This window comes from Malus domestica, chromosome 05 (genome assembly GCF_042453785.1).
Source record: "Malus domestica chromosome 05, GDT2T_hap1".
Classification (NCBI taxonomy): Eukaryota; Viridiplantae; Streptophyta; class Magnoliopsida; order Rosales; family Rosaceae; genus Malus; species Malus domestica.
Window position 1 is genome coordinate 35,048,721 of NC_091665.1, and position 71,904 is coordinate 35,120,624.

Consider the following 71,904-nt stretch of genomic DNA (forward strand, 5'->3'; position numbering starts at 1 on the left):
GAATACTGTGAATGGAATGATACATTTGTAGGAAAAGGAGAGGAGAAAAGAACTCGTGGAGGAGGAGAAAACGGAATGGCAGGGGTATGAAGGCTAGGGGAGGATGGGAAGGAAAGATGAGCTAGAAGGGAGGAGAGAAGGGCTTCCGCCGGCACCAAGCCGTAGCAAGGGACCGGCGGCTAAGGAGGTTGCAGATCTAGGGTTTTGGGCAAGATAGAGGGCATCGGCTGGAGAGAAAAGGGCTTTTCCCTACGATCTACATACGAAAAAGAGCATAATGTCAAGGGGAAAGGTTTTGTACCTTAGACTAGTTGTGGGATGGCCGAAGTCCCCCGGGATCTGGCTCGAAACTCACAGGGTTCGCCGGAGCTAGTTCTCGATTTATGGGCTTCACCTAACTCCACAGAGACGAGGGAGAGTGAGAGAGAGAGAGAGTCCACGGTGGTGGTGGTGTAGGTGTGAGGATGGGTGCGTGCGTGGGTGTACTGTCGGGGAGAGAGTCTGAGAAAGAGATAGAGAGTGAAAGAGTGAGAGAGAAAAGTGACCTGAGAGAGTGAGAGATCCGAGAGAGACTCGGGAAAGGATTTCTGGGTTTGGGTTTTTCGGGGTTTTTTTTTAATAAGGTTAATATTATAATATTTTTAATGTATAAAAAATTATTTTTTTTATCACGTGGCAGCCACATCAGCACAAATGTGGCAGCCACGTCAGCATTTAATAGACCAATGAATGGAAAATGTAACGGAGGTATTATTTTGAAATAAAATAGTAGGTGAGGTATGAAAGTGAAATGTTTTAAGGATGTTGTATGAGGTTGTTATAGACCTCAAACCTGAAGAGTTACTATGTAATTTACCCATTATTTTATGTCATGCTCGCTTTATATAAATAGATAAATAGATCTAAGAATTGCGTGACAACTTAACTTTTTTTTTCTCTTTTAGTTAATTTGTACAAATTTTTCTGACATTTGGTACTATAGTGGAAGTGGAATGCTGAAATAAAAAGAAAAAGGCAAAGAAATGCGATGCAAGTTCATTGAATGCGATGCACGCGTAAATACCAACTTGAAAAACGACATTATTACTTTGATTTCCATACATAAAAACAATTTTTTTATTTTTATTATAAAGCTTCTATTATGATTAAGTACTAGTGATATGGCATTTATCAAGACTTAATAAGTCCTGATTAGTGCTGCTGAAACACGTTTAATAAGCCTTATTAAGTTCTTTCTCTGTGAGAAACCCACCAACGATTTTGATGCCAAAACATTACATGGTCTTATCTATTTTAATGCCTATTCGCTAATCCAGTCGAATTAGTGGTCTTGAAACTTGAAATAGCAACAACAACAACAACAACAACAAAGCCTTTTCCCACTAATTGGGGTCGGCTATATGAATCCTAGAACGCCATTGCGCTCGGTTTTGTGTCATGTCTTCCGTTAGATCCAAGTACTCAAGTCTTTTCTTAGGGTCTCTTTCAAAGTTTTCCTAGGTCTTCCTCTACCCCTTCGGCCCTAAACCTCTGTCCCGTAGTCACATTTTCGAACCGGAGCGTCAGTAGGCCTTCTTTGCACATGTCCAAACCACCGGAACCGATTTTCTCTCATATTTCCTTCAATTTTGGCTACTCCTACTTTACCTCGGATATCCTCATTCCCAATCTTATCCTTTATCGTGTGCCCATACATCCCACGAAGCATCCTCATCTCCGCTACACCCATTTTGTGTACGTGTTAATGCTTCACTGCCCAACATTCTGTGCCATACAACATCGCTGGCCTTATTGCCATCGTATAAAATTTTCCCTTGAGCTTCAGTGGCCTACGACGGTCACACAACACGCCGGATGCACTCTTACACTTCATCCATCCAGCTTGTATTCTATGGTTGAGATCTCCATCTAATTCTCCGTTCTCTTGCAAGATAGATCCTAGGTAGCGAAAACGGTCACTTTTTGTGATCTTCGCTAGATTGCTCCGGTCATTAGTGTGGATAAGTATATAAATGGATAGAGATAGGAAAGCAAACACAAGATGTACGTGGTTCACCCAGATTGGCTACGTCCACGGAATAGAAGAGTTCTCATTAATTGTGAAGGGTTTACACAAGTACATAGGTTCAAGCTCTCCTTTAGTGAGTACAAGTGAATGATTTAGTACAAATGACATTAGGAAATATTGTGGGAGAATGATCTCGTAACCACGAAACTTCTAAGTACCGGAGTGTGGTATCGTCTTGACTTGCCTTATCTGTCTCATAGGTAGATGTGGCATCTTCTCTGGAAGTACTCTTCCTCCATCCAGGGGTGGTATCTGTAACTGGTGGAGATGCACAAGGTAATGTATCAATTTCACTTGAAGCTTACTTGTAGTTTCAGGCTTGGTCAAGCGCGATACAAACCATGTAGTAGGAGTCCCCCAAGTCGCCGGGCTAGGGGATCTGCTGAAAGAGGTGACAGACAAGGTAAGCAATCAGAGCTCCGGCTGATTGTTCACATTCTCCCTATCTTGCAGGCAGCATGAAGGATAAAGAGAAGAAAAATGAGAATAGATGATATGGGATACTTTTGCTTTTGAAGAAGTAACTTTCCACAGGCTTATTCTTGAACCGGGCTGGAGGGTTTTCTGGTTTCCTCCAGAGTATAAGGCCGACTGAAGAATTTGAGGGTCAAAACAAGTCCATCAAATCTAGAGTACGTTCGACCCTGCTGATATGGGATACTTTTTCTTTTGACAGAGTAGTGGATGTATCGGCACGTGTGCTGTTACGCTTGTCTCCACATGCTTCCTTGTATCCTTCTCACTTGCCCTATCTGTTCCTCAGGCAGATGCGGTATCTTCCCTGGAAGCATAAGATGTTGAAGATGAGTACTCGAGAGCAATGTCAGGTAAGTAATCATGTAAGGGGTTCCAGGCAGTCAGTTCATGGCTGGAAGCTTGATTCCAAGTGCTGATTGATTGCTCTCTTTCTCCTTGTCTTGCAGGTAAGAACAAGGCCAAAGGAAAAGACAGGGAAAAAGCATGATATGGGATACTCTTGCTTTTAACCCTGATGATATGAGATATTCTTGCTCTAGTATAGCTTGTTTACAGAGGTATTATCGGGGGGAAAGAAAGCTGAATATTTTGAAAGGCTTCGTTAGGAGTGCCATCTCAGATAAGAGAAAGGGTTGAGCATTTTTGCAGGTCTGCCTGTCCATTAGGGATGGAGGTCGACATATATAGGAGTCCCCCTAACATCAAGTAATAATGCTATTCCTTTACCCTGCTTGGTCATAACATAGTAGTGGGAGCTGCCAGCTTCACATGTTTTAACTCTGTTAGAGCACTTTGAAAAAGTGGTCTGTGGTATCTGGAAAGCTGATGTTGCGTGTGAAGATTACAGACAAGCTTTATCCAAGGAGATCCAGCTCTTGAAGTTGGGAAAGTGGTGCCTCTTCGGTTTTCGAACAAGCAATCCTGTCGGGGATCTGGCTCTCGAGATTCGGAGAACGATGCCTCTTCGATTTTTGAGAAAACAATCCTGCTGGGGGTCTGGCTCTCGAGATTCGGAGAGCGGTGTCTCTTCGATTTTTGAGAAAGTAATCATGTTGGGAGTCTGGCTCTCGAGATTCGGAGGGCGGTGCCTCTTCGATTTTGGAGCAAGCAATCTTGTTGGGAGTGTTTTCTCGAATGTGAGTAAAGGTTGGGCATGTTTGCTAGTCTACCTTGCCACAAAGCACAGAGGTTGACACAGGGACTTTCCAATTATCCAGCAGTGGTACTGTTCCTTTACCTTCTCTTCGATTTTTGAGAAAGTAATCATGTTGGGAGTCTGGCTCTCGAGATTCGGAGGGCGGTGCCTCTTCGATTTTGGAGCAAGCAATCTTGTTGGGAGTGTTTTCTCGAATGTGAGTAAAGGTTGGGCATGTTTGCTAGTCTACCTTGCCACGAAGCACAGAGGTTGACACAGGGACTTTCCAATTATCCAGCAGTGGTACTGTTCCTTTACCTTCTCTTCGATTTTTGAGAAAGTAATCATGTTGGGAGTCTGGCTCTCGAGATTCGGAGGGCGGTGCCTCTTCGATTTTGGAGCAAGCAATCTTGTTGGGAGTGTTTTCTCGAATGTGAGTAAAGGTTGGGCATGTTTGCTAGTCTACCTTGCCACGAAGCACAAAGGTTGACACACAGGGACTTTCCAATTATCCAGCAGTGGTACTGTTCCTTTACCCTTTCTTCGATTTTTGAGAAAGTAATCATGTTGGGAGTCTGGCTCTCGAGATTCGGAGGGCGGTGCCTCTTCGATTTTGGAGCAAGCAATCCTGTTGGGAGTGTTTTCTCGAATGTGAGTAAAGGTTGGCATGTTTGCTAGTCTACCTTGCCACGAAGCACAGAGGTTGACATACCGGGACTTTCCAATTATCCAGCAGTGGTACTGTTCCTTTACCCTTGTGGGTAATAATATGGTAGCTAGACCTTCAAAATTTATGTGTCTAAACTTTGTTAGTGTTGTTTCTTTGCAATTCTTTTACCCTTCTTGGTCAGAGCGATGTAGCGGGAGTTGCAAGCTTCACGTGTCTCAACTTTGTCAGAGAACTTTGGCAAAGTTATCTGTGGTACCCATGAGTTACTGTTGCGTATGGGAAGTGGGTGATTGAACAGTACGATTCATGTGCTTTCTACTTCGCCAGAAATCTTCGACAGAATGCCCATAATTTCCGCAAAGCTGAGTGTGCGTGTGACAGGTGCTGACAAGGCTGGAAAAGTAGGTGCCTCTTCGATTTCTGAGATCAGCCTTCGTGGTCTCTTAGCAGCCCAGCTTTTGAGAAAGCAAGCCTCTTCGATTTCTGAGATCGGCCTTCGTGGTCTTTGAACAGCCCAACTTTTGAGAAAGCAAACGCCTCTTCGATTTCTAAGATCAACCCTCGTGGTCTCTGAGCAGCCCAGCTTTTGAGAAAGCAAACGCCTCTTCGATTTCTGAGCAGGCGCCTCTTCGATTTCTGAAGCTTCGTCGAGTGCAGATTTTTATAGGGGCTGACATTAAGTTCCAAAGCACACTTGAATATCCACCAGTAGAAGCTCCATTCTTGCACTTCTAAGATCTTGATTTGTCCGACCTCTTCTCTCTTCAACACTTTTGAAAATGTCTGGCCCCTCTGACCGTCGTTTTGACTTGAACCTTGTTGAAGAGGCAGCCCCGCCTTCTCCAGACAACATATGGCGCCCATCCTTCGTCTCCCCTACTGGTCCTCTTACCGTTGGGGATTCCGTGATGAAGAATGATATGACCGCTGCGGTGGTCAGGAACCTTCTCACTCCCAAAGATAACAGACTACTTTCCAAACGGTCTGATGAGTTGGCTGTTAAGGATTCTCTGGCTCTCAGTGTTCAGCGTGCAGGTTCTGTGTCTAACATGGCCCAACGCCTATTTGCTCGAACCTGCCAAGTTGAATCATTGGCGGGTGAAGTGATGAGTCTCAAACAGGAGATTAGAGGGCTCAAGCATGAGAATAAATAGTTGCACCGGCTCGCACATGACTATGCTACAAACATGAAGAGGAAGCTTGACCAGATGAAGGAATCTGATGGTCAGGTTTTACTTGATCATCAGAGATTTGTGGGTTTGTTCCAAAGGCATTTATTGCCTTCGTCTTCTGGGGCTGTACCGCGTAATGAAGCTCCAAATGATCAATCTCTGATGCCTCCTCCTTCTAGGGTTTTGTCCAGTACTGAGGCTCCGAATGATCCCCCTCCGGTGCCTTCTCTTTCTGGGGCTTTACCGACTGCTGAGACTTCTCCTAAGCAACCTTTGTGAAGGCTCCCTCTTGTTTGTTTATTTTGACTCAAGTATATGTACATATTTGTAACTTATCGGGGATATCAATAAATAAGCTTTCCTTCATTTCAACGTATTGTGTTAAATACACCAAAGCCTTCTTCGCTAAGTTCTTTGAATTTTCTTTTGTTGAAGCTTGTATGTTGAAGCTTTGTGAGTGGAGCATGTAGGTTGAGGTAGTGTTCCCTTAATTTCCTGAGTGAGGAAAACTTCTCGGTTGGAGACTTGGAAAATCCAAGTCACTGAGTGGGATCGGCTATATGAATCTTAGAACGCCATTGTGTTCTGTCCTGTGTCATGTCCTCCGTTAGATCCAAGTACTCTAAGTCTTTTCTTAGGGTCTCTTCCAAAGTTTTCTTAGGTCTTCCTCTACCCCTTCGGCCCTGAACCTCTGTCCTATTAGGATTTTTATTGTAACCTAAGTCCTATGCAATAAATAGGACCTTGGGGTTAGCATATTTAGTGTGGCTCATTCGTGTGGCAATTTGTGAGTTTGTGAGTTAGAGAGCAATTTGGGAGAATCTTCTCCGTTAGTTTTGGTTTAGGGTTTGTAATTTGTGAGATTTGGGTTGTGAGAGTTTAAACACTTTTGTAATCTCCATTTGTTTAGTGAAATTTCTCGCCGTGCTTCGCTCGTGGACGTAGGCTTTACGCCGAACCACGTAAATCTCTTGTGTTAGTTTGAGATTGTTTGTTTTGACTTTCACCTACAACGTTGATATTGATACTTTGTTAGAACTCGCTTCCGTTTGCGCATAAAAGTACAACACATTTATTATGCTCATTGCCTCACCCACTATTTTTTGCCCAATGCCCATCCTAATTTCTTACTTATCAATTACATAATACATAATAATGTTGACATAAAGTTAAAATTAAAATAAGATAAAGAGTAGGAATGTACGCTATTCTCGAAAAAATGCCTCACTTGCATTTGCAGCAAACGACGGTTCTTTGAGCACCATTCTGTGCATTCTCTGTTCCAGGTACATTCTAAGTTTAATTTCTATACCACTACTGCTATACTAGTGTGGGTTCAATATATTGGTATTGAACTCATGAGACTCGTGAGTTCAAGAAATTGGTATCACACTCAACTTTTCCAACGCACTGTAAAAATGTCATCTTTGTATAAGTTCAATATATTAGTATCCTTACTTTTTCCGGCCTACTGTGGGAGGCCTGAGGATAAGAGATTTTACACTCATTAATGCAACTAGGAAAAAGTAGGCAGTCATCATAATATTTGTTCCAGAAGATAGACTTATCCATGTCATGTTCCATGCAAACTTCTAAAACTATACGCCTTGTTAATGTTTGATTTAGTTTTGATTGATGTTGCAAATACAAATCAGTGAGAGTGATTGATTTGTGAGCTGAAGGAAGAAGAGGAGAGAGCAAAATTGAAGACGTTGCTTCTATGTATAGGATTCGATTCTAACAGACGAGAGAGAGAGAGAGAGAGAGAGAGAGAGAGAGAGAGAGAGAGAGAGAGAGAGAGAGAGAGAGAGATAGAGAGAGAGAGAGAGAGAGAGAGGAAGTAACTGTTCCAATCCCACTAGCTCTATTGACGATATGGGAGAGAGAGAGGAATTAACTGTTCCAATCCCACTAGCTCTATTGACGACATGTACAACTGAACCATCTCATCTGCTATAACAGATGGCACTAATCTAGCCTATAGCTAGTTCTAGTTTCAGCACTTCATTACAAAATAAGAACCAAGAACACAAAATACAGAAATTGAACAAAGTGTAATCAGCTTCAAAGCTTAAGTCCTAACACTTCCTTCCAAGCTTGTAGCTGATTTCACACCAATGAGAAATTGTTCCCACTACAAGGCCAGACTCACTGTCACTTCCATCCGTCTTGCACAATTTCTCATTTACTGGAAGTGGAGTTGCCACTAACGTAGCCTTATAGCCCAAATATCTCAAGTAACTTTATTGCATATTTCTTTTGGTGAATGATGATGCTCATTTCAGTTTGAACAACTCTCGTTCCCAAAAAGTGGTATAATAATCTCAAATCAGTCATTTCATAATATTGCATCATATCACTCTTGAATTCTTCAAGCATTGTTGGAAAACTACCAATATAAACAATGTCATCAACATACGAAGAGATAGTGATTGTAACTAAGCTTTCATTTGATTTGGTGTAAAGAGTAGCTTCATTAGGACTTTTTTAGAACCCAGCCTTGGTAAAATAAGAATATATCAAATATAACAACACCATATATTTGGTAATATTTGTGAAGTGAGAAATTACGTTAGGCTATAGTCAACAAAAATCTGTAGAGAAAGTGAACTGCTGAAATAAGAGGAAAAAGGTAGAGGAAAGAGATGCAAGTTCATTGAATGAGAAGCAAGCACACAAGAAAATGCACACATAAGAACCAATAAATATGTTGTAGGCATAATTTACTAAGCAATTATAGAGGCCAGAAAGAGAAAGAGGGTGAGGCATAGAGAGAGAGAAGAAAGAGATGTGTAATTGTGAGGTGTGTGTTATTCCATCCCATTGTGCCTTTATTTATAGTAGTAGAGAAGGTTAATTCCTTATCCTAATAGGATTACAACCCTAATAGGATAATATATAGTCTAAGAGATATGGTAGAATCCCATAAGGATATCCTAGATATGTTAAGATTTACACAATCACATTCATTATCTAATAGGACTACAACACTCCCACTTGAGTGTGTAAATACTCAAACAAATAGCGCATTAGTTCTTCAGCGATGAAGCAAGTATAGTGATGAAGTGTTTGGCACAATGAGCGAATGCGAGTCTCAAATTAACGGAAGAATGCATAAAAGGTAAAACTCACAAACCCTCGCTGTGGTAAAACCCAAGGTGGGAGAAAAACCCATAAACTAAGGAGAAAAGTGAGAAGTTGCATTAAGTCAAAATTATACATCTTATGGACGCAAGTACTTTCAGAATAGCGAAAAAACATCTTTAATACCAATTCAGTGGTTACGTGTAGGCATAGTGCTGCAGCTATACTAATAGATCAACAGCGAATGAGATGTCCTTTCTAATTGCAATCAACAGCGAATGAGATGTCATTTCTAATTGCAATGAACTAAGTACAACAAGCGCAAAGTTGAACTCAAATATGGAACTTCGGATTCCATAACCTCTTAAAGGGTCTCATTTGCATATAGCGTATGGAAGATTATAGGTATACTCAAAGGAAAAACCTTCGGGGTGTAGTTTAACTGGTAGACCAAAGTACCGTCAGAGCAACGCTTGAACTTTAAGTCAAGATGAGTTTTCCCAAGATCCTTCATCTCAAATTCCTTATTCAGGTGTGAGATAGTTTTCTCAAGCTCTTCCAGAGTCTTAGTGAGATTCATGTCATTTGACGTAAACTGTAACTCTAGCAATACAGAATAAGACTTCATAGTTTAACACGCAAGGGCTTACTTCATATCCTTAACTGATCAAATAATCACTTAGACGGGTATACCACATCCGCCAAATTGTTTTAATCTGTAAGTGAACGCCTCAAACAAGTTGAGAGGGTGTTTCGTGGTTTGGAACTATTTGAACCAGTCCATGCAATTCTTCGAGAACTTACATGTAAATCTCCGTATCAATATCCCCCATGGAAAAACACTAACCACATTTCATAATGCTGCTGTCAATCACATGGGTTTGAGAAAAACCTTGTGCCGTAAAATGTGCATCATATCGCACTATTTCATTCATCTCATTAAACTTTCTTTCCCACTTGTAACACAACAAGTTTACCTTGGGCAGTACAGGAATGATAGGTCCAAAACACACCTTGGTAAGGAATTTAACCTGGATTGCAATTTCGGTTGTCCAATCAGTTATACGTTGTCACTAATCAACGAAACATGGTTCGGTATCTTTCATTTATATCAACAACTACCATATAAGTGAAAACATTATCGATGATAATTTCATTTCAATTCCATTTTCTCATCTAAACTAGTATACTGGACCAAGAACTTCAAGTCTCAGGAGTAATTCGGATAAATCTCATGAGATGTAAATCATTTGAGATAACGATCAAGTATAGATTCATTTAGTGTCATATCTTCCTCTTCTAGGGAAATGAATCTGATGATTGAGTGATTAGTCATGCTCCAGGCCAAGACAGATTGATTGGCTATCTGCCGGTGTACCGGACTGTCCAACATGGATGGCCAAACCGTCCAACAAGGACGTCACACCCTTCGGGAATGTTGACTCAACATCCATTTAAGTACCTCTATCCTTGCAGGCATGTTTGCAGCTAGTATATGATCTCGTCACTTTAGCTAGATCAGAGAAATGTGTCTGGAGCAATATTATGAAAGCTAGAATTCATTGCACTTGCTTATCACACTTGTGTGGTACGAGGATTGAGATTAGGCATAATGGGTAACGTCCAAGCAAATTTGCACCGTTCTACAAGAACGTTAACGTTCTTATCTCCCCCTAACGGTGAGAAGACTGTCTCATTGAAGTGAAAATCCGCAAATGAACAATCAAGAGATCGTTTACAAGGGCTCTAAGAGAGCTAAGGTGAAGGAAAATCTTAATCGACAAAGATTCACATTCTACTTTAATGACCCATGTTGGTACGTTGCGACGACTCAACTTGGCACATGGAATGCACACCCAAATGCGTAAATACGAAGAGTTAGGTTCGTACCCAGTAACCAACTGTGACGTCAAATAAGTTGGGTGGCAAGGGGCCTCAAGGCAGACCAACATAGCTGCGTACAAGATTGCATAGCCTTTGGCAGAAATCGAAAACTTAGTGCGATCAATTAAATTGCGCTTTATAATTGCTCTACGAAGATGTTTTAGGGTGAATATAGGAATTCGATGTTCAATTATAAGCCCAATAGACATGCAATACTTTATCAAAAAATCGTCGATATAAACTCTTCCGCATTATCCAGTCTCCCAGACTTTATGGGATAAGTAGGGTGGTGAACCCTTAAAATTGGCCAGGAGGTTTAGCAGCAATGTGCATTGATAAACATGTGACAAGTTTGTTGATTGATTAACCAGAACCATAAATATTTATATGGTTAGCATTTTGGTTGGATTAGTCCACATATATTCCCTTGAATCCATTGTGAAAAGAGGGCCATTTTCGTGTTTTTGCTAAGGAAGATTAGCAAATCAATTTCCCAAACGAGTAGGCTTGACAAAGTGTGCATGTAAGCACAAGATCTTTACTTCGGGTAAGAAGATGTGTCGTGGCATCACTGTTCGACTTAAGTGTCCCAAATCGTCGTGCCAAAGCAAATGAACTGCTTGAATCACCCGGCTGCAGGCCGGTCACATGTGGCGTGTTCCTAGTAAGGAGACAGTGCTCTTCAGGCTCATCTTTGGAGATGGTGCAAAGATTTTAAATATTCTTAAAACTCAATGATGTTCGTCCGAAACAGGAAGAATATAAGGTCTCTGACATGGTAATTTAGTACCATTCATACAACGAGGACCATGCCAATGCTCTTAATCAGGTTGGATAGATCTAAAATCATTGTTAGAGATGTGATTTAGGTGTAAAGTTAGTGTGCGTAGTATCGCATTCATCGAGACAACTAACTTTCTCACGTTCGTACCTAATCACGTGTTTAATTGAATTCGGTCACATGTATACAAGAAACATGATTCAATTAACTCATTTTCGAGGACAAGATCGATAAGATTATCCATAACTAAAACAAACACCAAATGTGAATCCAAGAACATAAAAATGTTCATAAAGTAAACAAAAGTTACTAGGGGGATTTGGCCAACAAGGCCATCCATGTCAAAATTCTGATTTTCCAACGATGTTTGTTGGAGCAAAATTAGTCTCACATATTGACTACTAGAATGGTACTCCTCAACAACATTGGTAGTGGCACAAACAGGTGCATAACCAATGATCTATTCTATTGAGATGGAAGTAGATTCTGTAGGGTTGAGGTTTATAAATATTATCCCTTCTTCTTGAAGTTTTAGGTCTTAGGTACCAATGATCACGCTTCAGGCATGATGTCATACGTTAGCTAGCCCTAATCCTACCATAAGTTGTAAAAACAAACTTGAAATTGGATTGTGAGAGAGACAGAGCCAGACTTGGGTTCAGTAGGCTCCAGCGGAAGCTTGAGGGGTTTGTTCGGTATGCCTCTGCCGAAGCAGAGCAATACAGTTCGATGCATCTTTGCCGAAGCAAAGCATGCCTCTTCGGTGCATCCTTGCCGAAGTAGGGTATCACCATTTGGTAGGCTTTGACTGAACTGGGTTTATACCATTTGGTAGACTCCAGCCGAAGCTGGGCTTGTCCCGTGTGTTGAGCTCGACCCAAAAAAGCCAGCAGCCTTGCTGCTGGGCTTTCTATTTCTCGGCCCATGGCCTACAACCATGTTTGGGTTGCTTTGCAACAACCTTGAGGCCTACATGCGTTTAGGGCTTTGCCCTACTCACGGAACCTAAGCCCAATTCTATTAGGCTATGGTTTTTCGAATCCAATGCTATTTTTTTGGCATTTTAAATAATTTTAACCCGAATGTTATTATTATTTTTGCTTCTACGATCGATCTTGTATGGTCCGATCTATTGAATTAATTAAAGTAACCTGCAGTCCATTATCTGACAATTAATCTAAAATTATTGGCCTGAAGTCCACTTTTTGGCATTAACGATTCAATAAATTATTTCGCTTCTTTGGACCGTTGACTATCTTTCGTAGTCCTGAAACACTCACACTTGGATTCCTGAAGCAATCCATAAATTCACTACACTTTATTGTATATTGTATTCTTGCAGGTACCCCTATATGAACTAAATGTTCATATATAAATCGAACATGTAGTTTCGAATTTAGTGCCTTTGAAATCTGAAATTTTCATTCAAAACTTACCACATGAAACCTATAGCTTTCATGCTTAAATTAAACCAATACATGTCTATAGAACCTGTATGTTCTACAATATATGTCTATGGCTTTCTATATGACTAACCACATTTTGGTGTACCCTCTGTTTTAGGGACATGTCGAACTTGAACAAACACGATTTCACCGCTTTGGAAGTCTTCAGAAGAAACTACCTGAAGTGGGTTTAAGACGTGAAGCTCCATCTTATTGCAAAGGGTTTTAGAGCTACGATCGAGGAACCTATCAACGATGAACTCATCGATGAAGCTCAGAAAGCTACTGTTATGATCTTTATTTGAAGACGCATTCATGATGCACTGTAGACTGAGTACCTCGCAGAGGAGGATCCATGTACCCTCTGGCTCGCTCTGACGGATCATTTTGATCACAAGAAAGACATCTACTTGCCTAAAGTAAGACACGACTGGCAGCATTTACGCTTCCAAGACTTCAAGTCTATGAATGAATTTAACTCTAAAGTTTGTAAATCTGATCACTGCTTAAGTTTTTTAAAGAGAACTTAACTGAACAATATCTCCTAGAAAATACCTATTCGATCTTCAATGCCACCAATATTGTCATGTAGCAATAATATAGGGCACAACAATTCACCAAATTTTCGGATTTGATTTGTTATATTTCTCGCTGAAAAGCAGAACCAGTTTTTGATGAAGAATCATCAAGCTCAACCTACTAGCTCGAACGCTCCGCCTGAAGCACATACGACTAATTCTAGCAACCACAACCGACGGAAACCCCATTGTGGCCATGGTAATGGGTGGAAAGGCCCACCACGGGCCCAAGGTCCACTGAATAGAAGCCCATCCAAGGGAGGAAATTTGACCCAGAAGCGCAAACCCCTTGCCCCTAAGGCACCAAACTTTAAGAACAAGGGAAAAGCTATTGTTTAATCAAATTCCACTAAACTGGACATGTGCTACCGTTGTGGATCAAAGGATCATGGGTCATGCGTATGCCGAGCTACCCCCAAGGTTATTGCCAAGTATCATTCCCGTCGTGAGACTAACTTTGTGCATGTGAAACATCCCGAATATGCTACTACAACTCTGGAGGTTTCAGATTTTCAAAAGGCATCCTCTCATATGGAAGAATAAAGTTTATTTTTCAAGACATGTTTTTAGGGTGTTTTACCCCTAGTGGCCAAAACCACTAGAAGTGGCCAAACCCACTAGGAGTGGCTGAAGCCCCCTCTTAAATTTTGGTTTATGGTTTAATTGTTGGACAATTTTTCTAAGTATTTGAAATTATTTGTTTGGATTGGTTTGTTTTGAACTATGGATATTATTTCTCGATTTGATTAATTGAATGAATGGAATTATATTTATGCATGTGACTGATTCAATTAATTTATTTCTAGGTATAACTAGTGGGGAAGTTAGTTGTCTAGCTGATAGTGCAACCACGCATACCATATTACGTGAAACACTAGTTTACTAACTTCGTACCTAAGAATGCACTTCTGACAACCCTCTCAAGCCCATCCAACCTAATAGAAAGATACGGAAATACCTGTATAATGTTATCCAATGGTACTGAATTAATCATTAAAGAGGCACTCTATTCTCCACATTCCGAAAGAACGTTGTTGAGATTTAGAGATATTCAAGATAATCAATATCATATTGAAACCACCGAAGAGAATTGTTGTTAATTTCTTTGTATCACTTCTTACAAATATGGCTGAAAGCGTATTCATGAGAAGCTGGAACTTCTTTCGAGTGGGTTGTATATAACAACCATTTGAGCACTTGAGACATACCATATGGCCGGCCTTATGGCTGGGTTCCAGGACACTCTCCTACTTTGGCATGAATGAATGGGACATCTCGAATGAGATATGATGCACCATATCCTAAAAGGATCATATGGGCATCGCTTAAAATCTTATCCAGACCGTTCACTTTGCAAAGCATGCTCCATGAGGAAGTTGAACATTCAACCCTTAATTACAAAGATTATTCACGACCCCTCATAAATTTCTTCAGATGATTCAAGGGGATATTTGTGGATCTATCCAACTAACATGCGGACCATTTAGATATTTCATGGTGTTGGTTGATGCATCTACACGATGGTCACATGTTTGCTTATTGTCCACACACAATACTGCATTTGTGAAACTCTTAACACAAATTATCAAGCTTAGGGCTCACCACCCTAATTATTCGATCAAATCGATTGGACTAGATAATGCTAAAGAGTTTACGTCACAGACTTTTGACGATTATTGTATGTCTGTTGGGATTGAAGTTGAACATCTTGTACCTCATGTTCATACCCAAAACGACCTGGCAGAAACTTTCATAAATCGCCTTCAAACGATAGGTCGGACTTTGGTTATGAGAACCAACTTGCCGATATCTGCCTGCTGCCATATTGCACTCAACTATGTTGGTCCGCCTGAGGCCCACTGCTACCTAACCTCATTCACTATTACAGTTGGTTACTAGATACGAGCCTAACGTCTCATATTTACATGTGTTTGGGTGCACATTCTATGTGCCAATAACATCGCCACTACATACCAAAATGGGTCCTCAAAAAAAAATGGAAATCTATATTGGTTATGATTTGCCAGCAATTATTCATTACTTAGAGTCCTTGACAAACGATTTATTTACCCCATGTTTTACAGATTGTCAATTCGATGAGACAGTCTTCCTGTCGTTAGAGGGAGACAATATCACTAACGTTCATATAGAACACCATGAATTGTCGTGGATTACTCCCACTATGTCTCAAGCAGATCCTCGCACCCCTTAGTTTGAAACTGAAGTACCACGCATTTTAGATCTTCAGAACATTTCTCAAAGAATGCCGGATGCTTTTACTGATCTAACAAAGGTGACGAGATCATATATACCCACTGCAAACACACCTGCAAAGATAAATGTACTTAATATACGTCGTATGACCATCGTGGAAGGCCGAACCGACCCCGAGGGTGGGGCAACTGCACCTCCCACACGGCATGGTACACTAGCGACTAGCCAATCATCTACTCTAACCCTGAGGCATGGCAAACCTCCTAGTTCAAAGGATTTACAACTCTGGAAGAAGAAAACGACACAAACTAGTGAACCTAGTTTGAATCCGACCATTGCTTACTCATTTATTCCAACGTATGAGGTTATTCTAGATTACATAGTTTTGGATGAGGTTTGAAATCGGAATGAGATGATTGTCGATGATGCATTGGCGTATACAGTTACTTCGGACATCATGCTTAGCAATGATATTGAACCATGTTCCTTTAATGAATGTCGACGTAGAACGGATTGGTCAAACTAGAAACAAGTAATCCAGGTCGAACTCGATTTGCTTGCGAAATGTAAGATGTTTGGGATTCTAGCTCATACTCCACCACATGTGAAGCCCGTGGGCTACAAGTGGGTTTTTGTAAGGAAGCGTAATGAGAATAATGAAATAGTGAGATACAAGGCATGCCTCGTGGTGTAAGGCTTCTCTCAATGCCCTAGGATTGATTACGAGGAGACATATTCCCCTATAATGGACGTCAAAACTTTCTGCTACCTTATCAGTTTGGTAGTTTCTGAAAAACTGAATATGTAGAGTTCTAGACCACAGAACTTCCTCGATTAGATTGAGGAGATCACTTTACGGATTGAAACAATCTGAGTGGATGTGGTATAACTGTCTGAGTGAATATTTGATAAGTTAAGGTTATGTGAACAACGAACTATGCTCATGTGTGTTCATTAAGAAGTCACATTCTGGATTTACGATCGTTGGAGTTTATGTCGATGACATGAACCTCATCAGAACTTCCGCAGAGCTTGGGAAAATTGCCACGCACTTGAAATCAGAATTTAAGATGAAAGATCTTGGAAAAACTCGATATTGTATCAGCCTGCAGATCAAGCATTATTCGGATAGAATCCTAGTACATCAATTGAATTACACCCATAAGGTGTTGCGACGTTTTAATGAGAATAAAGCGAAGCTTTCAAGTACTCCTATGGTTGTTCGGACATTAGATGCTAAACGAGATCCCTTCCGTCCCAAGGAAGATGAGGAAGAGATTTTGGAGCCTAGAGTTCCATACCTAAGTGCAATTAGTGCTTTATTGTACTTGGCTCAATGCACTAGACTTGACATTTCCTTCGTTATTAATCTTTTGGCTAGATACAGCAACGCGCCTACACGCAGACACTGGAATGGTGTTAAAGACGTACCTTAAGGGTACGATAGATTTGGGCTTGTTCTACACCCATGAAACTTCGAGATGAGTCATCACCCCCCTTAGTTCTCGGGTTTATTCTCGCATCGTTGGTTACGCAAATACTAGTTAACTGTCTGACCCACATAGAGCACGTTCTCAAACAAGTTATGTCTTTACCATTGAAGACACTGCTATCTTGGAGGTCTACCAAGCAAGGACTTCTTCGAACCATGTTGAGATTCTTGCCCTGTATGAAGCCTCGCGAGAGTGCTTTTGGTTGAAAGCAGTTATGGAACATATTCGAAGCACTAATGGTCTTACTTCTGTCATTGACCTTCCTATGACGATCTTTAAAGACAATGCAACATGTATCGAGCAGTTAAAGAAGGAATACATCAAGGGAGATAACATCAAGCACATAACGCCGAAGTTCTTTTACAGTATTACTCTCACCAGCAACAACAGCATCAGAACATTAAAGTCAAGCAAATCCATTCCCAAGACAACTTGGTCGATCTCTTCACCAAGTCATTACCCCTAAGTCTACTTTTCAAAAGCTCTCCAAGAAATCAGTATGCGTAAATTGTCTGAGTTGAATTGCCTGTAGTTCTCTTATTTGGAAGTATGTCTAACTCAGTGGGAGTATCTAGAAGCATACTCACTTAATCTTAATGTACTCTTTTTCCTACGATTATGAGCATTTTTCCCATTGGGTTTTGCTACCTAATGAGGTTTTGATGAGGCAACCATCCTGGGATGACCATACTCCGTTGAGTTCACTACTTTCTTCCTCTTTGACGTTTGCTTTAGACATTATGCATACTTCTCACCTTTAGTCTATGGGTTTTTGCCTACCTCAAGCGTTACCATAGCGAGGTTTTGTGAGTTTTACTACCGATGCATACTTACTTTCTTATATTTGAGACTCGCATTTACTCTTTGTGCCGACGACTTCGTCAACTGTTTTACCTCATCTGCTGAAAATCTGATGCAAAGTTTTGTTTGAGTATTTACACACTCAAGGGGGAGTATCTTTGTATATTCCCTTTAGTAGTTTAATTCCTATTAGAGATGTAATCTTTTTAGGGTAAGGATTCTACCTATCCTACTACTATAAATAAAGGCATAAGGGGGTGATACAACACACGTCTCAAAATTATATATCTCTCATCTCTCTATTGATGCCAACCCTTCTCCCTTTTTGTCATAAATACAGTTCAGTCAAATAGGCCTACAACATGAATAATATTATCTACAATAAGGGAGAAGGGATAGGCTTAGCCTCATAACAGGCTAGCAATAATGTGGTTCAAATTCGCTTTTACTAAGAAAAAAAACCTAAGACCTCTCACGTAAAAGTGAAAAGGAATACCACTACACCGTAGTACTAAATGGCGACTACACCTAGATTTGAATGCATTCTTTGAATCTTGTTAAATACTACTTTGACTACACCATGATCGAACAATTTGGAAAAATAACCAAAAGGTAGACCATGAATAGAATTTTAACCAACCATCATAATTTCATATAATTCTAACCAAAATTTGATGTAAAAATACTTAAACACCCTTGTTCAGTTGGAACCTTGTCACGATACTCCTTCAATCTCTTCTTAATAGATGGTTGTATCTGCACCCTTTCTGATTCATTCAATGCTTTCCTCTCCTGATCCCTCTGAGCATGCAACTCCTTTTCTATGACCATCTATTCAATCTCATCGTCGGTAAGATTTAAAAAAACAAAAAATTTCAAAGTGTTTTAATTTTTTTTTTAAATTTTAATTAACTACACCCTGATTTTAAAATGTTTTAAATTCTTTTAAAATCCTAACGGCACATAATCAAACTCAAATTTGAGAGGATTTTAAAAGACTTTATATCTTGACTATACCTCCTTAGACTTTATTCTTTAATTTCCAAACATAACAATTATTTTTTTCTATTACAAAGCTTATGTTATGCTACTAATAATACTACAGTCTAGTGGTAGACCTCTTCACTTGTAAATGAGAGGTCTTAGGTTCGATTCTCGTCAAATGCAAATTTGACCCGCATTATTACTAGCTCATTGTGAGGCTAAGCCTACCCCCTCCTCCAAGGCCACCCCTCCCCTTTAGTATAGATAATATCATTTGTGAAAAAGCTTATGTTGTGCTTAACTATTAGTGTATGCCATTTATGTTAGATCCCACAATCCTTGGCCGGAAGTGTGCCGACGAAGACGTCCGGCCCTTAAGGGGGGTGAATTGTTAGATCCCACATTACCTAGGGGAGTGGATCCTCTATGCTTTAAATGTACATGCCCACCTCCATATAACACGAAGCCTTTTGGGAGCTCACTAGCTTCGGAGTTAATCGGAACTCTGAAGTTAAGCGAGTTTGGGCGAGAGCAATCTTAGGATGCGTGACCCATTGGGAAGTTCTTGTCTGAGCTCCCAGAAACAAAAACTATGAGGGCGTGGCCGGGGCCCAAAGCGAACAATATTATGTTGCAGCGGAGTCGAGACTGGGATATGACAATTTGGTATCATAACCAATCCTTGGCAGGAAGTGTGCCAATGAGGACGTCGAGCCCCTAAGGGGAGTGGATTGTTAGAACCCACATCGCCCAAGGGAGTGGATCATCTATGCCTTAAATGTACATGCCCACCTCCATATAGCACGAGGCCTTTTGGGAGCTCACTAACTTCAGGGTTCATCGAAACTCTGAAGTTAAGTGAGTTCGCGCGAGAGCAATCCTAGGATGGGTGACCCACTGGGAAGTTCTCATGTGAGTTCCTAGAAACAAAACCGTGAGGGCATGGTCGGGGCCAAAAGCGGATAATATCGTGCTACGACGAAGTTGAACCCAAGATGTAGTAGAGCCCGGGTCGGGATGTGACAATTTGCCAAGATTTAAAGTCAATAAGTCCTGATTAGTGCTAATGAAACATGGTTTATAAGCCATATTAAGTCCTTTCTCTTTCAGAAACCCACCAACCCACCCTTTCGTGCCTATTTGCTAATGTAGTCAAATCAGTGAACTTGCAAGCAGAAAATCTGGCGGCTAATAATTTCAATATTGATTTTACATTTGAAAAGTTTTGAAGGAGTTTCTCAAAATGTCCAAATAATTCATTAGAGACGCTAGATTTATCTGATTGTGGTATGCAAAGCCAACTACTAGCCTCCTTAGGATTAGGAATGTTTTGCATAATCTCAACCTTATGTACAATAATTTGTGGAGCTCAATTCCAGATTTCATCGAAAACTTGTCATCCTTGATAACACTAGACCTCTCTTCTAATAATATGAAGGGCTCCATTCCACAAAGTATTGGGCAACTCTCTCAGCTAGTTTCCCTCGATCTTTTTGGTAATTCATGAGAAGGTATTCTAACAAAAACCCATTTCATAAATCTTACTAGATTGCAAGATTTTCAAATAGGAGATACAAAGGGACCAATATCTCTCTTGTAAGGACTAATAATGATCTTGTCTATATCCAATATGAAAACAAGTAACACAATGATCAATATAAAATCAAAATAGTGGATTAAGTACCACCTAATCATCTGTTTTCATGAGGATCGAACAGACCATTATCTTGGCTATTCATAAATTATATGGTCACTCGCTGTTAAACGTGATATTGACGATGAAGAATAAATGAATATTTTTTGTAAGAAATAACTGCGAACATGTGGTTGCAACGAACTCTCTTCCTTTGGGAGGGACATGGCATAAAACAAGAGCAGTGATTGCGATGGGCCTATTGGAGTAACCAAGTCACCAATGGCAAAGGAAATGGGAAGCAGAAGAAGACATAAACGTAGACGCCAGACGAGACTTATTTGAGCACCATCCCATGATCCCATCAACAACGGACCGACCCAGCTCAGACAAGCGACTACACGTTTAACAGCTGCATAAATGCATATAAATGCATATGCCCTTATTGTTTTTCCTCCTAATACATTCTTAAATCTACCATATATATGTGCTTGCTTGATTGTTTTCTATTGTTTTTCCTTTGTTTTCATGAAAGCAAAACAGAAGCAATTCATTGTGATAGCAGCCTAGGCCTCGTTTGGCATGCGTAATTGTGCTATTTAATTCGAATCCGGAGGTTTGATCCCACATCTTAAAAACCTCCCCATTTTTCTCTAATTCACTCTTGTTAGCATCGTGTGTGTATGTGTGTGTGTGTATATATATATATATATTATTGCTGAATTCCTATCCCAACACTGAAATTTTGATTGCATTTTTGTATTTTTGTTTTCTGTTTGGTATTAAATTTATAGAGGCAGACAGGCAGAGGTGGCAGAGGAGGAGGTGAACACGAGCTAATAATAATTTGGAATAATTGATAAAAGAAAAGGATGGAGCTTAAGCAGCTGTTCGTGACGGCCTTAATTCCGGTGTTGAAAGTGCTTTCGATAACAGCACTTGGCTCATATCTTGCTCTTGATCGTGTCAATATTTTGGGGGAAGTTACTAGAAAGAACTTAAACACTGTAAAAACAATACACTGCTTCTTCATTCAGTCTCTTGTGCTCTAAACCCTCCCCATTTAATTTAATTTCTCGTGTTGGACTGTTTTCTTACAAATATTTATGTTTTGTGAACCAATGAACGAACAGGTTGTATTTTATGTATTCGGTCCTGCTCTGGTGAGTTCCAACGTTGCGCAGACAATTACATATCAAAGCATGGTTAAAATGTGAGTTCTAATTAAGTTGTTTAATATATATATATATATATATATATATATGTATGTATGTATATAATCATGTTAACGTTGTAATAATTATATTGTGTATAGGTGGTTCATGCCAGTGAATATCCTCATCACATTTATAATTGGTTCCATACTCGGATGTCTTCTCATCCAATTAACAAGGCCACCTGCCCATCTGCGAGGCCTTGTCTTGGGTTGCTGTGCTGCAGGTAATCCAACACCTAATTCTAAAACACAGCTGATAAATATTCGGTTTTGCGTTTTATCAATCTCCAGATATGCTGATGTTAACACTTAATAGGTAATTTGGGTATGATGCTCCTCATTATAGTCCCAGCAGTCTGTAAAGAAAAAGGGAGCCCATTTGGAGCTCCTGATGTCTGTCACATGTATGCCATGGGTTATGCTTCGCTCTCAATGGCGGTACATTTCCTTCTCCGTCTTGTTCCAATATTTTGGTTTTCTTGAAATTCCTTTATCTAGCTTTCTATGACTCGAATTAAGAAAGGATTGGGAAACTGCTTCAAATAAGTTACAATCCAATTCTCTCATTCAAGTCGAAAATGCGCAGTTACTGCAATTTGAACTCACGATTTTAATTTTTATTATTATCATCATAAGTTTCATCTCATGTCTAGAACATATACATACAAATTGTACTACCCCCAAACGGCCAGGGCCAGTTCTTAAACGGTGTTTGTGTGCGCCTGCTTGCTGTGTAGAATACGTTTTTCTGAACACATTTTCTTTTGTCCTTCTTTTCCTCTTGAATTCTGGTGACTGTTTCTCTTCAATACAATGTAGCTACCTTGTTCAGCTGTCAGGGATTCCTATCTTTGCCTTTTGTAATGTAATTGTGTCCATGCTTCAGGTAGGAGACTTTTATGTGTGGTCCTATGTGTATAATATTGTGCGGGTATCTTCAAGAAGGGGCAACCAAGATTATAATCAGTCCGCCGAGAGGTCCTCTACATCCGACCAAGTAAGTTGCACTGAGCCTCTGCTATCTTCAAAGGAATGTCATAGTTGAGGAAAATCCGGATCAATATGCACTGTCATACACTGCTGTACCTGAAGAAAAATCAAAGGTGTTGGAGTTTTGAGCCTCCTTTAGTCCCACATCGGGGAACTCAAGTTCCCTAGAGGTCTTTATTTTAGGTTAGTCACCTTTATTAGTGATTAGGTATTAGACCATTTGGAATGAGAATTGAGATTTGGACCACTAAATATGTGGACTTGATGATTATACCATAATATTAATATAATATTAGTATTAATTGATCAAGACAAGGCCCTTGGTATTTGAAGAGCTATGAAATTTTGAAGAGTTGTGCGGTTTTAGATACATCCAAAAGGTATTTGAAGAGTTATGAAATAGCCTACATAACTAAAAACTCAGTTCCATCGTAAATCATATTTTTCATTTCCTATCTCTCCCATACAATATTGAGAAAAGAAAACTAGAGTACACAACTCTAACATAAATGTTGGTTAGAGAGACAACACAAGTAAACAAATTACTTGTATTACACGCACAAAATATTACTTGAATGTCATTTGAATATATGGTCTAGATTCACAAGCTCACATGTAACATGCCGGACATCTCCAACGAGAAATTTACCCTGTTTCTTTTCAATTTCTTACACTGCATATCTTTGTTGTTTTCCATGGCAGGCAACGACTTCAGGTAAACTAGAGCAACGAATAGTGATGGTCTTTCAAAAGATGAATCTGAAATCAATATTTGCCCCTTCAACTATTGGAGCGGTATGCCCTTTCTGCACTTTTCCGATTAGAAGATGCGACTATGGGACAGAGGTTCAGGGCCGAAGGGGTAGAGGAAGACCTAGGAAAACTTTGGAAGAGACTCTAAGAAAAGACTTAGAGTACTTGGATCTAACGGAGGACATGACACAGGATCGAGCACAATGGCGTTCTAAGATTCATATAGCCGATCCCACTCAGTGACTTGGATTTTCCAAGTCTCCAATCGAGAAGTTTTCCTCACTCGGGAAATTAAGGGAACACTACCCCAACCTACATGCTCCACTCAGAAAGCTTCAACATACAAGCTTCAACAAAAGAAAATTCAAAGAACTTAGCGAAGAAGGCTTTGGTGTATTTAACACAATACGTTGAAATGAAGGAAAGCTTATTTATTGATATCCCCGATCAGCTACAAATATGTACATATACATGAGTCAAAATAAACACACAAGACGGAGCCTTCACAAAGGTTGCTTAGGAGAAGTCTCAGCAGTCGGTAGAGCCCCAGAAAGAGAAGGCACCGGAGGGGGATCATTTGGAGCCTCAATACTGGACAGAACCCTAGAAGGAGGAGGCATCAGAGGTTGATCATTCGGAGCTTCATTACGCGGTACAGCCCCAGAAGACGAAGGCAATAAATGCCTTTGGAACAAACCCACAAATCTCTGATGATCAAGTAAAACCTGACCATCAGTTTCCTTCATCTGGTCAAGCTTCCTCTTCATGTTTGTAGCATAGTCATGTGCGAGCCGGTGCAACTGTTTATTCTCATGCTTGAGCCCTCTAATCTCCTGTTTGAGACTCATCACTTCAGCCGCCAAGGATTCAACTTGGCGGGTTCGAGCAAATAGGCGTTGGGCCATATTAGACACAGAACCTGCACACTGAACACTGAGAGCCAGCGAATCCTTAACAGCTAACTCATCAGACCGTTTGGAAAGTAGTCTGTTATCTTTGGGAGTGAGAAGGTTCCTGGCCACCACCGCAGCGGACATATCATTCTTCATCACGGAATCCCCAACGGTAAGAGGACCAGTAGGAGAGACGAAGGATGGGCGCCATATGTTGTCTGGAGAAGGCGGGGCTGCCTCTTCAACAAGGTTCAAGTCAAAACGACGGTCGGAGGGGCCAGACATTTTCAAAGGTGTTGAAGATAGAAGAGGTCGGACAAATCAAGATCTTAGAAGTGCAAGAATGAAGCTTCTACTGGTGGAGATTCAAGTGTGCTTTGGAACTTAATGTCAGCCTCTATAAAAATCTGCACTCGACGGAGCTTCGGAAATCGAAGAGGCGCCTGCTCAGAAATCGAAGAGGCGTTTGCTTTCTCAAAAGCTGGGCTGCTTAGAGATCACGAGGGTTGATCTCAGAAATCGAAGAGGCGTTTGCTTTCTCAAAAGTTGGGCTGCTCAAAGACCACGAAGGCCGATCTCAGAAATCGAAGAGGCGCTCGCTTTCTCAAAAGCTGGGCTCCCCAGAGACCACGAGGGCCGATCTCAGAAATCGAAGAGGCACCTACTTTTCCAGCCTTGTCAGCACCCGTCACACGCACACTCAGCTTTGCAGAAATTATGGGCATTCTGTCGAAGACTTCTGGGGAAGTAGAAAACACATGAATCTTACTGTTCAATCACCCACTTCCCACACGCAACAATAGCTCATGGGTACCACAGATAACTTTGCCAAAGTTCTCTGCCAAAGTTGAGCACGTGAAGCTTGCAGCTCCCACTACATCGCTCTGACCAAGAAGGGTAAAAGAATAGCAAAGAAACAGCACTAACAAAGTTTAGACCCATAAATTTTGAAGGTCTAGCTACCATATTATTACCCACAAGGGTAAAGGAACAGTACCACTGCTGGATAATTGGAAAGTCCCTGTGTGTCAACCTCTGTGCTTCGTGGCAAGGTAGACTAGCAAACATGCCCAACCTTTACTCACATTCGAGAAAACACTCCCAATAAGATTGCTTGCTCCAAAATCGAAGAGGCACCGTCCTCCGAATCTCGAGAGCCAGACTCCCAACATGACTACTTTCTTAAAAATCAAAGAGAGGGTAAAGGAACAGTACCATTGCTGGATAATTGGAAAGTCCCTGTGTGTCAACCTCTGTGCTTCGTGGCAAGGTAGACTAGCAAACATGCCCAACCTTTACTCACATTCGAGAAAACACTCCCAACAAGATTGCTTGCTCCAAAATCGAAGAGGCACCGCCCTCCGAATCTCGAGAGCCAGACTCCCAACGTGATTACTTTCTCAAAAATCGAAGAGACACTGCTCCCCGAATCTTCGAGAGCCAGACCCCCAGCATGATTGCTTTCTCAAAAATCGATGAGGCATCGTTCTCCGAATCAATCGAAGAGGCGCTCGCTTTCTCAAAAGCTGGGCTGCTCAGAGACCACGAGGGCCGATCTCAGAAATCGAAGAGGCACCTACTTTTCTAGCCTTGTCAGCACCTGTCACACGCACTCAGCTTTGCAGAAATTATGGGAATTCTGTCGAAGACTTCTGGTGAAGTAGAAAGCACATGAATCTTACTGTTCAATCACCCACTTCCCACACGCAACAATAGCTCATGGGTACCACAGATAACTTTGCCAAAGTTCTCTGCCAAAGTTGAGCACGTGAAGCTTGCAGCTCCCACTACATCGCTCTGACCAAGAAAGGTAAAAGAATAGCAAAGAAACAGCACTAACAAAGTTTAGACACATAAATTTTGAAGGTCTAGCTACCATATTATTACCCACAAGGGTAAAGGAACAGTACCACTGCTGGATAATTGGAAAGTCCCTGTGTGTCAACCTCTGTGCTTCGTGGCAATGTAGACTAGCAAACATGCCCAACCTTTACTCACTTTCGAGAAAACACTCCCAACAAGATTGCTTGCTCCAAAATCGAAGAGGCACCGTCCTCCGAATCTCGAGAGCCAGACTCCCAACATGACTACTTTCTCAAAAGCGAAGAGAGGGTAAAGGAACAGTACCATTGCTGGATAATTGGAAAGTCTCTGTGTGTCAACCTTTGTGCTTCGTGGCAAGGTAGACTAGCAAACATGCCCAACCTTTACTCACATTCGAGACAACACTCCCAACTGGATTGCTTGCTCCAAAATCGAAGAGGCACCGCTCTCCGAATCTCGAGAGCCAGACTTCCAACATGATTACTTCCTCAAAAATCGAAGAGACACTGCTCTACGAATCTCGAGAGCCAGACCCCCAGCATGATTGCTTTCTCAAAAATCGAAGAGGCATCGTTCTCCGAATCTCGAGAGCCAGATACCACAGACCACTTTTTCAAAGTGCTCTGACAGAGTTAAAACATGTGAAACTGGCAGCTCCCACTACCGTGCTATGACCAAGCAGGGTAAAGGAATAGCATTACTACTTGTTGTTAGGGAGACTCCTATATATGTCGACCTCCATCCCCAACGGACAGGCAGACCTGCAAAAATGCTCAACCCTTCATCATATCTGAGAGGGCACTCCCAACGAAGCCTTTCGAAATATTCAGCTTTCTTTCCCCCCGATAATACCTCTGCAAACAAGCTATACTAGAGCAAGAATATCTCATATCATCAGGGTTAAAAGCAAGAGTATCCCATATCATGCTTTTTCCCTGTCTTTTCCTTTGGCCTTGTTTTTACCTGCAAGACAAGGAGAAAGAGAGCAATCAGTCAGCACTTGGATCAAGCTTCCAGCCAAGAACTGACTGCCTGGAACCCCTTACCTGATTACTTACCTGGCATTGCTCTCGAGTACTCATCTTCAACATCTTATGTTTCCAGGGAAGATTCCGCATCTACTTGAGGAACAGATAGGGCAAGTGCGAAGGATACAAGGAAGCATGTGGAGACAAGCGTAACAGCACACGTGCCGATACACCCATTACTCTGTCAAAAGCAAAAGTATCCCATATCAGCAGGGTGGAACGTACTCTAGATTTGATGGACTTGTTTTGACCCTCAAATTCTTCAGTCGGCCTTATACTCTGGAGGAAACCAGAAAACCCTCCAGCTCAGTTCAAGAATAAGCCTGTGGAAAGTTACTTCTTCAAAAGCAAAAGTATCTCATATCATCTCTTCTCATTTTTCTTCTTTTTATCCTTCATGCTGCTGCAAGATGGGGAGAAGGTGAACAATCAGTCGGAGCTCTGATTGCTTACCTTGTCTGTCACCTCTTTCAGCAGACCCCCTAGCTCGGCGACTTGGGAGACTCCTACTACATGGTTTGTATCGCGCTTGACCAAGCCTGAGACTACAAGTAAGCTTCAAGTGAAATTGATACATTACCTTGTGCATCTCCACCAGTTAAAGATACCACCCCTGGATGGAGGAAGAGTACTTCCAGAGAAGATGCCACATCTACCTATGAGACAGATAAGGCAAGTCAAGACGACATCACACTCCGATACTTAGAAGTTTCGTGATTACGAGATCATTCTCCCACAATATTTCCTAATGTCATTTGTACTAAATCATTCACTTGTACTCACTAAAGGAAAGCTTGAACCTATGTACTTGTGTAAACCCTTCACAATTAATGAGAACTCTTCTATTCCGTGGACGTAGCCAATCTGGGTGAACCACGTACATCTTGTGTTTGCTTTCCTATCTCTATCCATTTATATACTTATCCACACTAATGACCGGAGCAATCTAGCGAAGATCACAAAAAGCGACCGTTTTCGCTACCTAGGATCTATCTTGCAAGAGAACGGAGAATTAGATGGAGATCTCAACCATAGAATACGAGCTGGATGGATGAAGTGTAAGAGTGCATCTGGCATGTTGTGTGACCGTCGTAGGTCACTGAAGCTCAAGGGAAAATTTTATAGGACGGCAATAAGGCCAGCGATGTTGTATGGCACAGAATGTTGGGCGGTGAAGCATCAACACGTACACAAAATGGGTGTAGCGGAGATGAGGATGCTTCGTGGGATGTGTGGGCACACGAGAAAGGATAAGATTGGGAATGAGGATATCCGAGGTAAAGTAGGAGTAGCCGAAATTGTAGGAAAGATGAGAGAAAATCGGCTCCGATGATTTGGACATGTGCAAAGAAGGCCGACTGACGCTCCGGTTCGAAGATGTGACTACGGGACAGAGGTTCAGGGCCAAAGGGGTAGAGGAAGACCTAGGAAAACTTTGGAAGAGACTCTAAGAAAAGACTTAGAGTACTTGGATCTAACGGAGGACATGACACAAAACCGAGCGCAATGGCGTTCTAGGATTCATATAGCCGACCCCACTTAGTGGGAAAAGGCTTTGTTGTTGTTGTTGTTGTTGTTGTTGTTAAGCAAACTTGATCTTTTCCTGGTGTAGCTCATTGGTTTTGCAATCGGAGTCATCCCTCAGATTCGAAAATTACTTTTAGGAGATGGTGCTCCTCTACGGGTGATTCAAGATACTGCTAATTTGTTGGGGTATAAAACTTATGCCCGAACTGTATCGAACCTTAATGTTTTATCCATGATCGACGCAATTATTGGCAACTAATATAGCTTCCCGTTCTTAATACAGTTACATGCTAGGGAAGATACTAACCATGCTTGGTCCTATAGTTGTACATATCCAAATGAACAATTTGGTTCTCAATTAGCATAAAAGTAGAATAATTGTCTCGTGTTAATCCCAACTTTACAAAACATATTCAGACCAGATGGTTTTTGAATTTCGGCTCAAAAGACGAGTGTGTTTTTTTATACGAAGTGTTTGTATCATTTTTGTTGTTCACTTGGTATCAGTTAAAGAGACTTGTTCTTTATGATTGCAGAGACGGAGCCATCCCATCTCTCATTTTGATAATAGGAGGAAACCTACTTAAAGGTAATAACTCGTACAAATTCTATTAGTGTCGTACTTAATTGTTGGTTTAGTTCAGAACTTACTTCACATTGTTGTTTCAGGCTTGCGAGGGTCAGGGATTCAGAAATCTCTTGTCGTTGGCATCATAGTTGTTCGTTATGTTGCCCTGCCTCTTATAGGCGTCTTGGTTGTTAAAGGGGCACTGAAATTTGGGTTGGTGCACTCTGATCCATTATATCTGTTTGTTCTTCTGCTTCAGTTTTCACTCCCACCTGCGATGAACATAGGTACGCTTGCTCTTCGACTGTTTGGCAACAAAAAGTGCAATCAGAAGTTGCTCGCTCGCTCGCTCACACTTTTTCATAACTAATGTAAGTTTATTCTCAAGTATTGTTTATTGATCCTTTAAAATATGGCAGGAATAATGACGCTATTATTTGAAGCTGGAGAGAATGAATGTTCAGTTATCATGCTGTGGACTTATGCTTTCGCTTCACTGTCAATTACATTCTGGTCCGCCGCCTTCATGTGGCTTGTCGCGCGACTGTGAATCAAAATTTTACATTGAATTCTGTCTAATTAATACAAGAGTAGGCAATTTGTCAGAAGAAATATTACGAAGCTCCACCCCGAGTCTGCAGGGAAGTACGAAGCTCTCAGTTCAGTTCCTCCCCGTCATTGGATTGAACATGCAGAGCCACGGTTTGACTCCACAGCCCACCTAGATGACGAATCTAGTGGTTTGTGGCTATGATTTGGTCGAAGTAAAAATGGTGGTGACTTTTCTTGGTGGTTTAGAGAGAAGGCAGAGAGAGAGCTCGAGTGTTAAGAACTCAAGAGAGAGTGTGTCTCGGTGTACAACGAGGGAAGGAGATGGGAGTGACCGAGAGTTGGGATTAAAACCCACTTAAAATTTCCCTCTACATAACAAAAACCAGTAGAGCCTTAAATTACCAGAAAAGTGATTAATTCATGTTGGAATTTTTGGATCGTCGGGGCCGCCCCACTCTAACGACACTGATATTATCCCCAACTTAATCATTTGCCCAATCCGTCAAGTGTGGGATTTTACCACAAAAAACTTCGATGTTAGTTAAAGTAGAGTAATACTATTTAAGTGATTAATTCTTGTTGAAATTTTTGAATCGTCGGGGCCGCCCCACCCTAACGACACTAATATTATCTCCAACTTAATCACTTGCCCAATCCGTCAAGTATGAGATTTTACCATAAAAAACCTCGATGTTAGTTAAAATAGAGTAATACTATTTAAACCTCTTTGGTTTATTAGTTAGAGTGAGGTAATTCTATTTAAACTCTTTGGTTTTTCTTGCACCATACCAAGTTGGAATTTTTGGATCGTCAGCCTGCTCCACTCTAATGACACCGATATTATCCTCAACTTAACAACTGCCTAATCCGTCATGAGATTTTAGCATAAAAACGAGTGGGGTAATAATATTTAAACCTCTTTGGTTTTCCTTGCACCCACGATGTGGGACTTTAACGATTCATGAATTAAAATTACTCAAAACTACAATTTCAAGCCACTACATTGCTATACAAGCTTCAAAAAACCAGAAGAAAAAAAAAGGTAAAATAAACATCAAAAACCACTTCTAACCAATATAATCACAGGTTGAATGTTTCAACAACGCTAAAACACAGTAGGATTATAAAACAACAATATTTTTCATATATTAAAAAAAAAAACAACTATTATTTATTTATTAATTCCTAGCTCAACAAAAACTAAACTTTCGGGAAAATGCAGAGTAAAATATAGGAAAGCTAACCTTTTGGCGCTTAGCTCTGGGTTCATGATCAAGCTTGGACCCTGGACCTTTGGAAGCCATGGCTTCGGGTCGTCTGATCCAGAAAACCAGTGGATCTGGACAGTACGATCAACGCCAGTGTGCTCTCTTCCCTTCCTGTATCTCTCTCTCTCTTGCTCTTTTCTCTTTTCTTTTTGTGTTTTGTTTGTCTGTGACTGAGGACGCCCACCAACCTCTGATGAAGTTCTGTGATACGGCGCTGCGTTTTGGGTTTCTGTTTTGTTTAAGGTGTTGGATTCTGTTTTGGGCTTTCCGACAATTAAAAATAAAAACCTGATTTGGGCTTTGTTTTATAGTTTGGGTTATGGGCCAAATTAAATAGCTATAAAGGCCCAATTTGTTTCTCAGAAAGGCCCAACATGAGTATAAAACAGAACTCGTCCCTTAATTTTTACTATAATTTTGATTTGGTCCTTGAACTAAGAGTCCGTTAATTACGGTCTTTAAATTTGACAAAATGTGTGGTGTAATCCAACAATATTGTCATGTACTCTTTATTTATGAAAATGTAAGGGAGAAAATAGCTTGGCTACTCAAAAATAAGGAATTCCTCATCAAAATGATGCGCAATCAATTCACAAAATTTCGTTTTTATAATCGAATTTGTTAATATTTTAAATTATTCTATAAAGATAATCTCTGTAAAAAATTAATAAATATATGAGATGTAAAGTCATCGAATCGTATAAAAGAAATTTATGGATGCATTACGAACCGTTTATCTATTTACTATAGTTGAATGACTAAACGACCTTATTTTTAATTGATGTGTTACATAAATGATCTTTACATAATGTTTTTTAACATTAACGATTCTGATCATAAGCACGAAATTTCACGAACTTCTCAAGAAATATTTTGAGGAAAACACCTCCTCATCCTTTGTGTAGCCAAGTTAATTTCGTTGCAAAATATCAATCCACACCACAAGACATGTCTTAATAGCATACTAGAACCCCTTTTTTTATAGAGTACAACACACAAAGCACACCTGAATATCAAACTCTGATGCTTATATATCGTCACTAATAGCTTGAAGAGACAAAGTCTCACACTTACAAGCACTGCTGCTTCTAGTACCACTACCAAATCATTAGGGGGATCTTGAGGTGTATAAGGAAACATTTTTGAGCTCCAATTCATCACCAAATTTTCCAACAATTCGGTGGCCGGTCCCTTCTCACGCACCCTCCACCGGCGTTGTAGCCGTCACAATTCTTAGCTTGTGCAATTTCAAGTCTCGGTTGCCAAGTCTCCCCAGGCAGTTCAGCACCCATTCTGAACCTTGATCGAGATCTAGAGCAGTGTAAGTCAAGTAGTCTTCATTCTCATTTGAAACAATGCTAAAATTATACCTCAGCTTGATCTCCTCGGGCAAAATATACTCATATGTATTAGCTAGTACTACTTGTGAATACACCACTAGTCCAAAAAATCACCTCTCCTTTCTTGATCTTCAATTGGTGTTCATCAGGGTCCCAATCAAACGTGAAAGGCCCCGGCGCACTGTTGTCTTTAGTTTCCCATGATGAAATCGACCAAACACGGCCATTTGTAAGGTTAAGCACATCGAAACTTTACTTAGAAAACTCTTCCAAGTGCTTTTCAAATCTTCTTGACAATCAAGAGCTTACGACTACATTTGATAGAAAATGTCAAAAGTGCTAATGGATCATAGAGCACTTTCTAGAGAATGACACGTTGTGTTTCTTTTTCTTCAAGAAGAAACACTTCAAAGTGACTTTCGAAAAAAAAAATATTGTATCTGTTAACCAAACGGAGCCTTCCAAACAAGCTCTCATGGAAATGGAACCACTACTTTTTCATGTTAACCAAACCCTTCAAAAGGATGTGCCAACTGATAGTAATTAGACCTATAAAGTTAAACTATTAAGCATCATGATTACTGGCTCGATTAACTAAAAGAACGTTCCCCATTTGCCTTCTTGCATTCACCAACTCATCTATTAAAATGTTGTAAGACACAAGACACAATCATGATTAACAAACCCCACAGTTGCCAAGTGTGAATAAATGATAAATTTGGCACAAAACTTCCATCAAAGCTCCAACTCAAACCATGTCTAAAATGAAAGCCTCCTCCAAGCAGCAACAGAGAGTATGCAGGGCATTGTGTTGCAGGCTTGCAGCAGCTGCTTGCTTAGCATGTCTTCGTCTTGCTCAGAAGAAGTAGCGAGCTCTAGTTCTGATAGGTACCGTTTGATATCAAGCCTTTCGCATGCCATGGTTCAAGAGAGACTCGACCAGATGATCAGGGAACGGCAGGAGGGCTCGAGTCACGTTGATCATCAGAGAAGAGAGCAGAGAGCTGGTTATGATCATGATCAAACTTAAGCAGGAGGAGGGACTAAATTTGTTGTAATGGTTGCAGTGGAGAAGTGTTCTTATGATCTGGGGGAGGATCAGGGAGTCCATGGCGGTGATGATAGTGGCAAACCAGATAGAAGAGCCTAAGGATCTTCATAGCCTCTTGAATTATTATGCTTCAATGAATTCGGATGAGTATCGTGGGCTTATACTCGAGGTATTTCATGAAGTTTGCTCTGACCTTTTCTTACGTAAATTCCATTAACTGATGAGATTATTCTCAATTTCAGACTTTTCTGTTTTGGCCTTTTGTATAAACTCAAATTATTGGAGCAAATTCTAAATATCTAATCCAATCCAAACTTTGGAAAGCAGATTCAAACTTGAGTGCGGAGAGGGAAACACACTGCTCTTTCTAATTTGCCCATAATTAAAATGAAAACACAATAAATTGTGACATTATATTGGGGAGAAAGAAGAAGAACCCAACTGAAATATTCAAATGTTACCTGCAAATCTAACAATAACTTATGTTGCAAGATTGTGAATCTGCACCACACATTCTGCCACGACATAAAGTTAATGTGAAACATGACTTTGATAGATTTTTACATAGGAAAAGCCAAGAAAACGGAGTAATGGTTTGAAAAACCAGGCATTAACTGTCTGAAACATGACTTTGAAAGATTTATACATAGGAAACTGAAGCAGGCCTAATAGGGGGACCGGGAAAAAGGCAATAGGGTGAACTAGAGACTTGGTCCATTTCTTCACGACAGGGATCAAGAGCAAAATGGTGGCTGCAAAGGCAAGCATGGTGGGTACCATGGAGAATAAGAGCAAGAAGATTCCAGTCCTGACCTTGGAGGAAGGTAAAAGGGAATCTTCTTCTCAACACATGGATTGCTTGTCCACTAGCCGTCCATTAGCCATTCATGATTGCTTCCATTAGCCATTCATGCTTGTTTATTTGTTCCACTACTGTCTGTACATTGTTTATTAATTCCTTTCCCTGAGCTTAAGGTGGTTGTCTGTACATTGGCTCCTATAAAGAGCACTCTCTTGTAAATCATTCAACACAATAGAATATACATTTCATACCCACCATAATTGAAGGTTGCTTATGAAAGCAGGTACTCGAGTGGAGAGGAGAGGACAGAGAGAACGAAAGCCACAGAAGACAATGAGCAGGCAATGACCACACCGTCCATGCAGGTGAAGCAAAAAGGAGGATCGTCCTTATTTAAATAATCTTTTCATTAAATCTTTGAATAAAGTTACAACCTGTATATATACAAGTATATCAACTAATGAAAGTAGCACCACTACATTAGCACCACTAACTAACAGAATTAACTATCCAATATCTAAATAGGATCTTTTATATCTGCATTTACATTTATACCCTCAATATTCCCCTTCAAACTGATTTGAGGTTGCCGAAGAGCAAGTTTGCACCGGAGAAACAGAAAACGTGATTTGGACAGAGCCTTTGTACAAATATCAGCTACTTGATCCTGTGAACAAACAAAATGCAGAGAAATTGCGAGCCAAAACTTTTTCCTGGATGTAGTGGTAGTCCAATTCAACATGCTTAGTACGAGCATGGAAAATAGGATTCTTGGCAAGAGAGATAGCTGATATATTGTCACACCACAACTTTGGTAGACAATGTAATTGAAAACCAATATCACCAAGAAGCTTGCAAATCCAAGTTAATTCTGCAGCAGTGTTAGCCAAAGATCGATATTCAACCTCTGTAGAGGACCGTGCCATGGTGGATTGCTTCTTAGCACTCCAAGTGATGATAGAATTGCCCAAAAAAATACAAAAACCACCAGTTGATCTGCGATCCATAGAACAGCTTGCCCAATCAGCATCGAAATAAGCAGTGATACACGGTGATGAGGAACTTTTAGAAAACCAGAGACCACACTGAATGGAACCTTTGAGATACCTCAGAATGCGTTTGACCGCTTGAAGATGAGAAAGTCGAGGACAGTACATAAATTGACAAACAAGGTTCACTGCAAAAGAGAGATCGGGCCTAGTCCATGTGAGATGTTGAAGGGCTCCAACAAGGGATCTATATTCAGTAGGATCATCCAAGAGAGGAGAAGAGTGATCAAGTTTTGATGTACTAAGGGGAGTAACACAGGGTTTGGCATCATCCATTTTGGCCTTGTGCAACAAATCCAAGATGTATTTAGGTTGAGAAATGAAAATACCCTTGGAGGATCACTTAACTTCAATGCCAAGAAAGTAATGCAAAGGACCAAGATCCTTGATAGGAAAGAGAGCATTGAGTTGATCAATAACATACTTGCAGGTTTGAGGAGAAAGGCATGTGACAAGAATGTCATCAACGTAGACAAGAATAAACACCAAGTGAGGATCTTTCTTAACAAACAAGGAATGATCAGATTTTGAGCCAACGAAGCCCAAGAAGAGTAAAGCACCATGTAGTTTATCATACCAAACTCTAGGAGCTTGTTTGAGACCATACAAAGATTTATGGAGTCTACAAACAGAATTAGGCTGTGTAGAATCCTGAAATCCTGGAGGTTGTTGCATGAACACAATTTCTGTAAGAGTACCATACAGGAAAGCATTGCTGACATCAAGTTGGTTGAGAAACCAATCATATTGAATAGCCAAAGTGAGTAAAAGTCGAATGGTGACAGGTTTGGCAACAGTGCTAAAAGTCTTAGTGTAGTCTAACCCTTCCTGTTGATGAAAGCCATTTGCAACCAGTTGTGCCTTATACCGATCTATAGAACCATCAGGCTTGCGTTTGATTTGAAATACCCACTTGCAACCTATCGGATTCTGAGAAGGAAAATAGGGAACCAATGACCAGGTACCATTGTTCAGAAGAGCATTAAACTCTTCTTGCATTGCCTTCCTCCAGTGAGAATATTTGGATGCTTGATGATAGGTGGAAGGAACAAAGTCAACACTGAGATGAGATGGAAAGGTATGTTTAGTGGCAAGCAAAGCTTTAGGTTTAAAGATGCCAAACTTGGAAAGAGTTTGCATGGGATGAATGTTGAGAGGAGGAGATGGCAATGATGGAGAAGAGATATTTAGTTGTTGGGAAGTAGATGAAGGTGGTGCAGGAGATGTATTTTGGGAAGGAGATGAATTTGGTGAAGAAGATGTATGTAGTTGTTGGGATGTAGATGGATGTGGGGGAAGAGATGTATATGGTGAAGGAGATGTATGTGGTGATGATGGGTTAGAAGAATGAAAGGAATTAAATGTGAGATGGAAGAGAATTTTGCAGATAACAAATTTTGCTTTAAATCAGGCACATGAAGAACATTTTTCAACTGAAAACAATGGTGACGAGTATTTAAAGAAGAAGAACCAGAGTGATGAATGGGCAAACCTTTGCCATCACCAATGTAGACCTGTTCATGACCATGATAAGTCTTAGGATTTTGTAGATTGGTGTAGTAATTGGTCATGTGGGAACTGGCGCTAAAATCAACAAGCCAAGTTGGAGCAGATTAAGTAGAACTAGTGTGAGTAACCATAGCAGAGTGAGATGAAGATCCAGTGTAGCTGGGATTCATGCGATATGGACAATCAAATGCTTCATGATCATAATGACGGCAGATTTGGCAAGGAGTGCTTTTGCCAGAGAAAGAACGACCACCACGAGAAGAACGTTGATTATTCGGCCGGTAATTGTTGCGTTGAAAATTGCCTCTGAAATTGCCCCTGCCTTGAAAATTTCTAGGGTTTGAAGAACTGCCACGATTTTGAGAGTAATTAGAATAACGACCTTGAGAGAAATTCTATGAAGAGTGAGCTAGAGCAGCGTAAGCCTGAGGAGCCATAGATGGTGTGGGAAGAAGACTCGTAGAAAAATTAATTGCTTGGAAATGAGCAGTGAGAGGCAATTTCTTGCGATTATTCAACTAAATTTCTTTGCTTAGAAGAAGGCCATGCAATTCATCAATGGTAGTCGATCCGACATGAAATTGAATAGCATCAACAAAAGAATCATACTCTAAGGGTAATCCATGAAGCGTGACAGAAATGAGCTCGGAATCAGCCACCGGAGCTCCAGCACTAGCAAGAGCATATGCAATTTCCTCAATTTGTTGGAGAAATTGACTTGCTGTAGATTCACCTTTTGTAGTGTTATGCAGACGCGATTGAAGATTATGAATGTGAGATTGAAAAGCAGAAGCCAATCGTGACTCCAATTTCGACCAAAGTTCGCAAGAAGAATTAACTCCAACAATGTAAGGAATTAGGGTTTCAGACAATGTAGAATTGAGCCATATGAGAATGTTTTGATCGTTCTCATACCAAGAAACATACTCAGGATTGATGAGAGAAGTGCGATTGCCAAAATCATCCAGTAGCATTTGAGGTGGCGGAGGTGTTGAGCCATCAACAATGCTAGTGAAATTGTAACGGTGAAAAATAGGAGCAAACAAAGCACTCCAGGTGAGGTAATTGGTAGTGGTGAGCTTAATTGGCATCATAGATCCAATATTTTGAATTACGATGGAGGAGGTCACCAGAGGAGATACCGTGACAGAGGAGTGCAACGGAGGTGGATGAACATAAGCAGTAGAGTCAGAAGAAGAAGCAGGAGCCGCCATTGATGCACAAGGTTAGGGTTTGGGAGATCGAGATGGCGATCACAATCAGAAAGAGGGAAGAAGAAACGTCGCAAGGCGGTGAAGCGTGTTTGGATCAGATCGTGAGACAGAAGGCGGTTGATAACATATTGGGAAATAATCTTTTCATTAAATCTTTGAATAAAGTTACAACCTATATACATACAAGTATATCAACTAATGAAAGTAGCACCACTACATTAGCACCACTAACTAACAGAATTAACTATCCAATATCTATCCAATATCTAAGTAGGATCTTTTATATCTATATTTACATTTATACCCTCAATAGTCCTGAAAAAACAGGACGGCCACTTTGTTCATTACCCCCAGGAATGGCGTAAGCGGCTGCAAATACCACGTTGGCCACTAGCAACAGCTCCTCCGCTGCCTAATCCTCGTTGTTGTGGTGCATGTTGTAATGTGGTGGTAATATCTCTGCCACAGGATGACACAACACGGTATACATTTATCAAGTCGACCAACATATACTTGGTAACATAAGTATTCGTCCACAACATAGTCATTGATCATGTCTTTAGACTTAATTGGTAACATAAGCATTCGTCTACCACATAGGTCTTTTTATTGAGAATGAATCTCACATTGATGAGGAGAAAGACTTTGCATGGGCTTATAAGTAAGTTGGGCTACTCCTCATACTGCCAATTGGTTTTTTGGTGGAACCTCAACTTTCTTCATGATATCAGTGCATAGGTTGTCCCACATGTGAAGCTAAATGGTCACATGCGCTCTGTGTCACCCTATGTCCAAAATTCACCACACGTGAAGGGGCGTGTTGAGAAGGGATTCCACATTGATGTGAGGATGGACATTGCCTGGGCTTATAAATAAGTTGAGCTATTCTTCATATTGCCAATTGGTTTTTTTTGTGGAATCTCAATTTTTTTCACTTTTATCAAGTCAACAAACTTGATATTTGCGTAAGTATTTGTCTAACAACATAAATCTAGCAATAGAACAATACCATAAACCAGCGTAGCTTTGCTTGCAACTGCACGACATGACCAATTAAATTCTAAAACAATGCTATACAGTAAAAACTCCTATCTGCATCCTGGTGCAATATGGTGTTTCCATCGCAGTCGATCCTCTCATTCTGCCTTGACAAATACAGTGTTAAAGATTAACACCAACCCATTAAACTCGGTACAAAAGAACTACATTGTTCTAGTTCCTACTCTTTGCCCCCTTTCACAGATAATGGAGAGATGAATTGATCAAACATGCATAAGATTTGTCTAGAAGATTCTAGCAAGCAACAATGAAAATCGTAGTGCATGCACATTGAAAATGCTAGTTAATTCTAGTGAATTATCTAAATAAAATATCTTAAGATTGTTGTAATGGAATGTTAGTGAAAATTCTAATAAGTAATATAAATTGGTGGCTGGAAATGCACAAAGCCAAGTGCACCGACTTAGGCTAGATCGGTTATGCCATGTATAAATATAAGGTGCAGTGCTATGTAAGTAATCAAGCAAAAAGTAAGAAAGTAAGAGAGTAGAACCAAAAGTAGGTAAGTAGAAGCATGAGTCGTCTTGTAAGTGAGTAGTTTTAGTGAGGAGTGTGAGTCAGTGGCGAAGCCACGTGAGGGCGAGGAGTGGCGGCCGCCACTCCCCTCGCCGGGAAACACCACTGGACCCAGCTCTTCGCCACTCCCCTCGCGCGCGCCTCCCTGGAAATCCCTGGTTCACTCTTCTGTTTTTCTGGGCAATCTGCAATCTGCAGATTGCTATTAATTTTTTTTTTTAAACCAGGCCAAAACGACGTCGTTTTGTGCCTAGTAAAAAAAATTTAAAAATTATGAAACAAAATGGCGCCGTTTTGTTTAGTTGAATTAAAAAAAAATTATTATAAAAGGGGACCGCTCCTTCCGCGTGTCACCCCAAAACCCTAGTATCTGTCCCCCACCCCTGTCCCCAATCCCGTTCCTCTTTATTTCCTGATCCCATTTGTTCACCAATCAACAGAGAGAGAGAGAGAGCCAAGCTGCTCCCCAAAATCCCAGCAGCCAAGCCAACGCCACCAAGTCCCCTTGAATTTATGTTGAGCCTTCACAGTTCACAAGCCACTCTCCTTTCTCCAGCTTGAGTTTGAGCCGGCTTCCACCAATCACCATTTAAAGGTAAATTTTTTAATTCTTAAATTTATAATCTGTAACCCTAATTATTTAGTTAATACAAATTTCATTTAATTGGTATAGAATCATATGGTAATGCATTAATATGGTTATTGATTATTGATGTGAATCATATGCTTCTATGATTATTGATATGAAATTATGAAATTATTTTTTCGAATTATTCGTATGGCATGTTTGAATCCGGTGAATAATTTTGCATCTTTTGACAAAGCAAAAATTATTCGTTTAGCCCAATTTTATCCTCAAGATTTTGATCGTATGGACCTCATGAATCTTCCAATTCAACTTGACAATTACATTCATAATATGAAGATGCATAGTGAGTTTTCATCATTGAGAGGAATTAGTGATCTTGCAAAAGAGTTAGTGAAGACCGGGAGGTGTGAAAGCTATATGTTAGTGTATAAACTTCTTACATTGGCTTTGGTGTTACCGGTTGCAACCGTTTCGGTGGAGAGAGTTTTTTCTGCTATGAAGATTGTGAAAACACTATTGCGTAACAAAATGGGAGATCAATGGTTGTGTGATAGCATGCTTGTTTACATTGAGAAAGATGTATTTGCTTTTATTGATAATGAGCCTATTATGCGACGTTTTCATGACATGAAACCTCGCCGGCAACAATTGTAATTTGTTTGTATTGATTAATTATGGAAGACATTACTATATAAAAAGATTTAGTTGTTGACATTTTTCTTTAACCTTGCATTCTTTTAAGTTCGCCCCTCCCCTCGAGAAATCCTGGCTTCGCCACTGGTGTGAGTGGTCTAGAATTTATCTCTAGAAAATGAGTGTCATATATAGCTTTTAAATTGCGTTATTGATGAGAGTTGTGTTATAATATTTTGTCAGTGTGATACAAGTAATTTGTTTACTTGTTTTGTCTCTTCAACACTTGTGTTAAAGTTGTGTATTTTAATTTTTCTCAACTTACAGTTGGTTTGCTTTTGATAAGCTTAAGAGTCGGTTTCTGACGGTGCTTAATTTCGAAAAGAAAAATGGTGCGTTCGTTATAGTTAACGTGCTTGACTGCCTGAGGATTCTGCTCAAGTATCTCATCCACAACGGGCACAATTCCTGTAATAGTTACCCGCGGATTCTACGCCGCCCAACAGAGCTATCCCAGGCCACGCGTCACCTTTCTTCTCTTTTTACTCTCCTCTCTCAGAGTTCAAATCTTATACCCTCATTGATTGTTATTAGATTAGTTTAAATTTAAAATTTGTATCTTAAATCAATTAAACCAAATTAATCTAACAGTAATCAATAAAGCATCACCCCGTCTTATAGGGTGAGCAAAAATGCACTCATTATTACAAATATTTTTCTCCTTTTTAGCTGAGATAAATATTGTGAAGTCGCCATGCTGGATGGATGGTCAGACCAACTTCACAAAAGCATTGACCTCCGCTACTGCCCATGAGGCAGCCTTAAGGCCAAGTATAATCTCTTAATTATCACTGAGGAGGATGCGAGTGTTAAGTGTATAAGAGAAGCATATTAGTCTAATCAACTTGATTATGCTTAACTAAGATTTATTTTTTATTTCTTAATTTTATTACAAGGGATATCATTATTTTAATTTACGCGAAGAGAGAAGGGTAGAGTTTGAACCCGGACAGAAGAAAAAGACTTTATCTACTAAAATAATCCATCATTTAATTAAGAATGAATCATAAATGCAAATGATAATTACAAATCAATAAAAGCACGCAAGAGACATAATCTTTAGCACACAATCTGTTACAAGCCTTTATTCTTCACTTATTGCCCATACTTGTGAATGAAGACACAATAACTATTACGTACAACCAGTTCATAGTTTTACTATTTTTTTTAATGTGAAATGTTCAAAATGTCCTTAAAGGGGGATCTGGATCCTCTCCTGAGCTAATGGAGAGGATCCTCCTGACCAAGTGTTATGGGCCGTTGGATTTTCATCCAACGGCTATAATTATTATAACTTTAAAAGGACCCACCTGTTTGTAGCCGTTGGATGAAAATCTAACGGTCCACAATAATTGGTCAGGAGGATCCTCTCCATTAGCTCAGGAGAGGATCCAAATCCCTTAAAGGGTATGTGTCAACTTTCATTGACTTATTGATCAGGACACGTATGATATATTAATTAATATGTTTTGACAGTACTCGTTATTATAAACGACTGAGTACAAGCATAGAGAAAATTAAAACTAGAAGAAAGATTTTACAAAACACGTATCAATTATTTTATTTAAAGTAAAGGAAAAGATAATAGCACTAGATATAAAATATTAATGCTAGAATAAAATAAAATAAAAAGAAGGAGAGGAGGGGTGGAGAAGGATCGTGATTTGGCCGGGGGAAAAAAGGGGGGAAGGAAGCCTTTTCTTCTTCTTTCTTCCTCCTTTACTCACTTCACCCCCTTCAAACTATTTTCATCGTAATTTCCTCATACGATAACGAAATCACGCGAGGTCGGAGGCTATAGTTTTGTAGCGAAGCCGTCTTCAATCTCATACCATACCCACCCTTTGAAAACCATTATATAAAGAAAACGAGGTCCAAACATATTGACGTTTTCCGGCGACTTTTCTCTGATTTCGGCCAGTCCCGCTGGAATCTAGCCTCAATGATTCTCCCCTCGTGGGCTCTCCTCTAGCGCAAGTATTTTCCCAAGGTTTTAACTTTTAGTTTTGGGATCAATTCATGATTTCAAATTTTAATTTGATATTCTGTATGCATATTTGAGATGATGCATACAGGGAAGAACCTTGAAATCCTAACCTCATTTCGGTTCTTCTTAGAAATTTAAGGGTTGGGTTTGTGGTATAAGCATTAATTTTATTCCACAATCGAGGCCGGATGCATTTGAATATTTTGTGTGCCATATTTTTCCTACCCTTTACGCACTAAAAAGATCATTGCTGAATTTGTCTGTGTTGCAACCTAGGTTTGTGCAGTTAATTAGAGTTCTAAAACTACTGAGTGGTTCTATATTTTTCCCATGGCATTGCCAGATGCTGATGCTAAATATTTGATTGGACAATGCTATTATTAGAGTATTATATGACTCTTGTTTTGGCCATGGATTTATTGTGCTTCTTTATTTCATTCTTTTAGCAGATGAATAGCTCAAAACTGCTAGGAATTTACATTTTTATTTTGAGGCACTTGAATAAACAGTTTGGTTTTTCCATGATAATTATTAAGGATCATTGATATGGTTGGGCTGGTGTACTATTTACGAATAATTATACGAATGTTATAGTTTGGGGATTGCATGATATCCTATGGTCTGAGAACTAGTTCCTTGATTAAGATTAATGGATTATCAAACATTATACCTATTCTCTAGTTGAATACATTACTATGTTTCTGAGTTCAAGACCAATTTAATATGGCAGGTTGGGTTCTTTGTTGTTTGGCATGCGTATTTGATTAACTAGTGCAAATAAATGTTATCAAATTTAGTGAAGTTATAAATATATTGGATTTTATGTGAGGTGGTTGTTTTCAAACTATTACTTCTAAAGAGAAAATATAGGCAGCTACTTTTATCTGCCTATGTATCAAATTATATACATATCTTCCTCACTCATTTTCATTATATACTCCAATTGGATTAGTTCTAACGAACCGTTCTATTTTCTATAACTAGTCTAGCTAGCTATTATCAAATTATAGTTATATTGTTGCTTTTTTATGTACTATTGGCTTTATATTTTTAGCATACAAGTTGAAAGGGGTATGCTTATAGTAGTTGACTATAATTATATCTAAAGTTATTGGTTAGTAAGGTTATGGCTGGTATAGATATCAATAGTTGACAGATCCAATTTGGTGTGATTACTATTCGATTAAGTACTTCACGTTTATATGTATCATGTTGTTTGCTTAAATGATACAATGGATGTCCTATTAAGTGTAAATGTCTATATGCATGCCTATACTGAAACCAAAATCAAGTTGATGATTCACGTTTTGAAGCTATATATGTATATATGTCTCATATGCCTAGACAAGCTATACAAAGAAAGTATATCGTTTATATTAGTTATTCTGATTACATGTATGTAGTAATGATTTGCAGTGGTGATAGGAGTTTATTGAAATGGTGAACTAGGAATGGCTTGATCCCGTCTTAGGGTACGTAGGTAGTCTAATACAGAGGTTAGAGGTAGCCATATGATAAAACTAAATTACTATACCTTTGACACAATGATTTGTGTTTTGATCATATCTCAAAGGCGGGGCATGAAAGGAGAAAAGGTATGTGGAGACATCACATGTTGATCCTGGACATATCTCGGGATCAAGACTTGACAATAACATTGCCAAAATAGAGGAGGAAATAAGAAAAATCCGAAATATACAAATGAGAACAATAAATAAATACTGGTGTTGCAAGATGGTGAATCTACAACGCATATTGTGCTGTGACGAAAAGTTTTGTGATTCAATACGCCTTATTCTAGCCCCAAATTGATCTCTTCTTGTGAAAGCCAAGAATGCGGCCTAAGGGTTTGAAAAAGCAGGCATCAATTTTCTGAAACATGACTCTGAAGCATTGATACATGGGAAACTGAAGCAGGCCGAATAGAGGGACTGGGAAAAAGGCAATAGGGTAAAGTAGAGACATTGTCCATTTCTTCTTCACGCGAATCAAGAGCAAAATAGTGGCAGCAAAGGCGAGCATGGTGGTTGCCATGGAGAAGAAGAGCAAGACGAATCCTAGCATAACCTTGTGAGGAATGCTTTTAACGAAATATGGGTACTCGAGAGGAGAGGAGAGGACCGAGAGAAAGAATGCCACAGAAGATAATGAGGAGGCGATGGCCACAACGTCCATGCAGGTGAAAAGCAAAAAAAGAGGATTGTCTTGGAAAACAGGACGGCCACTTTTGTCGTTAAAACCCCCAGGAATGGCGTAGGCAGCTGCAAAGACCACAGTGGCCACTAGCACCGCCACGGTTGAGCATGACTGAGCCGTTTCTTTTACCCATTCTTGTGCGGACTTCAGAAGCTCGTCGTGCCCAGCGTTGAACAACTCCTCCGCGGTCTGATCGTTGTCGTTGTGGTGCATGATGTAATGTGGGGGTAGCATCTCTTTTATATGCTGATACAAACACACGTACACATTTATCATGTCAACGTATGGATTTGGTAATAAAAGTATATGTCTAAAAGCTTAAGTATTCTATAAGGTCGGTAGACTTAATCAGTAATACAAATATTTGTGTGACGACATAAGTCTAGCAAGAGAACATTACCAGCATCCAGCGCAGCTCTTCTTGCAATTGCATTGCAGGGCCTATTAATTTCTGAGACAATGCTATAGAGTAGTAAGTCCTATCTGCAGCCTGGTGCAATATGGTGTTTCCCTTGTGGTCTATCCTCTTATTCAGCTTCGACATCAGAGTTGGTTTGCTTTGAATAATATCAAGGATCTCTTTCTGACGGTGCTTAATGGCCAGATGCAAAATGTTGCGTTCGTTTTCGTTAACTTGCTCGACTGCCTGAGGACGCTGTTCAAGTATCTCCTGCACAATGGGTAAAAATCCTGTGATAGTTGCTATAAGCAATGGGGTAGTGTTGTAAACTTCATTCCTCGCCTCCTTTTTCAATGTGGTTACTTCCTTATCTTTTTCACATCCATCCGATTTGGTTTTGTCACCTCCGCCATCACCATTTGTCGTATCCGATTTGGTCCCTAGAGAAATGGTCCTGATTTTTGTATTCTTGTTAGTAATCAACCAATAAGGGTCGTCCAACTGGACGAGCAATCCGATGAGTTTCTTCAGTGATTTTTTGTTTTTCTTCTCCTTCCATATCATGTAGATTATCTCACCAAGCGGGCCTCCAGTTCCTGTCCATTAAATAATCAAGCATTTGTATACATTAACTAACATGCCACCGGGAGATGTTATTGCCACTCTAAAGAAGTTATCATGCATTCTTCATCTTCTTATGTAATCATGAGGAATGAGTAATTAATGTGTTTTTAAGAGTTCCAGTAACAAGAGTTCGCCTTGATGAAAATGCCCTGAGGTAAAGGGAGAAAGTAACAAACCTTTAGCAAAGGAGTCCAATAATGAATAGTAAGCCTTCATAACAACTGCAAAACATTTATGCATGCAACTTGGTTAGGAACATTGAAAAAATCCAATTGAAGAAACGCTTTATGCTCTTGGTAGCCGTTTAATTTTTCGATCAATTAAGTAGATTACAAATTTGATTACCTGCAAGCTTGTTCCGAAAGATGGATTGATGAGGATGGTTGCTATCCATGCTGCTCTCCACATCATCCTTCTGATTTGGTGTGACCACATCTCCTCCATCAGGAAGGCCTGCATGTATAACGACATTAAGTATGAGATTACTGCTCCATTAAAAAAAAAAATGCTTGCACCTGTGTATATATAGTATGCGTACGTGCGCACGCATACAGCAGTTTGTAGAGTAATGGCACGTACAAATATAAATTAGCATCTTCCATTTGATTTTTTCAAAATGTGGCACAGAGGCAGTTGGCATTTGGGCTAGCAACTGAAGGCTTGTCAAATTTTTATCTTCCCTTAGGGACGCTAGATATGGGTACTTATCCAGTAACCAAAGAGCAATCTCTGCATTGTAAGTCAAAAAAGCAAAAGCTATTAATCTGCACTACAAATAATTCTGTGCATTTTCTCAGGGAGAGAGAGAGAGAGTGACCGAAATGTTGTGCAATGACTGCCATATGAAGAATGGACTTTTTGTCATCTCTGTGGAAGTGCTTCCAAAGATTGTCCCCCGGCAGTTTGCTGGCATAAAACTTGACCAAGTCAGCGTGACCGAGAGCAGCTGCCCTGAAGAGCGGAGTTTCTCCTAAATAGTTCCGAGTCTCCAGCAGCTGCACCTTAGAATTCTCTAAATCCCGAACCTCACGCAGCTTCATATCGCAGTCTTTATCTGTACTACTACTGATGGTGACTACCTCTCCCAGAACAGGATCGTTGAAGTTGCTCAACAAGTACTTTGCCGCTTTCTCATTGCCAGACACACTCACCTCATGGAGAGTATTGTTTCCGTAGCTATTTGGAAGCCTCAGAGCGCATCTCACGTCATAGCTGGTTGAATTCCTGAGTATATTGATAAACATTTGGAGGACTTCTGTGCCTTGTGATTTGCTGCTGCGAGAAGCCGCAAGGTGAAGTGCAGTGTCCCCCTCCGCTGTCATATTATAGAGCAGTTTTTCTGCATTCCCCTCGAAGTATTTCGTCACGTCTTCCCATCTCTCCTCCATGGCACTTTCATAGGGACTTTTCATTTGCTTTAACCTATCGTCTCTCTCTTTCTGCTCCGGCTGGACCACGTTTTGATCCGGCCGAACCATCAGCGTTTTCCAGTACTCCATTTGTAGTGTACAAGATAGGTTGAGGCTTGTAATGTGGCAGTTGTTGCTTTGATTTATAGGCTAGCTGCTACTGCTGCTACTGCTGCTACTATATGCTTTACTTAATTAAGTAATAAAGAATGTTGAATAATGAAGCATAAAGGATCGAAGAGTTAAGGTTAGTAGCTAGGCGGCGTGTAATGTCAATGTGGTTTTCGCTTTGATTTACAGGCCCGGCTAGCTGCTCCTACTGCTCCTTCAACGTACTTAATGTATGCTTTGCTTTGCTTTGCTTTGCGATGGATTATTTAGATATAGACCCTTGTAACTCTTATTTTTAAACAAAAATCCATCTAGTTATAAACATTCAAATAAAACCCAAATTTAAAAAAGACTCCCAAATTGAAAAGTAATTGACCTCTTATTACAAAATATTTACAACTTGTACAACAATATACAAAATAAATCAATAAATGTTATTACTCACCTTAATTACAATGAACAAATTGCACATAATATTACACCTAACATATATATACACATTCAAATGTATATAGTACTACCATAAGCTCAATATATATATGTGTGTTTATATGTATAGTTTACCTATATATAGTACTACTATACGTTCAAATACACACACACACACACACACACACACACATATGTATGTATGTATGTATGTATGCACACTACATATATGTTCAAACATATTATACTAATTAATCTACCTATATGTGAATTTATGATAGCAAATAACCTTCATTATGTGGCTATTTTATTTTGTATATCATCATATATATTGAGCACATTTTATTATTATATGTATAAATAATAGGTAAACTAGTATTGAATAAAATAATAATATTTTTTATGTAGGTAAATTATTCTGCATATATTGTATTTGCTTTATTATGTAGATAAATTACTTTGCATATATTGTGTTTGCTTTATTATGTAGGTTAATTATTTTGTATGTATTTTTCATATATTGGGCTCGCTTTATTATGTAGGCAAATTATTTTGCATTTATTTTACATATAGTGGGTAAATTATTTTGCTTTTAAGCAATCTAACATTTTAAAATTTGAATAGTAGGTGCATTGAATCAAATAACATTTTTTTTTGTGGGTAAATTATTTTGCATGAATTTTTTACACATCCCGACCCGGATTGTCCACTAGGACTCCGAATTGAGATGTACTGGCCGACACATGGAAGGTGACAAAGCCATAAAGTGTGGTGATGTAGAATATGTGAATAAATTTAAACCTAAAAGTGCCTAAACACGAGAGTGTGCTGTGAGCGGGAATGACTCCATTTCACACGTGACGTCATATCATAAGTAAATTACAGTATAGTGGATTGAAAATAATATTGTCGAAGGTAATCTTCAATACCAAAACTTGCCACGAATCCTAATCGATACGAAAACTCTGCTACTAGAACCTGGAGGGATAAAAACAAGAGTGAGTGGACCTGAATATAAAGCTTTAATAAAGACCTTATAAACAATATAACCCCTTGCTATAATACTTGTATAGGTTCCAGGAAATCATACTACATATAAGTATGAAATCAAATGTAAATCAATATTAAATCCAAGAATATTCTAAATCACTACATATCGACAACAACAATATAAATCAAGTGCTCATCAATCTATGGTAACCCACGAGTCGGAGTTACCTAACGCAACCTGTACGACTCATAAATCAATCCATGATAACACGTGAGTTGGAGTTGCCTAATGCAACCTGTACGACTTATAGGCAACCTATACGACAATGTCGAAGTTGCATATCATTGCAACATGTACAACAGGGTCGGAGTTGCATATTATTGCAACCTGTATGACATGGTCGGAGTTGTCTATCATTGCAACCTATACGACAATGTCGGGTTGCTTATTATTGCAACATGTACGATAGTGTCGGAGTTGCCCAAAACACTAATATAGTCATGCCCTAACTCAATCATTTCAAATAATACTATAAACTCACCTGAACTTACATGTACGTCCCGCGTTCACCTTAGCACTTCAAGGCATTCACAACAATTATATGTAGGTAATATGCATATGGTTATACCATAATGCAGTCTAAAATTCAACCATATCATAGTATTTTAGAATATACAAATATATATATGACATGGCATAAAATGCATAAATTAATTTAAAAGCATTTTGTGGAGCTATCAATGATATACATACGATAAAAGGAAAAGACCCACTCACCTAAGGTATGCGCTACGACTCCCTAGCACGAATATCAAGACATCACGAACGATCCTCACCTAGAACAATTATTTAGTCACATCTCAGAACTCTTATCAATAGAACACATAACTTACATAAAACATATCCTAATGACGTTCTAGAATGATTTTAGACTCATTAACCAAAAGTCAACCGTCGGTCAAAGATCATTGGTAGGTTCCACAACACTACGTAACTCAATTCGAAAGATCCGCATCTCATATTTCTAATCTGTAACTTCCAAAGATACACATTGTGCTTCTAAAACATCATACTAAAGTTTTATTACGATCCAACGGTTGGATCTTCGCCAATTGCCAATTCAAGTGGTGGTCAACGTTTTATTTTACGCACTTACAAATCCAATTTGGGAAGATCCATATGTCAGATTCCCAATCTGTAAGTTTTTATATCCTCAAATATTACATACTATAATGTATTAAAGTTTGGTGACGATCCAACAGTCGGATCGTCAATTCACAGAATGTTCAAGTAGCGGTCTTTATCAAAACTATGCTCAAACGATGAGATTTCATCAATCAAACTTCACCTATGGAATTGGGATGTCCATCTTAGCTTAGAAAGGTTAGGGGGTGACTCAGCTCACACGCCGCCGCACACAGCGGTCAGTCGCCCCGATTCGTCGAAAAATTCAACTATCTCCAAAAATTCTCAAATTTTACATAAATGAAGATCTCAAAGAGTAGAACAAATTTTATACAGGTGACCAAGTCCAATTTGGCCGGAAAAGACTCCAATTTCACTCAAACCCACCAGAACCCTAAAATGGATGATTCTTGGTTCGTCTTCAAATCAACTCCGACGCTTCAACCATTGATTGGGCATTGATCCGGAGCTCAAGGGAAGTTGTTTGATGGTGGAGATCGACGGGAAGGGTTGCAGAAAACGGATTGCAGCCAGGTGTCCTCAAAGCCGATGGCTTTGGTTCTTCCAAATCCAAGCCCAAAGAACCCCATTTTTGAATGGGAAATGAAGGTGGAATGACGGTGAGATGTTTCCAGGTGGTAGTTTGACTTAATTCACAGGAATTTTATCGGTGAACTCGTCGGATTTTCTGCCCAGAAACCGGGCCGGCGCACGGGTCCAAGGACCACCCGAGTCGAAGGGGTTCGGATCCCCTCTCTCTCTCCTTTCCCTCCTTTCACTTCCTCCCATTGGCCATATCCTTTTCTCTCCTTCCTGATTTGTTCCTCACCTCCCTCTCTCCTCCTCATTGGCCGCCCATATCCCCTCCTGATTGGGCAAACCTTCCACCCCTCAACTCTCTTTTTCCTTTCTCCCTAATTTCTAATTGGTTACAATTTCCACATGGTGGGAGTTTATTTTCCTTTAAATCTATAATTTAGTGAAACAACTTCAAATGTCCGTAACTATACCGTCATAATCCGGACTCGCGAACGGCTTTCACCTATGCGTTCGTACCAACAAGTATTACACAAATATGCCAAAAGAATAAGTCATACGTTCCTCTAGATGATGGTCAACCGAAGTCAAAATCCTTGCCTCTAGGGCATTTTAGTCAATTCTCTTGATTAAAATAAATAAAAATGAAATTTTAGGGACGAGTTGTCACAATTTCTATATATATCAGGCATTTATTTATTTATTTTTGTTATATATATGTGTGTGTGTGAAATAATTTACCTACATTTGTATGTAAATACAATTTTATTGACTTAACTAAGCATGTATTAGTACATATTAGGCATGTTTTATTGTTATTATATATTAGGCAATAAATTCATTATAATTGTGATTTTTGTAAAACCATTAATTCTCTCTTATAATCATGATGGAATTAATTGTGTACATCAAACATTCAAATAGCTACTTAGTACTACAATCTAGTAGTATTCATTTCACCTGTAAGTGAGAGGTCTTAGGTTCGATTCTCTCCAAAGACGAGTTTGAACCACATTATTACTAGCCCATTATGAGGCCCAACCGCCTCCCCTTAGTGTTATTAATATTGTTTGTGCAAAAAAATAAAAAAAAATAAAACATTCAAATAGGGGAGCATCAAAAAAAATATATTGGTAAAGTCAAATATAATTAATGAATTTGCTAATGTGGAGTTTAATCAATGAGTTGTATTCAAGTTTAAAACTTGTGTCGGATTTTAGATGGAGAAAATTAAGTTTCAGGGATTAAAGTTATATTTTCAGTTAATGGATTAATTAACGAAGCATGTTGGAAATCATAAATCATAAAACGATCGAATATTTAAAGGTTAATTACCATTTTCTAGCACCCCTTTTAAATATGCTTTATCCGCACAAACATCTACCTTTGCAAGCACAATTGATGTTCTAGATTTTTTTAATAAACTGTTTTTTTTTTAAAGCATCAAAATCTCAAACCAACCTATAAACTAAACGGAAACAACTGACAGAATGTAACAAAAGTGTGTCTCCTTATTATTTTCTATGTAGAAAATTACCTCTCATGTCCTTGAATAGGTACATACATATATATAAAACACAAGATACAAGTTGCTCTGTTGAGCTTGGTTCAGGGATTCAGGAGGGGCTGCGGCCTTTCGTGAGTAGCACGAATATGCTGCCGTTGTCTCTCCTTATAATCTGGAGCTCTCCGTTGAGGTACATTGTTAACAACCACGACTCGGCATTGCCACTCGGTATGGGTAAACCTTTGAAGGGTGTGAGGCTGCCGTCATCGGCTGTGTAAATATCTTGTCTGATTTTCTGCATAATTGAACAAGGCAACTTGCAGCACTAAACAAGTTCAGAGGAATGGAATCTCTCCACAAGGAATTGGAGAATGGAATCCCTCCACTCAAGGAATTGGAGAATGGAATCCCTCCACTCAAGAAATTGGAGAATGGAATCCCTCCCCTCAAGGAATTGGAGATAATCGAATTGATTCAATCTAAAACTTAAGGACACTTTAGCAAAAGCACCATGTGCTTAAACCATAATAGCACTTCAATCAATAGGTGCTTGGTCATGCTTGGAATTGTTTCACTAAAAAGAACTTATTCTCATAAAAAGAAATTCGCACATCAGGTGCTGCATCCTTACCATTCATTACGCCAGAGACCAATCTTTTAGTACGATCGAGCTTGTAAGATAAAACTGGGATTTTACAGTACAAACTACCTCGAAAGGCAATTAACCAACCGTCCCATTGCATGCTTCAGGAACCATGCATTGCCCTCTACGAGGTGATTGCAGTGTAAACAAATACACGCACAGAATTTAAAATCAAGAGTGGTGATAAAAATGAACTGACACTGCTCTTGCAAGTATATAAAACCAAGCCACAACCTTCAACGCGCAACAATTTCGGAATTGGACATACAATTTATCGACATATCTTCTGGCTCCTTTCCACCGGCCACATGATTTCTTTCTGTGAAAAATGCTGGCTTTGTTGGCATAGGTAATGCCACACTTTCATTTGTCAACATAGATATCACATTGGAGATGGTCGGCCAATCACCTGCATTTTCCTCCACGCATAGTAGACCGACATGGACGCATCTAAGAAATTGATCCCCGAACACATGAATCCGTTAGTGTTGGATCCATTAGTTCTATCCCTGCGCCTTCTTTCCATAGCTCCCATGTCTGAAACAATATGAGTTATGATGACTTAATTAGGATACCATCATGATCGAATCTCATGAGAAAAACTGCAGTGGGAACTTCCGTCATGTTACATGTTGAGTGACCTATTTTGTTATCGTTAAAATTCTTCAACACCTGACAAATCCTAACGGGACGATACATGCTACTCAACCAGCCATATGTCAGGAAAGTCCGCACTGAAGTTCTTATCAACCCGGACACCTCAAAGGAGAAGAATAAAGAATTAAATGCAGAGGTTTGTGTTACGTACATATCCTACTAAATTTAGCACACGCTCATCATTGTAGAAGCTGTTGTTTTTCCTGCCACTTATGATTTCGAGAATTAACACCCCAAAACTGAAGACATCAGATTTTATTGAAAATATCCCCCTCCATGGCATATTCGGGAGACATGTAATCACTGCACCAAGTGAAGAAGGAAAGGTAAATATATATGTTTTTGTGTACGCATCTATAAAATTCTATAAAATTGCATTTCATGTATCCAAAAGCAAACACGTGATAAGAATGAATGCAAGCATTGTGTCCTTACCGTGTCCCAACAATCCTAACAGTATTTGCTTCCAATTCATTATAGGTGAAAATCCTTGCCATACCAAAATCTGATATTTTGGGGTTCATATTTTCATCAAGTAATATGTTACTAGGTTTCAAATCTCTATGAATTACTCTCATTCTCGAGTATTTGTGCAAGTAAAGCAATCCTTGAGCTATTCCTTCAATTATACTGAAACGCCTCTTCCAATCTAGTAGAGCTCTGGTAGAATCTGTAATATAGAGGAAGCTAAATAAGAATATATCAATGAATAAAAAGTTCGAATAAAGGAAATCAAATGCTAAATTAATGTAGTTCTAATTAGTTCCCAGTTACCAAATAAAAAGTTGTCCAAACTTATGTTTGGCATGTACTCATATACCAGCATCCTCTCTTCACCATGAATGCATAATCCGAAGAGCTGAACAAGTTGCTTCTCACTCTCACTTGGTTGCTTACTTGCTTGATTACTTGGATTCTTTACAAGCTTACTACACCACACATAGCACTACCTTATATCTATACATGGCATAACCGACCTAGCCAAAGTTGGTGGCCTTGGCTTGTGCATTTCCAGCCATTAACTTATATTACTTTCTAGAATTTTCACTAACATTCCATTTCAACAATCTTAGGATATTTGTTTAGATAATTATAGATAGGTAACCGACTTTGGAGCTAGAATTGTCTAGCATTTTAAGTGCATGCACCGTGACCGTCTACCTCCCATACATTGAATCTCCAGAACCTTCTAGCTAGTACCACCGACATAGTATTTTGCAAGAGTTGTCTAGCATCCAAACACCAATTGGGCTCGTGTTGATCTTCAACATAGCTAACATGTATGCATGACAATTATGCTGAGTTAAAAAAAATCAGCAAAATTTATGGGCATAACATTTCAACTAGAAATCAGCAAAATATATTATACAATATTCCACTTAATCGATGATTTTTGTTTTCGTTACCATATCTACTTTATCAATGGGAACAATGTTTTATTACAGGATTGTTGATTGATTTCTCAACGCCCACCAATGTCGGAATTAGACAAAACATTTATCGATCCAGCTTGCTCTCCCCCTTCACGTATACCATTAAAGTCCACATTTCCTTGTGTGTAATATGCCGGCTTTTTTGGTTTAGGCAACTCCATGCTTTCGTTTATCAACATCGATATTACATCCGACATGGTGGGTCGATCGGCTGCGTTTTCTTCCACGCACAGTAGACTGACATGGATGCATCTTAACAGTTGATTCCCGTTACACGAGTCGCCTAGAGTTGGATCCTTTAGTTCTAGCGCTGCATTTTTTTTCCATAACTCCCATGCCTGAAACAATGGTAACATGATCATTTAGCTAGGATATCACAATAATGAAATGCTACTGACAGTCATTCACAACCACCGTTGATGGAAGTGAGGTCCCACGAACCATCGACGACGCGCTTGGGGGCCATCCCTAGCACAGCTCAGCCTTAAAAACAAGAACATAGTCTGCAGCTAGAAAAGGTTACATACATATCCTACCAAATTGAGTAAGCCATCATCATTGCATAAGCGGTTGATTTTCCGGCCGCTTATGATTTCAAGTATTAGCACCCCGAAACTGTAGACATCGGTTTTTACAGAAACTCTTCCTTCAATGGTCTCAGGAGGCATATAACCACTGGAAAAAATGGAAAAGAAAAAAGTCATCAATTAGTACACATCTACGAAAATACATGCTTAACAACCAAAAGCAGAAGCCATGACAAATAAGAATTTATACACATTTACTTACAGTGTCCCGACAATCCTACTAGTATTTGCTTCCAATTCAGTGTGGGTAAATATCCTTGCCAAACCAAAATCTGCAATTTTAGGGTTCATGTTTTCGTCGAGTAGTATATTACTAGCTTTCAAATCTCTATGAATTACTCTCGTTCTTGAGAATCTGTGCAAGTAAAGCAATCCTTGAGCTATTCCTTCAATTATACCGAAACGCTTCTTCCAATCGAGTTGCACACCTCTGATTGAATCTGTCACAATGTAAAGAGAGTTAAGTAACAATACTCGATATGTTTTTACACTCACAAATTAAACAAATAAAATCAACTACTAAGACTATAGTAGTATTGATTCCAAACCAAAAATAAAGTAGTCTAAGCTTTTGTTTGGCATGTATTCGTATATCAACATCCTCTCGTCTTCATGAATGCAAAATCCAAGGAGCTGAACAAGGTTTGAGTGTTGGAGTTCATGTATGAGCATAAATTCACTCTTAAACTCTGAATTTCCTTGTCCAGAACTTTTTGAAAGCCTCTTCACAGCTATTTCTCGTCCCGTCACCAATTTTCCCTGAATTGATTATCCATAATTTTCTCAGTTGTTTCCAAAAGAATATAGAAGACACTATAATCTAGTCATTGAAGGCCTTACCTTATAAACAGGTCCAAATCCCCCTTCTCCGAGCTTGTTTTCCTCCGAGAAGTTGGATGTGGCAGTCAGAACAGATTCATACGTAAATACGCTTAAATCATGTTTTCCCATGTTTTCTTGATCATGTTCATCGGTAAGTTTATCAGATTTCAAGAAGCAAAGCCATGTGTTCTGTTTCCTTGCTCTGTCCCCACCTATTGAATGGAGACACCAATTGTCAAAGATGTGAATAATAATCCTGTCTTACTGGTGCACATGATTTAAAGAAATATACCAGCTGATGCAAGGGCTGATCTTCTTCGTCGGAGTAGATAGTACGCGGTGCAAAGCACTAGAGCAGCAGCTATAGAAATGCCAATCCAAACCCATTTATCTGCTGCATCATAAACAATTAGCTAGCAACATATGAAATCAGTGTAACACACACGCACATGTACGCATTAATTGTCTTCAATTTTTGGATGAACTAGGTCTTGCAGGTTTCTTCCGTAAAATGAAGAAAAAACCGAGACAGAGAGCAGAACTTAAGACAACATTAACAAAGATAGAGGTACCTAATAATACTGATTCCACGCGTTTGCAGCCTCGGTATATATCCTTCGGATCAAGAAAAGAAAACCCTTTTGGGCATTTGCAGGTTGGCCTTTTATCTAGTTTGAGCTTACAGACACTGTTATATCCGCAAAAACCCATTTCTTCACGAAGGTTTTGGCAAGTATCATCCGGCTTATACCACAGAGGATTACTCCACCTTGCATTTCCAGTGAAATTTTTCGGGTGAGAATATAACGCGAAAATCCCATCAAAATCAAGAGTTGCCCTTATGTAGTTGTCCCTCACCGATACTCCCTCTGTCCCCGTAAGAGTGAATCTTCCACCATTTTCTCTCCGAACAAACATGTCCCCTGAGCTGGTGAACACCAATTGTTTGCCTTGACTACCTGACACGGTCCCTGCGGTCGTTTTTGTGTCGAAGTAAGGGAAGTTGGCATTATCTGTTGTCAAGTTGACGGTGTTGAGCACGAGGTTTCCATCACCTTGCAAGCGCAGCTGGAACCGCCCTTTTGTGTAGTTAGTCTCCGATTGTCTACACGAAAGCGTCCCATTTCTCTCAATTGTCTGTCCAGGCAAAATGGTGTCTGTAGGATTGCTGAAGGTCTCCCACAAGCTCCGAGAGTTTTGGTGTTGAAGGACAAAGTTTCCGGTGTCATTCATGACCCCGTTCGCAACAGTCCCCAAGGTTATTTCGGATTTCCATGTCTCTCCACCCTGAGGATTGTTAAGAACTAGTCCACTGTTGGCAGTCAAGTTCAGAACTGATCCCCTAGGTGCAACCATGGGGTTGTTACCGTCATATGCATACCAAACTACGGTTTTGTCTGGGATTTTCGCATACCATATCGAAAGCAAGAAACGATCATTGTTTCCGAGGGGCGAAAATCCAAACGCGAAATCACCGGATGGAGAAAGCCATGATGAGGAGTCGCCTGTAGTTGCAGTTAGAGAACTCCCAACTGCTACTGTTCCATTATTTTGGGAAATCACAGAAATTGGTAGCAAAAACAAAGAGGAGAACAAAAGCATCTCTACAGAAAGAGCCACTGCCATTGCAAAAGCACCAATTTTTCAACTTGGCTTGATTGATTAGCTATATTTCTTAGTAAAGCATTGGTCCTGGTTATATCTTTAAGTAAATGTGTGTGCACCACGTGCCTGTCATTTTCTAAGTTTTTGCCTGGAATTAAAGGCGTCTACACCATTTTTTGAAGTCACACACAACAATATCTCCGGGCCTACAGAATAAATTCTCCGAAACTACACATATCACAAGAATTTCACTTTCAAAAAAAATAATATAATGAATAGTTCTATATATAATAACACCGAGATTTTTTGTGATAGAACTTATTGTCTCTTTCAACTCTTTGTAATGTTGCAAGTTGTAACAATATTGATGTAATTAGTAATGATCCGTGACTTGTCTCTCTCAAATCTCTTTTCATCCTACTCTCATCCCTCGTCTGTTTTATGATTCTACTGACTTAAGCACTTATAAATGTTCCAAATCAGCAAAGGACTTGTAACTTAAATAATTAATAATATTTATCATTACACTCGAGATTCATGACTCACGCTGCATGTGTCGGCCATTCAAGTCCACCAGTCAAAATTCAACAATGGGGACCACAAAGAAAATTTGAAAAAGTACATGCAGATTGAGGACGGATACATAGAAAATCTGAAAACAGACCTTCAGAACCAAACAAAGACGACTAACTAAGCCTTTAAGTCAAGTGATAAGAGACTTTTTTTTTTTTTTTTTTTGAAGAATATAAGAGACTTATATCTTCACAAAAACAAAGACGACTAAGTCTCTATTTCTGTATTCACAAAAAAAAAAGTACTAACCGAAGTTTTTAATGTATGATTACGTCGTTGGGGTAAGACACCCGAGGCCGAGTTGAGATAATCACAGAATCGAGATCCTCTTCGAATGTCACAGTCTGGCGCAAACGGACTTAGAGACCCGAACCACTCATTTTAAATCATACGACCTTCATTAGCTTATCCTATTGACCCACATCACATAAGGGGTCCGAATCTCTCTCTCCCCTCTCTTGACCGGTTTGGATATCTCGGTCTATCGATTTTGGATTGCGAGATTCAGAGAGAATCTGATTTCGGGTTTGAGGTCTGGTTCGATGACCATTTGAAGCCCGTTGAGGCGTGGCCCATCTCATCAGGTCGGGTCAGCCATTTCGTACCAAGTTGAATCCCAGGTCAGGCCAGCCATTTCATTAGCCTAAGATGGACCTGACGGACGATGCGCTTGGATATTGCTTACTGCGACCAAATGGACTCATGGGCTCATTAGATGATGAGTCTGGACCTGGTGTGTGTAAAGGCCACCTCAGCTCGATCCATATTCGATCGATACTACAGAGAAGGTGGATATGAGGTAAAGGTAGAGTAAGCTCCAAGTCATGTGGAGGTCAGTCGAGATTGAACACACGTTCATAGAATCATAGTATCAAATTCAAGTCAAAATTTTAACACTACGAAACCGAAAAGCATGCAACTCCGAAAAGCATTGTTTCAGTCCAACAACCCAAACTTCCTTAAAAAACTAAGACCAAAACGACGACATTAGGAAACGGAAAATCATGCAACTCAGAAAACCATTGCTCTAGTCCAAATGAGGTTCTTCAATGCCTCAAGCTTTTCTAAACACCATAGCCTGAACCTTTTCCTTTGCGCCTTCTTTACTTCACCAGAAACGTTCTTAATGAGCTCTTCTTCAAATTTGGGACGAGCAGGCATTAGGCTGTGCACAATGCTGTAAATGCTCCTAGCCCTTGCCACACCCTAGGCGCATACGCGTGCATGTCCGACCTGAGTTATCTCATTACGCGCGCAGTTTGATCTTCCCGTATTGACATCCCTGCTGTCTATTCTCCTGCGAATCCTTCTACTGGTGACTTCATCCGGGTCCATTTTCTTGCTCCTCAGTGCATGTTCATCTGCTTTTCCATGTTAATAGATATAGGAATCCTATGAGAAACAACATTTGACAAAACAGAACCTAATAATAACAACAAAACTTGACTTCATCCTCAGTGCATGTTCATCTGCTTTTCCATTTCAAAGCAGCTGACGGCATGATTCGTACTTGGACTCCAAGATGTCTAGATTATAGGGAAACCAGCCCTCTATCCAAAACACACAAAGAAGTGTATTTTCCGTTTATACCAATTAAGTGTGTTGAAGCATGTCCCACATGGCCACATCGGAAACTTGTCGAAGCTTAAATCCTCTTATATAGAAAGTTGAACTACTAATGCCATGAGGCCTTAATTTTGTATAAAACCATACTTATTGAATTGCACACGTGCTTAAGTTAAGGTCAGTATTGATGGCAATTAGTAGTGGGCCGCTGGGCCGTCTTAAAAAAACTGGTACAAAGGGCAATTTATAGAAGCAGTGTTGAGATAAGGGCAATTCACCTGTTCCTTTTAGAAGGATATATACGAATGAAGCAAGGTTTATCTACTCACCCGTAATGCGGCTCAGCCCTTCATAAAAAAGTGAAAGATCAAAATTACTTTTACAGCAAGAGCAATACCAGAAGATGTAATCTAAATTATTTATATTTGGTTCCCTTGAAATCCTTTTGACTGCTTCAACATACTATATGCAAACAGAACCAGAACCAAGTCCAGACTCACTCGTAAGAGGAAGTCCACCGGGGGTGGGATAGGTCGGCACCCAATGGAAAAAACAGGCTGAGACTCAGCCAATCCACTCCAGCCCGTGGAATCGACTGGCACCCAGCCCAAGCCAGTCCACAGGCCGACCTAAAATTGACAGACCTTGGGACCGGCTCAAATGACAACTAGCTGACGCCAGCGTGGTGTCGAGGGCAAGGAGCCACGGAGGCAAGGCAAAGACCAACTTCCCCACCCCCACTAAGCTCCATCTCGACGCCGTCAACATCGCCAACATGAACAATGCCGCCAAATTAGCTGCGACGACGAACATCAGCAACAGCCACAGCAGCACCGTGGAGTCCTCCTCCTTGCCGTCTCCGCGCCCGCTCGACCTCACTCTCAAAACCCCCCTCTTGTCCACCGACAGCGGCTACTTCACTGCTGCGAGCGGCTTCCGCCTGCTTCCCGCTTCCCGGGAATTATCCTTCCGCGAAAGATCCCCCCGCGAAACTTGTAGGTTCGACCACCCCCCCTCCCCCACGAAACATCCCCATATTTTCCTTCCGGACCAAGTTTGTTCCTCTTTTATGTAAGAAACAAAATCCCTGCCCAGCTTTATAATAATTAATTTATAATAAAAAATAAATATTTTTATTATTTTATAATAAAAATAATATTTTAATAAAATTGACTAGGCTATTTTTTGTTAGGGATAGAGATGCATTGGCCTATTACTATTCATTAGAGTCTATCGGGAATGGATAAATGGGTTGGGTGCTGGCATAAAGTCCTTAGAGGTGGACTTGCTCTAATAGGTCTCCTCATCCACAACAATATCCCAGCTTTCCCTTGTCGTGGTTTTCCCATATTTGTGCACCTTACTGCAAAGAGAGAGCAAGTTAACTTGTCAAAGAAAAACCAGAACAATAGATGCCAATGCAGTTCAGAAAGCTTATTTCCCTTCATACCCATTTCCAAAGTGCTCCTCCCCACGTCCTTGACCAACCTAGACATGAGACAACAAAAACAAAGTTACATCAGATTAAATTATTGAAAGAAAAAGGTTCACTTCTGTTGTAACAAATTGACATTAGAATCAAGCAACCACGCTATGAAATACAAAGTTAAAATGTAACAATTTACTGTGTCTTAAAGGAATCTGTGAAATAAAATAGTTAAACCCTAAACAACACCACTGCAAATTAGGGGTGGGCGCGGTTCAGTTTTGATTGAAACCAAAACCAAAACCGCAAGTTTTTGCGGTTTGGTTCGGTGCGGTTTTGAAGCCAAAACCAAAATGAAACCAAACCGTTTGGTTCGGTTCGGTGCAATTTCAAACGGTTTCAGTTTGGTTTTTAAGAAAAAATGTACGATTTGCAATTTAACATATTAAAAAGCATTTCCCAATAGTAATAGGAAAATGACATTTGTTATGTAAACAATTAGCATGTTGCATGTAGTTGTGATGTTAAAACATGTTTGTGCAACAAAAAGGTGTCCCTTACAATATTTTTCATAAAACAAGTTGAATAAATTTGAATTCATTAAACGTGAGCGAAATTTTCATACTAGAATATGTGATATCATGCTTCAAATGAGTGGCCTTTAGTAGATCATTGTTCGACTCTTGATAACAAGATTAGTCCACCCTTGTACATATATGTGTGTGTGATGGTATAAAATAACAAAGGTCATTCAAGTTAATGAACAAAAGAGAGTGATGAATGATGATATTCTAGTGTGGTTGAGTCCATACTAAGTGTATGGATTTTAACAAACGACCAATTAAAACATGAAATCTAATATGGACATTTAATTAAATGTTTATTAATATTTGCGGTGCGGTTTTCAAAAGCCAAAACCGAAACCAAACCGTTTTCTATGTTGCGGTTCGGTTACAAAACCGAAACCGTTTCAAAACCGCAAAACCAAACCGTTCGGTGCGGTTCGATTTGGTTCGTGTTTCGATTTCGGTTTTCGGTTCTAAGTGCCCACCCCTACTGCAAATAGCATAAGAAAATTAAAATTAACCCTAAAGAAATTGGGAGAGAAGAATATGAAAAGGGAATACCTTTCGGCCCTTTGAGTTATTGGAAAAAACCCAACAGAGCAAAAGATAAGCAAAAATACAGGAGGAAAGAAAATAAATTTTCAACTTGTAAGATTCATACGCGAACATATTGGCGGTCAAAAGCATTTCGGAACTCAGAGCCATCAAGCTTTTTGATCTGCATGGAAATTATTTATGAAGTTTGAGATTCTTATAGACGCTTTAGACACATCGACATATTGAAAAAGCAATATTCAACAACCTAGTACCCATGCTCCATGAAAGGTTACAGAAAATATGAATGACTGGACTCTGGAGTGAGAAAGTAAAAGGACTTACCGCATACTTCATATCTTCTAAGTTTGTGTAGTCTACAATCCCTGTTGTGCCTACAAAAAAGGCATAGGACAAAAGCTAAATCAATCGAAATTCTGATGTCTCATGATCTAGGTCGTAGGATTAAACTACTGAAATAACACTATATGAAATAGCAGTGTATATCCCAAAAAAAGTCTGAAATCTGGTTGATAATTGAAGAGTTCGAAGGGATTTACCTTTGGATTCTTTGGCTTTCAGATGGAGTTTGCTTATGTGTGGGGGAGAGAGGTGGAGCGGCTAGAGCTTGAGTATGGAAGAGATGAAAAATGCAGAGAGCACCTGTTTTGGCTGAAGCAACTCACACACTCTGGACAAATCTGCAAATGTCTAAAAGGGGGAAAATATAAAAAGAAACCTTAACAACTGAATTCAAAGAAACATTATTACATTGTAAATAACATTTCACAAAAAAAAAAAAAAACTAAACTAAACTAATTACACTCGGATTGCAATGCTATCATTTAATAATAGGAATTCCCATAACTTAGCAGAAGACCTGCATCTGCAAAGGATTCTTTAAAACCTATTTTTTTTAACAACCCCGCACCTGCAACACATCCAGGCAAGGTAAACCAATAGCACCCTCATGCTGAGCTCTTCTGTGCATATATACCCCTTATAAGTAATCTTAATCAATCAGTTATCATGAATATAGTCAGTTATCATGAATATACAACTTATATTAATTTTCTACAATATCCAACACACAAATATAACAGAAGAGGAAACTTTTACTTAAGCAGCACAAAATGATATCCTCTGCATTTCATTCCAAAATCCATCACTCTTATGTCTTTGCCTGCACAGTTTTTGCTCCAACATAGCACACCATGATGATAGCACTATCAATAATTAAGACATAAAGAAAGGCTATCCTAGCTAGGTATTATCATTGGAGTAAACCAACAACACCATAAGTAAAGTAGCAGACCAAATTTTTTCTAGAATTGATGTCTTAACATGTTTAAGTAGCGAAAAGATTACAACACATTGGATGTGTTAACACATCCATAAGCTAATGACTCCCTCTCCAGTTTACCGCATCATTCTTAATGTATTCAACAATGCAGCAGTAATTAAAAGTCCTTGGAAAATGCCAAGCTACTACAATGACATAACGAAAACTATATCTCACCATACCCCCTTGTTGGCATAGACAGCATATCCGTCCTTGTTCAGGGTGAATCATTATCCTGAACTCAATTATCATCATCGTCGAGAATGTCAAACTTTAAATCAACCATGCATGGAACAAAACCTAGAAATTAAACAATTATCAAAGCTTATGAAGAATGCTAAACCCAACTAATTCGAAACATAAAGTAACCCAAAAGAGAGAAAACTTATAAATTTTACATAAATTATAATCCTTAACAGAAGGATGGAACAAAGCATGTTCATTCTTGAGAATAGGTGTAATTTTGCACATTGCATATATGTACATTAAGGACGGTGGTAACATACCTTGTAATTTGTACAAATTAGGATTTTCATTCAAAGAACCATAATATACACAATTACAAAAACAGTGATACAAACTTGTTCTTCTCTTAAGGAAATTACTCACAGTTGAAATTCTGAATGGACAAAGTTTTGGCATCCCTTTCCGACTATATTTGATTAACCTTTTTTTAATCCAATGAGTGCCTTCATGAGAGAGAGAGAGAGAGAGAGAGAGAGAGAGAGAGAGAGAGAGGAATATTCGGTGAAAAGTATTGCCAAATCACACAGAGATCAAAATCTTGAATATATATGTTTAACCATATCAAAGTGAGTGTGTGAAAGGGTGTAGTCTGCAGAAAGGGCAACATTTTCACTGCTAGAAAGTTGGAAACTAAACTTTTACACAGATATTGGATTTTATTAATTCCCTCCGCGAATTGAAAAGCAAATTGTTCGAGTAATGCAGGTAAATTCGATATACATATGCGTTGATCTATGTAAGACGGTTATAAGTTATAACTGTATCGTCTTAACACAAAAAATGATCATAAATGTAAGTGTCTGTATTATGGAAGTAAGGGACTTGCAGCAATTGCTATGAGCTCTAACAGCAGTCACTCCAAGTACCCTATTATGGAAGTAAGGGACTTAGTAAGGGACTTACATCAATTGCTATGAGCTCTACCAGCAGTCTCTCAAAGTGGTGCAAGGGCTAAAATTATAAATAAAAAGTAATTTAAACAATTTAACTTAATAAAATATTGTAATTTAAACAATGCCTATATATTCAAACATCCCAAAACAGGAATGAACTTCCAGAAAACATGCGCATGAAAATAAACGGCATTACTCACCCATTGAGTTGGACCATCAAACTAGAGCGTAAGAAGGATCATCATGTACCTATGAAACCCAAAGGAAAATTTTAGCAACCCCAAAGCTTGTATGCAAGCGTGAATAAGTATGCATGTATGAATCTATTCATAGTGAAGAAGGCTACCTTAAGAAATATTTGCATCTGCAGCTTCATATGGCCATACAACAAAAAGCACCGCATATGATAACAAACCCCAGCTGCACCACAAAAGGAATATGATCTTCCTCTCAACTTGTATTTGTAGTTGTTACTGTAACATCTGCAGACAGCATACATAAGCACTGATTCGATAATTCTAAAGGGAAAAAAGTCCTTATTCGATAATGCACCAAATCCTATCCAAAAACCAAGTGGGTGCCATATCCCTAGATTAACAGAGCATCTTTCTTTGTTCCAAAACAAATTGCAATTGGCTTTGGTAAAGTAGAAAGATTACCAGATACCGACTCTGTTCCATTATTCGACTGTCCTTTTAGTTCTGTCTCTCAACATGGGAAATACAATAAGACAGTAAAAACAAAAGTTAGTGATGCTATTACATAGTGAAAGAAAATAAGACATTCACATATTGATAGCTATTTACTGTCCTTTCTCATCATAATCTTGGCCCCTATATATACATATATTGAATTTTGAAAGCAATGAGAGAAATATACCTTTGGGGCGTCACCGCCAGAAGGGTGAGTGAGGGATCTAAGATGTTTAAGAGCAGGAATTTTTAAGTAATTTGTGTGAAAAAGTTGAAGAGCTTCGAACATAGTGGAGTGGGTTGGCCTGGGCTAAAATAAAGAGGATGAACTCTAGAAAGTAGAAAATGTTGTTGTTCAACCAAACTCAAAAGTAAAGAAACCATATGATTAACATATAAATAAGTTTTATATACCAATGTTTACATGTACGTTGTTTGAGAAGGTAAATTAGCAACATATACAGTGATCAAAAGATTAACAGCAATAAACTGCTCATTATTCGAAATATACAAGAAAGTTGTCATTCACATGATCCAAATGGCAGAGGACAAAACAGAAGGAAGCAAATATTATAGCAGCATAAGTTGAATAATTGCAGCAAGTAAACAAATAGAAAGGCTAGCTAGATTACACAATCCAGTTCTAGGTCGGACTAACCATGTTAGCCATCCGCCCACCACCAGCACCGTCGGCTTCTTATTAAAAATGTAGAATAGAAGACTAAAAAATTGGAAATGAAAGCAGGTAACATTGAGTTTTAATAACCAAAAAGGGACACTGTTTAAGCAGCTCCACAACAGCAATAATACTTGGATGATGACCTGCAAAAACAGAAAAGAAAACACAAATTAAACTAAAAAAATATAAAATTTAACACTAATCCAAGGATTAAATATCAAATATAAATTCATTAGGATTGGGACCTTTGCATTGAGGAATATCTACTACATTATGAGTTCCCTCTTGATAAAGCCCAATCAGGGGGTTTTTCGATGAGCCAAGAACGGCTAACTTTGCGTGACACCGCCATCCCCACTAACACCAAACCCAGATAATATCAAGATCAAAACTAACCAATACCAGAAAGATTTTTTTATTTAAATTTTAAGAAAAGACCTAAACTTTACGAAATTAAGGGGGAAAACAAAGTTAAGTAAAGCACCAATTTGCAACTGTCAAAAGTGAAATATGAGACTCCAACTGTCTAGAAGAACTCCGTGGCCTCATCGACGATGACCGGATGGTGGAGATTGAACTGGTGCGTACACCCGAAACACCTGATTATACACCGAACAGAGAACAAAATTTAAATCAAGTCGAACAATAATTATGAGAAAATAAACTAAAAGGGATTTGAGCTGAGAGTTACGATTCGAAGTGCGGGCAATGGAGGGTGCAGGTTAGCGGCGGCAGAGAAGGGGTTGAGCTTGGGTTCAGGTCCGTTTTAGGAGGTGGAGGCTCTTGATAGAAGATTGGCATTGGAGTCGTTTTACAAATCAGTTTCTTCCTGAACATCCTAATGTCAGCTTCTAGAGTTTCCTGTAAAAGAACAGACAACATTCATAATAAGAAAATCTCTCTATGCAATCGCAGAAATCCCTCGGGTTTCAGGAAGCAAATGGAAAATGAAATGCTTTTCTCCCGTATCTCTCTCTCTCACCTCTGTCCCATCTCTCTGTCTCCAAATCGCAGAAAAGAAACCCTAAACAAATCCCTGAAATCCCTCGCCTAAATCCTCCTACATTTCTCTCGGACAACCCCCTCTTTCTCTTTGCAAACCCTAAACCAAATCTCCTAAATCCTATCTCAGGCACCACACATACAGCCAAGAAGCCAAGATATTAAAGCAATCTCTATATAATACTTTGGAACAATGAAGAAAAATGGTACTTACTTGTTCCTTGTCCAAAACAGTTGGTGCCGCCGCACATTGTTATCAATTGTGGGTTGATCAAATCCTTCATGGCTTAGACTGCATGAAGAATTAGAAACTAAAAGATGAATATATGCCGTAAATCATCATATAAATGTAACTGCATTTAAAAAAAGAAGGGAATGACAAAATTGAATTCTATTTCATCAGTATGTAACTGCATGAAAAGTTACTTTGAATGAAGACTCGATCAATTTCCCCAAAGTCATTGTTAACTGAAAATCAATATCAAACCCATAAATACCACATTGAATTTGACCAAGTTAAAGGATAAAGGCAGTCGCATCATCGTATTACTCTTTGGGAAGATCTTCTAATAATGGTTCTTCCTTTTTCTTGCTCTTCCTCAGAACTGCCATAAAAACCCCAGAGAAGCATACAAATTCAGAAAAGAAAAGGTTCAAAACTGCCATAAAAAAAATCCAGAAAGCATACAAATTTATCAGAAAGAAAAGTTCAAATTACAAATACCAAATGATGTGAGTGAGTAGTGAGAGGTTGTGTTAGGCACCTGAAACACATTTTGGTTTCAATTGAAAGGGCCAGAGACAACATCCACATTCTTTTTTCTTGGGTGAACTAACCAAATCATATTATATACTAAAATGACATAAAAAATCATTCACAAACTCACAACAAAATAGAACAAAAAGATTCACAAAAGATTTGGGAGTTGAGACGCTAACAAAAACATTTCTTTTCTAAACAAATACACAACCGCTAATCTGGGTTTGGTCAATTTAACTAAAACGGTGCGCTATTTTGCATCTAAATATAGTATATCGCTTAAATAAAATTAATAAAAAATACACATCCAAAGCTTTTAGTCCAAAGCTAGAATTAGGAATAACTGAGGAAGTTAATGAAGGCAAAGCAGAGGGTAGGATGCAGAACATACCAAGAGACCAGTAGGCCATCGGGGCCGGTCTGCCGATGAACGCTGTGTACTGGTCGACAACGCCCAACGGAGTCGGCGCAGAAAAAAAGTAAAAGTCGAAACCACCCCCAATGACTTTGTAGGTGAGAGAAGTCCCTATGTAGAACACATTCATGCCATTGCTGTTGAGCAGCAGAACGCAGTGCGCGTAAGCCTCGTTGCCCACATTCCGGAGATCCATGTAAACTGGGTGGGACCCGTACAAATCAGTGTTGAGATTGATCGCCGAGAAGTCAGTGGTGAAGATGATGTATGGATCGTTCGGGTAGAGCTTGATCCCGTGCGGCTGAGAGTTCTCTTCGAGGCCGTACAAGGAGGAGTCTTTCGGCACTCGGGTGGATATCTTGATGTCTGGTCCTTAAACACCAGTACTAGTCCAATAAACCACTCCGCTTTTATTGATTTTCAATTCATGTTCATTCGGGTCCCAAACAAGACTGAACGGCCCCGGAGCCGGGTTGTAGGTATCTACATATGATATAAGTGCCCAGACGTGGCCAGCACTGCGGTTGACACCTAACTTCATACCCGGTAAAAATGTGTCTCCAGGATAATCACTTCAGCAGATCGAGGGTGATTTGAGGTGTTTTCCCGCTGAATTGGACTTCGACCCAGGTATGAAAGTTGTTCCTCTTATCGAGATCTTCATTCATGTAAAATTTGGGAATTTTAGAATTGTTGAATTCTTCGGCGAGTCAGGGCTACCAGCCGCCACGTGCTTCGGCGCGTGGCCCTTTGGCCGCCGTCCCATGGCGGCTCGTGCGGTGATGTATGCAGGAAAACCTAAGGTTCCTCCTTAGGTTTTTCGATGTACCAAACCCGAATCCGCCGTCCTTTTTCCAAAATTCTAACGTTTTCATAGAGTTTTATTAAACGACCTTTAATTGTGTTTAGGTGCATCGGTGGAAGTGACCTCATTCTTGATGGTTCGAGCGGCTTTCGGGCAATGGAAAACTTGTGAGTAGACCCCTTCTAAACTTATATATTGTTATAAAATATTAGCCTAGCATGCATTCCATATTTCATGATTTGAATATGATTTATAATATGCTTTATGGACTTTTATAATTATGGTTTACGAAATAGTTTGATTTATCGAAATTACGTTTTATTAGGTATTGAATTATTGGATTTGCATATATGGATTTCTATGGTTTTCAAATACGATTTATATTACGGTTTTACGAACATGAATTATTTTATGGATTTCATGAATACAATTTATCTTGGATTTATGAGATGAGACTTTGAGCTAGTGAGCTCCGGGTTTGATATGAGTTTTGAGATATGTTTTTGGTACTTATCTAGTGGGTTATCATACAGCACATCCGCACACCACGGGTATAGATGTGTATGGCCATAGGACACAGATGATGAGGAGGAGTAAGATATGATATATTATATACCCCCAGTTCACTATCGAAAGCAGTGTCAGATAACCTCACTAGCCATGGCTAGTGTCGGTATGGATGTTATGCTATTTCATACAGCTTCACCTTCGGGTGATAGACAGGTTATTTAGCTTCACCGTCGGGGTGATGGACATGTACTACCTTCGGCCAACTATGATAGCCTTAGTTGAGCACTTCACTGACAAGATTTACAAATTTGCCTTCGGGCAACGACATTTTCATTATCAAGCACTGGATTTTACATATCTACCTTCTAAATGGATTTTCATGGCATGCTAGGGTTTTTCATAAAGCCTATATGTAGTATTATATATGTTTTCAAAATAAGGGGTTATTATGTTCATAAATAAAATGTTTTCCTATTATTAGTATTATTAATATAAACTTTGGTCCACTCACCTTTTCAGTTTTTGCGCCTCCTCAGGAGTTAGGATCGAGGCACATGATCCCGGCATCATGGCATGTTGATATAGGTATCCTTGAATCTTCTCAGTGTAGGTATCATTCCCTTATTCATATCTTTTTATAGTGATTCTTCCCTATTATTTCTAATTAGTTGTATGCTCTAAACACATTCCTGCTTTGGTATAATCGTTATAACTACTTATCTTGTAATTGTTTGCATGTTTAAAATGGTTTTGTCACCCTTGGGCGTGGGCTAGCACGTGCCTACCCTGGTATGTTGGGATATCGGGGTTGGGGCGTGTCAAAGATAGAGAGTGAATTTCTAGCAGATTCAATGGTTGTCTACATTTTAAAAAGAGCTTGCCGAAAAGATTGATTCAGATGAAATAACAAAGGATTTCAATTCCATTAAGGATTGAAGGGCACAACTTGAATAGGTATTTTTCTTTTTATTTGTTAGGTTGTTATGACAAGATTGACGATGTATGTTTCTTTATATTGTAAGTTGCAACTTTAAAGGTTTTCTTTGTTAAATCTAGTTGAAACTTGATTCATTTAGAGTTAAATTTCTTACTTCAAATTGTTGCTTTTAGGCTTATTATTGTGTAACTTTATGCAAGCAACAAAAAATTTTAACCATTTGATTTTGTACTAATAATTTTAGCTTAGCATGCCACCAAATAATTCATGGCTCCGCTATTGAAATCTTAGCATGTGCAATTTCAAAGTCTCGGTTGCCAAGTCTCCCCAGGCTGTTCAGCACCCATTCTGAATCTTGATCGAGATCTAGAGCAGTGCAAGTCAAGGAGTCTTCATTCTCATTTGAAACAATGCTAAAATTATACCTCAGCTTGGACTCCTTGGGCAAAATATACCCAAATGTATTAGTACTACTTGTGGATACACCACTAGTCCAAAAAAATCACCTCTCCTTTCTTAATCTTCAATTGGTGAGGGTCCCAATCAAGCGTGAAAGGCCCCGGCGCACGGTTGGCTTTAGTTTCCCATGATGAAATCCACGAAACATGGCCGTTTGTACGGTTGACACCCAATTTCATGCCCGGTAAAAAGGTGTCAACTGGTAATCAAAGCTTTACGTTCACTTCTTCTTGTACAAAATTTCCCGAATCCAAAAGGATAGCCACAACAGTAGCAATACTGTTACTTATGTTGGTAGACCTAGTAGTTTGTGGAGCTGAGAAAAACGCAATTGGATTAGGATCCCCCCCGCATAATTTTCAAGGTTTTATTCCTGTCCAAGGCAAGAGTGCGTACAAAATAGGGGCTTTACGGTTGCAAATCCAAGCAATGTTGCCATCGGCCTTGTTGCTCTGGATAGATACGTAGCTGGTGCTTTTGGAACTGTCGTCGTGTACACAGGAACTGAAACTGAAC

The 71,904-nt window shown here is 39.4% G+C and overlaps 4 protein-coding genes, 1 long non-coding RNA gene and 1 pseudogene across 8 annotated transcripts; 2 read left to right on the forward strand and 4 right to left on the reverse strand.

The window, feature by feature from the left end:
- The first annotated feature begins 20,899 nt into the window (after positions 1-20,899).
- Positions 20,900-30,512, forward strand: LOC108172890 (protein PIN-LIKES 1-like). Its single transcript, XM_070822628.1, has 11 exons — positions 20,900-21,035; positions 21,214-21,426; positions 21,553-21,632; positions 21,735-21,859; positions 21,952-22,073; positions 22,522-22,632; positions 23,328-23,420; positions 28,736-28,836; positions 29,187-29,239; positions 29,320-29,505; positions 29,638-30,512. The coding sequence occupies exons 2-11, from the start codon at positions 21,292-21,294 to the stop codon at positions 29,766-29,768; spliced, it is 1,137 nt and encodes a 378-aa protein (XP_070678729.1). The 5' UTR covers positions 20,900-21,035; positions 21,214-21,291; the 3' UTR covers positions 29,769-30,512.
- On the reverse strand, positions 22,226-31,248 carry LOC139196521 (uncharacterized). The gene is made up of 2 exons (XR_011581526.1): positions 31,015-31,248; positions 22,226-22,721 (listed from the first exon to the last, which is right to left on the reverse strand). It is a non-coding gene; the product is annotated as an uncharacterized lncRNA (long non-coding RNA).
- A 12,951-nt stretch (positions 31,249-44,199) lies between these two features.
- LOC103435401 (uncharacterized) lies at positions 44,200-47,784 on the reverse strand. Its single transcript, XM_008373789.4, has 6 exons — positions 46,885-47,784; positions 46,647-46,796; positions 46,413-46,520; positions 46,244-46,288; positions 45,444-46,039; positions 44,200-45,289 (listed from the first exon to the last, which is right to left on the reverse strand). Exons 1-6 carry the CDS (start codon positions 47,564-47,566, stop codon positions 44,645-44,647), a joined length of 2,226 nt encoding a protein of 741 aa, XP_008372011.3. The 5' UTR covers positions 47,567-47,784; the 3' UTR covers positions 44,200-44,644.
- A 5,069-nt stretch (positions 47,785-52,853) lies between these two features.
- Positions 52,854-54,469, reverse strand: LOC114824946 (G-type lectin S-receptor-like serine/threonine-protein kinase At1g11330; annotated as a pseudogene).
- Positions 54,470-54,858: 389 nt separating this feature from the next.
- Positions 54,859-58,058, reverse strand: LOC103435403 (receptor-like serine/threonine-protein kinase SD1-7). 4 transcript variants are annotated; one of them, XM_070822630.1, is made up of 7 exons: positions 56,951-58,058; positions 56,671-56,772; positions 56,397-56,590; positions 56,105-56,315; positions 55,759-55,996; positions 55,506-55,644; positions 54,859-55,307 (listed from the first exon to the last, which is right to left on the reverse strand). In XM_070822630.1, exons 1-7 carry the CDS (start codon positions 58,002-58,004, stop codon positions 54,999-55,001), a joined length of 2,247 nt encoding a protein of 748 aa, XP_070678731.1. In that variant the 5' UTR covers positions 58,005-58,058; the 3' UTR covers positions 54,859-54,998. The 4 variants fall into 4 exon arrangements, with proteins under 4 accessions (XP_070678731.1, XP_028963672.2, XP_008372015.3 ...); XM_029107839.2 differs by having other exon boundaries at positions 56,671-56,769; positions 56,951-58,057; XM_008373793.4 differs by having other exon boundaries at positions 55,497-55,644; positions 56,671-56,769; positions 56,951-58,057.
- Positions 58,059-59,204: 1,146 nt separating this feature from the next.
- LOC114825155 (uncharacterized) lies at positions 59,205-61,197 on the forward strand. Its single transcript, XM_029103529.1, has 2 exons — positions 59,205-59,289; positions 60,794-61,197. Exons 1-2 carry the CDS (start codon positions 59,205-59,207, stop codon positions 61,195-61,197), a joined length of 489 nt encoding a protein of 162 aa, XP_028959362.1.
- Positions 61,198-71,904: the final 10,707 nt, after the last annotated feature.

Bases quoted from the DNA above. Each gene is read 5' to 3' on its own strand.
- LOC108172890 (XM_070822628.1), top strand. From the start codon at position 21,292: ATGGAGCTTAAGCAGCTGTTCGTGACGGCCTTAATTCCGGTGTTGAAA. The intron at 21,427-21,552 runs GTAAAAACAATA...ATGAACGAACAG, and splicing joins CTAGAAAGAACTTAAACACT to GTTGTATTTTATGTATTCGG. The intron at 21,633-21,734 runs GTGAGTTCTAAT...TATTGTGTATAG, and splicing joins TATCAAAGCATGGTTAAAAT to GTGGTTCATGCCAGTGAATA.
- LOC103435401 (XM_008373789.4), bottom strand. From the start codon at position 47,566: ATGGAGTACTGGAAAACGCTGATGGTTCGGCCGGATCAAAACGTGGTC. The intron at 46,797-46,884 runs GTCACTCTCTCT...CTTACAATGCAG, and splicing joins AGTCATTGCACAACATTTCG to AGATTGCTCTTTGGTTACTG. The intron at 46,289-46,412 runs GTAATCAAATTT...AATGTTTTGCAG, and splicing joins CTTTCGGAACAAGCTTGCAG to TTGTTATGAAGGCTTACTAT.
- LOC103435403 (XM_008373791.4), bottom strand. From the start codon at position 58,004: ATGGCAGTGGCTCTTTCTGTAGAGATGCTTTTGTTCTCCTCTTTGTTT. The intron at 56,773-56,950 runs GTACCTCTATCT...TTTATGATGCAG, and splicing joins CGTGGAATCAGTATTATTAG to CAGATAAATGGGTTTGGATT. The intron at 55,997-56,104 runs GTTTGGAATCAA...ACATTGTGACAG, and splicing joins CTTAGACTACTTTATTTTTG to ATTCAATCAGAGGTGTGCAA.
- LOC114825155 (XM_029103529.1), top strand. From the start codon at position 59,205: ATGGACCTGACGGACGATGCGCTTGGATATTGCTTACTGCGACCAAAT. The intron at 59,290-60,793 runs GTGTGTGTAAAG...AATGACAACTAG, and splicing joins AGATGATGAGTCTGGACCTG to CTGACGCCAGCGTGGTGTCG.